A 72,089-nucleotide genomic window follows, 5' to 3' on the forward strand; every position below is an offset into this window, starting at 1 on the left:
CGTTTCACCACACTCAGGCTGGATGTCACTGAAGGGTGAAGTCACTCATTCTTTCCAGGCTCTGCTCCCTGCTTCTGAGGAGCAGTCTGAAGACATTGGTTCTGTATCATCTTCTGCTCCTTCATTGGGTGGCCCAGTGCAGGAGCTGTCCTTCAGGAGTATTGAGGCTGTATTCCCTCTCTATTTTCTTTTGTGCCCTTTTACAAGCAGTGACTTGTAAGGTATCCAGCTGCATTTGGACAAAACACACAGAAATCATTCAGGTCCCCCATAAAACAAATCACTCTGAGTAGCAGGACTGGAGGAGGTGATTGCCTGGACATTTGCACCCCCTAAATCCTCCACCACTCCAGGGACCTGCATTCCCCTCCTCCATCTCATTTGTTCATCCCTGACATGTTGGGCTGGGAAAGGCCCATGTGTCTTAGTAGGCCCTGAGCTGAAGGCACATCTCAGCTTCCTCCTGCCTTTCGAGTAAAGTTAGGGTGATGTTTCTCCTTCAACAGCCTTCTAGAAATGTAATGTCTTCAAACCTCAGCCTCTCTGCCAAATGCAGTTGAATGTAGCAAATAGGTATAGGAATTCCTAGCAAAGAAAAGGAGGAAAACACATGCACAGACATGTACAAATAGACACATGCTGCAATTGCAAAAACGTCATGTCTGTAAGAAACCAGGTAGAAAATGACTCGGTTTATGCTAAGGGAAGGTGTGGCTCCTCCACCGCATATCTCAGTTCCTGGGCTGCAGAGGAACAGGGGAGGGAAAAGACACATCTTCAAAATGGGGACAAGACAAGGCCACGCTGGGAACGTGGGAGGAGGGAGAGGAGCCAAAGGGCTGTCAGCGGTGTGGCTGCTCACTGCCCCGGCTGGGCTGGGGCCACGTTTGCATCCTCTGTCCCCCCGCTGGGCTGACACAGACAGATAGGAGGAAAGACAGGTTGGGGTAAGTCTGTACGAGCCCTCGTCTTGACAAGCCACACTTCTGTGTGACTGCAGGGAGATGAACAGAGGCAGACGGTCTGGTTTCTAGCCCTGGCTCTGCCCATCCCCTTCATACCTGCTTCTTCTTTGTATCACTGGGTCATCTAAGCTGGAGTTTCTGCAGCACCTAAACCAGAGATACCCTCATCTTACCTAGCACCTCTAGATGACACTGTAATACAGATGAAAAATAGAAATCCAATCTCAGTAAAACACATGTCCCCTTCATATTTATTAATAATTAATATCAGCCTTGCTTTTTATTATTTTCGTGGTTTTGTGAAAATAGAAATAATTGTTGCTGATTATTATTTATTTAAGTGATGACAACATTATTAATAATACTTCAGTATGGGAAGGATTCACACTAAACAAGGTAGAATGGGGAGATATTATCCCTGTTGGTGGCAAAGCTCATAATACGCAGGCACTGGAAAAATGATAACCCACCTGTAGAGGAAGAATAATTAAAGACAAAGATGGATATGGCAACGCACAGATAAAGGAGATCAATATTCAGGATATAAAACAGCTTAAAGGCCTGGGCCCATGAACTTGCTCTCACATGAACAGTCCTTGCCAAAGTGAGGCTGACACACCTGTTATCTACCTGCCCATTGAGGTGGGTTCAGGATCTGCCTGTGGAGACCCATAGACCTAACCACCCATTGACAAACTCTTCCCTGGTAGACCCTGCTGTCATACATAGCTTTACCAAAGCTAAATTCAGACAGTAATTTCTGTGTTTGAAGAGTTACTGAATTACTGAATACTTTTAGCAAAGCATGGCCTGTTGCTTATAACTCTGACTCTGCACTTCTCATAGCACCTAACATCTTTCCCCCTCTTCAGGAGAGTATGAGCCTGGCCCATACAGAAGAATGGAAGCACGAAGGGGTGGGACATGCCTCTAATTTTTCCCAAAACACCTTGGTTTTCATTTGTAATTGCCCGGATTTTACTTGCTTGCTTGCTTGTTTGCTAAAAGGTAAACCTTTTGCAAGTCCAGTTTTACATGCCTGCAAGAAGCACTATAAATGAGACGTTTTCTACATTTTCCATCAAACTGCTGTCATGCAGCCTTGGGAGTGTGTTTGAATAACTCCCTGGGTGAATAACTCTGCTGCAACCATTTCTACTTTTCTTCTCTTGTCCCCTTACCAATGCCTGCAAAGTGGTTCTGCCACCATGCCGGGGCTGAAACCTATGTTAAACAAGACGCCGGTTGCCGTTTAGTGAGTATGTGGTTCAGTACGTGCTCAGCTGTTAGAAACGAGATGCCCATGAAGATCCTAAGAGAGAGAAAAATTCTACACAGGCACAAATTCTTTCTCTGTTTCTTTTCATTTAATTACATGAGAAGAGCTATTGAATTGAGATTGTGTTTGCCTTTTGGTTATGAATGCGTGGATTAGAAACACAGTTTACAGCAGCGGTCATGTTAAAGAATATTTCCCTGCGTTCTCTTTGTGTTTCATCTGCAAAAGGTTTCTGTATGTTTCTTCCAGAGATTTTTCACGGTAATTAGGTCTAATTCTTTAATTGCCTCCCCCTCCATCCCTAAAAATGCTGCTGCTTCCTAGTGATTCTGGATATAACATATGTTGCCGGATATAAACAGGGGGGCCTATTAACACGGTAATAAATTTGCACGCTCTATAAATTCTTGCATCATTCATAATCTGAAATAAAAGATGAGAAAAAAATGCTTTGATTTGTTGCCTTTGGACTGACCTTCAACATGTAGATTTATACGGCAGAAAACAGTGTTTTGAAACTCTCCATTTCTTTAGGCTGCGGGGAAAAAAAGAGCCTTTTTATAATTTTTTTTAATGGAGTACAGTTGGTCCATCAAGTTTCAGTTTCATTTTGAAATGTGCCCTGGGAGAATGTGCCGTAAATGCCAACATATTCAGCAGCATGAACTCAAGATGATATCAGCTTGTAATGGTGTTCTGTTGCCAGTGACTTCTACCAGCTCCATTTTTTTTAAAATGAAAGATAGAAGAAATGGCTTAGAATTTTGTTTATCGCCCATTCCCTCAGAGGAGCAGAATACAAACTATTATCTTCCTTCCTCATCTTTGGTGCCTTCTTTATTGAAAATTCTCAGGCAGGGATTCTGCTGGTGCATTTACTGTTGACCTCAGTCAGCAGTAACATGATTTCCTGGCTGACTAAAGAAAATACAAAGCTGCAAAGGACATGTATTTTGATTGACAAGCAATAGGTACATCTGTCTTCAGACTTCTAGATTCCTAAAGATACTGCTGAATAAACCGTGCAGTTGCCATCTTGCATAATTCATTCCCCCCAGAAACACATTCAATTTTAAAAGGAGCTTTGTGTAAAACAACAGCATTAATAAAATGATGACAACATATATTATGGGACAGATTCGTAGGAAATGTAAATCAGTGCAAATCAGCTGAAAACAATGGACACATTTCTGTCTGCTAAAATATATCCCTTTTATCTCAGTTATATTAGGCAATTTGTTAGACTATGTGATAAAATGTGTCTAAACAGTACAGGTAGGTAAGAACATGATAGCAATTTGACAAAGCAGCCCCGGAAAGAAGGTGCATTTTTCACAACATCAGAAGTTAGTTCCCCTGATGAAGATAACAGATAGGTTTGCTCTATGTAATCCTGTACATAATTATCTTCCACACAAAACCCCCACCTAATTTCTTTCTGTTGCTATGCATCATTATCTTAAATATTTTTGTAACCATTTCATTACCATTTCCATCCCATTGCCCATTCTTTTATCTCAATTGTTTTGTCTGACATCATCAAACTGAATATTAATCTTGTGCTCCGTTTAATAACTACCCTGGTGTCAGAAACCACATCTGTAATAACTACACCAGATCTGATGTATTATTAAGCACTGAGAAGGTGCTCTGGTGCCTGCAGCTTCTGCAGAGAAGTAGAGGAGCCTGCATTGTTCTGAACAAGCACCTCCGAGAACCAGCTACCAGGTTTACTTGCTGACATTTAAAAATAATGGAGTTGTTTACTCAGTGTCTTTTTTTTCTCTCTGAGCAAATAAGCATAAAAGATCCTGTTAGGGTTTTGTTTCCAGAGTGACATTCTGGGTTTTTTTTTTCCCCTCTCCTTTTGTTTTTTCCTTTTCTGAAAGTGAAAGTTTATTATTTTTATTGATTGGCCAATTAGAAAAACTGGTGGCTGCTTACCTGTTAGAATGGAAAGATTCGATTACAGAGCCTCAGGAGCAAGCTCCGGCTGAGTCCTGCGCTAAAGAGACATGAAAGGATACAGTGGCAGTTAAGTCTCCTGGCACATGAAGGAGTGTAAACCATTGATCACAATACGAAATGTTGAAAACTGAAAAGGAATCCAATTTATTCTAAATAAAACTACTCTGTTCTCCAGTGACAGATTCCAGAGTCAGACACCAGAGAGGAACTGACAGCAGATGTTTTAGAGCCAAGACACAGAGAGGCTGAGTAATAGTATAGAAAAGAAATTGCTTTGAACTTCACCCCTGCTTTAAATACTTCAAATCAATAGGGTCACAGAGCTCTTTAATAGAGTGATGAGGTCTTGCCCCAGCAGATCTTCACAGTGACAAGTTGATGTGCTTCCTAGCAGCAGGGTCATAAAAATTTCAGGCTTCCCTCTGAAAGGGGGCTTTGTATTAGCGGGGTCCATTTGGAGTAACTCCCTTGTATGGCCACTCTCAAAAGCTGAGCCCTAATAGTCTACATCTAAATGGGACTGACCTCATGAATTACCTCAAGAAACTTAATCTATAAACTGGCTTCTTCTTATGCAGACTGATGAATTCTTGTTTATTCCTAAATGGCTGTCACAAAACCTATTCATCAAACTCTTAACGGGGGAGAGAGTCTCACATAATCCTGCTTCAAGTGCGGCACCATTAAATAATCATTAGACTTCATTGCTGGTCTTGAGACCCACTCCAAATCCACAAAGCAAGCTTTTTACCATTCATCAGAACTGCATTTAGATGAGATTTTGACCTGATAAAAAAGGGTGTTTTTTGTCACTATCAGTTTCATGGCTGTGCTCTTTCTCCTTTCAGAGGCTGTGGTGGGGTTTATTTTTTTTCCCTTTCCTTAACAAAAGTAAAAGAAAATAAAAGCAGATGGCCAACTCTTTCCAATATCCGTTTGCTTTATTTGAGCAGTTTAATGTAGTGAAACAGAGTGAAATGTTGCTACTTGCTAAATGGTAAACAACACCATTACCCAGAATTCAGCAGCAGACTGATACAAAACAGGGTGCTGGTGATTAATTAAACTGTTGTTGTAATTGTAATGCATGATACATAATAGATAGTGTGCTGTGTATTTTAAAAGCTGCAAATTAGCAAATAATAACTTCCTTACATAGCACATCTCCATTCCACGCTGTTAATGCACAAATAATCAAAAATAAAAGGTCATTACTGCTAACTAATAAAAAGAACGTCTTTTGATTTTCCTTACCCTGTGACCATGTGCCGGAGGAGTTGCATACTGTGGGGCAGCCGACCACACACCCCTGCAGAAAAAATGCAGGCCTTTTTTCTGCCTTCTCTCGGGTACAAATGCACCATATTCATTATTAATCAATAACAATTAGAATGATCAGCCTGAGCTGCAAAATTTCAGGATCTGGTTCTGAGCTGTTTTAATCACAGTTATCATCACCTCCCTCAAAAGAGCAAAGTTCGCATTCTGCAAATAACTGCAAGGGAACGCTCTCATTCATGTGGCTAATTCAAGCGTGGCTCCCACGGTGAGGTAGTTTGAGGTTACTTTCCCTATTCTCTGTGATACTGAAGCAAGTACTTTACTTCAAGACTGACAGCGTCACTTGTTATAACAGGACTGCCTGACTTTCAGTTTAAACATGTTCCTGAATGCCTAGGCAAACTTGGCCTAAAACCCTGTCATGCATCAGGTTGGAGCTGATAAAAAATTGAGCTTAGCCTGCTGATATTTTTGCTCTGTTTACTCAATATCTATCAACCAGGGCAGGATGCTCTGACTTTGAAGGTTTTCTCACTCACCACCAAAGACTTGAGACCTGCTCTCTCAGGAGTGTGCACCTCTGCTGGGGGCTCTGAGCTGGGCTGCTGCAGCCTCTCTTCCATGAACCGCATTTATGGTACCAGTCTTCCCTATGCAATGTAAAGACCTATGTAAATGATCGAGGCATGACCGGCCATTGGAAAACTTACCAGGGGGAACCAAAATAGGGCCTCTCATGCTGCTTTTAGCCTTCTGCATTCATTTTTAATAATCAGATATGTTTAAGGAGCTGGCAAGAGTTTGATGCACTATTTTTCCTCTCTGATCAAGCTCTTCTTTTCCTAAGACGTCTTCAGGTACCCTATCCACATACTTATGTGGGTGCTTAGTTTCTGCTCAGTTCTTGGTTAGTGACTAAGAGGGAGGAGATAGTTGAGGGGAGATTGTGAAGGATAGAGGAGAGAAATGAAGTACAGCTGCTGCCTGTGTTTACAGAATGAGGTTCACAGGATTATGTGTCTCAGAGAAATTTAATAAGATTCTGTGAGTACGTGATGTACTGTAGTCTTGTGTGCATAAGAGATGCACACAGGTCTTGACATTCATATTTATTCATACAGGATTCTGAAATGGCATGATTTTAAATATAGCATAAAATCCAAGGATAGTAATAAGGATGGAGGATGATAGTGGAGCCTGATGCCTTAATTAATGCAAAGGCTAACCCTGATTTTTGAGAAACAGCAAGTTCTACTGCCTACACCCATGCTGCTGCCATCCTCTGCTGTGCAGAGAGGTGCGAATCCTTGGCCAGAATGCAAAGAAATAGTGCAGCCTTAGTCTGCCTGCACGCTGCTGTTAGAGGATAGAATAAACATCCATCTGCTACCTTTTTATATCCTCCCTGCCGTTTCCGTGATCTAAGGATGTGTTGTTTACCCATGCTGTTTAGTCTCCTCCTCCTTCAACTCTTTCTTTGATTCCCTCTGTGAGGGATGTGGGAAAGCCTGTAATATCTTTTATGAATATTATATGTTCCATCTGTTTTTTGGAGTGCTATTGCATAGCTTACAATATTACAGGGGGTTAATTCCAGTGAGGGCTCACAGCTCCTATCAAAGGAAGCAACAGGTTGGGATAGTAGATCTAGTGATCAGTTTACTGAACAGGCAATGCAGGCAATGCCTTTACATTTTACCTCACTTTGCTCCAAAGTTTTGCTTTGGTTCTGCAGTATTAAGGAGGATAACATGGTGGAAAGCAAAGCTGTGGAACGGGAGAAGGAAAAATTCCTGGGGACAGGAAAGCAGAAACAAGTCACTTTCAGTTTGAGGTCTCAGGGGTGACATTTACCATACTCTGTGCCCACCTCTACCTCCTCCAGTGCAAGGAGGCACCTGAGATGCAGACCATTTTGTAGGTCTTTAACTTTGGATTAAAACCAAAGCATTCCCTCACCATCCCATTCTTATGTTCTCTGCTTTGGTGCTTGGCACCCTCCTGTTTCTCTTCCTAATGTACAGAGTTTTTCGTATTTCCAGTACTTTCTGCATTCTTATCTGTTTTTCTCATGGTCCTCAAAACCAACACCTTCCAGAAGTATTACTTGAATATTTGTCCACTTTCTTGCCTTATTTCTCTCCTTATCTATGATTCTTGTATCTTAGTTTAGGTTACACAGTACCGTAAGGAGGAGCTGCATTAGCCAACTGCTACTGAATTTGCCCTGAATGTAGTTTGTCATAAGCTTAAGTTAGCGTTTCCTCAGCATTTTGTTTTCTCGGGTATGGTTTGTACTGACTGTAAATTTTCAGTTGGGCTTTACGTGCTTCTTATTAACCTAAATGGAACATATATTTGTATATATCCATGCCTATAGTTTGCTTCCTGTTTTACAATGGAAGACCTGCTATAAGAGTGGTTTTGCTCAACTAGTGCCAAACAGTAGATGTATGCAAATAAAAAATTCTTATTTCTTGGTGGCTAAAAAAATATTGACATAGTCTCTTTCAATCACCTTCATGTACCACATCTTAAAAGTGTGCAAAAGCCCGTCTTGAGACACCTATCAAGTTGCTTCCTAATAACTAAAAACTAATAGTTATTATAATAAGCTAATAACTCTTCCTGTGATTAGGCGATTTAGAGAGAGGGTAAGACACAACATTTTAACAACAAGAGCACTGATTTGCTGAGGTGTATGTGACAGCTGCAGGAGCGCTGTTTGACTCTGAGTATGGAAGTCAAAATGGTGCTAACCCTACAAGGCGTTATCTGTGCAGGAACGCACAGGCTCTGCTTCGCAGGCAGGCACGAAAATAAAGACGTGTTTCCTGGTCCATGAAAAGTGTTTGTGAAAATACCTGACTAAACTAATATTTACTGTACAGGGAAACTGTAGAAAATGAACACTGAGCTTTGGTTTGATCTCTTTAAAAATATAGGCCTTTCCAGTACAATGGCCTCACGCTTATAAGTCTTGATGGATTCCTCACTCACCTATATAGTGGCTTTAGCAGCTCCAGTTTCTCTAACTCCACCTTCTTTCCCTCTCCCTGTTCTACTTTTTTAAGAACCACTTTGCTCTTTAATCTACTCCCCCCACCCCCACCCCCCCTTAATAGGCTATTTCCAATGGCATTAATCCTTGCTTTCCTTGATTTCTTTGAGGTTTTTTCCTTCATAACGGTATTAAGTATGGTCCATTTTCAGGGAGGTATTACTGCCTATGCAGGGAATAATCTTGAATTGTACACCCAGAGTGCTAAATTAATCTTGGGGATTCTCAGCATCACTTATCCAAGCTAATGTCCTGCTTGCAACAGGATGGCAGTTCCACTCTCTGTAAAAGTCTGGTGTATTTCTAATGGACATTTCAATCTCACATCACTTCAGAGGTATGGGCAGGGAAAAATGTCTAAAGGTAAGTATTTATACTAAATATAAGGATTTTTGTGTGTGTGTGGTAAAATACCTATTAAATCATTGGATAGCAGGCATTTGGTTATGTGAATTAAGTTTGCATGTGTTTATGAAGACTTTCTCCAATGTCACATATTATTTACCAGATAGCAAAGGTAAGGAAAGATTAGAGAACAGCTGGACTTCTGTTTTATACAGTGAGAAAATGAAAAGGAGTTTCATTCATCTTCTTTAGTACTCGACTCTCATGTTCAAATCAGTGTCACTTGTTTAGTTTAAGCCCATGAAAAAAGTTTATTAAAGAATGCAAGCAAGAATTAAGTGGAAAATTTTATATTCAGTCCCTAGCCAATGCGAAGTGACTAAATGCCCAGATGATACCAGGCTTAGTCAGTGTCATGAGAAACAGCTGCTTGACCATGCTGATTTCATACTGAGAATTCCTGAGATTCCTGCACTATTAGAGATTTTCACATGGTGTGGTAGCATGATAAGAATCCTACTTTATTAGCGGTCACAGTAGTTATGTGATATGCTTATTATGCTTGGAGAAAGAGAATTCCTGTGTCTCCATCATACCTGGTACGTAGCTCTCTGGATAAAACTCAGCAAAGTCTTAAGTGCCCTAAAAAGCTGGTAGCCTGAGAAATCTGAAGAAGGATGCATGGTCAACACATTCTCTGTGGCGAACCTGGTGGGTAGTTATGGAGATCTTTTCTCCCTTACTGTGGACACAAGGGCTTTTAAAGGCCTTTTCCCCTTATGTGTCATGCTGGCTTATATATGTATCATAAATAATGTCACAGGAGGAAGGAAGCTAAAATTCTTGGTGTGAACATCTTATGTTCATGGCAAAGTTGACCATCTAAGGAAAAACAAAGTTGTGAAGTCTTAGTTTAAGGATGTGTGGGGAAAATTGGGGGGTGGGCAGAAGGGGCAGGGACAGGGACCTATTAGCATATTGGCAAAGTCAAATGCAGCACAAATGTTTTTCAAATCATATAGATTAGATCATAATATCTGACACCAGCACAAGCGCAACTGAGTGTTTCTTGCTATGAATACTCTGCTTCACCATTCAAATGGCTTCATTGTTTGTGTTTGGACACCATGTGTACCTCTTCGGGAAGAGGACAGCAATATCTAGGTGTGAAGTCAGGATTTTGACCCTCTCTGGATGGCTTCATGTCATAGCTTTTGTGTTGGCCTGGGAGTTGCCACTGTCCCTGGAGGCAGGGAGACAAGTGGACTCACAGAGGGTCTGATGAGGCCTCCGTTCACGTTGTTGAAAGTTGGTAGCTGCAATCTAAATAGATGTTGTCATCAGATCTCTTTTCCGGGGTGCAGGGTCGAGATTACTGGGGAGTTATGCATCTGGACAGGGGTCAAAAACTGCATCAGTTTTGTTGGTCAGGGAGACCTGCATAATATTGAGTAAAAACAGGAGTAAAACATGTCCAACATGATTTTACTGGAAATGTCAGACTTAGCTGATCTTAAAGTGTTTTTGACAAGCCAGTGGTTCTTTGTAGTACTAGCTGGAACTTGCTTTGAAGTGGCTTTGCTGCTTTTTTATATTGCAAAAGCTCAAAGGTCAGTAGATTTATCCATTCGTAGGTCTCTGTGGAGAGGTCAGCTCAAAGCGTCACTCTGTTTTACTCCTCATTCAAACAAACACAGGGCGACTGCAGAGGTTAGTTAGGAGATAGGATTACAGTGTCTGCAGTGTGGAGAAGGTACACCTCTCAATGTCCCTATTATGGCTAATTCCATGTGAACAAACGACCCAATTCATGAACAACCAGGCTTCGGTGAGAATGCTGTGGTCAAAACAGAAGTCATCCAGAATTTTATCTGCACTATTAATCAGCGGTATAAAAGTATTATCTACCATCAAGTTTTCAGGACTTTGGGGGTCTGAAGTAATCTAGTTTAGACTTGTAGTACCTGAGAAACTGGATGCCTGAAAAGGAATTTGTGCTGAAAATGGTATTTCTGCCTCTGTGCTTTTCTCATGTGAGCATGCCCTTTTGTTTTGGGTATGAATCCTCTTCTGCTTATCCATGTTACTTTGAGATCACACAACTGCAATGCATTCTATTTGCAGCTATTCCTGGAGGGAATTTAAAAGCGCAAGCTAACCCACTTATCAAAGGCAGGGAACATTTAACACCACTGTGCCACGAACCGCAGCAATTCCTTGTGGTCTCCTGGGTGGGATTCAAGGTGATGGCATTGACCTTTATGAAACTAAATGGTCTGGCCCAGCTTATTAGCTTCTACTCTCCATGCAGTACTCCTCAGCTGTAATTGGGAAAGGTTCAAACTTAAAGTGTTTTGGGATAATGCTTTGATTATGCAAAAGCTGGGACTTTTTTTCTGCAAATTCTTCCAAGTATATCAGGTTTTGGGGGACATTCTGGAAAGGAGTGTAACAACAGGTTGATGGATTCTTCATTAGTATGGAACAACACATTGTGAAAACTATTTCTTCATGACTTTGCCTGTTGCTGGCAAGGAATTTCATTTGACTTTGATTGAGTTCAGATCATTAGCCCACTGGCTCAGCAATTCATTCAGGAGAGCATAATTTTAGTTGCAACGCTAGAACAGCAGCTATGTAAGCACTATCCTGCTATCCTGAAGCCCAGAATGTAAAGACAGCCAGCTCCCAAACCTCTGTTTAGTTCCTAACACAAGTCCCATTTCCCAGACTTTGTGGTGGTGTTAGTATGCCTGAGTAGCGACAGTAAACTCAGCTGCTGAGATGCACTGATCTTCCCCAAGAAACCTGGTTGTTAAAGAACTTTGTCATCTCTGTGCCATGGTGGGAGAGGATACATAAATGCTGGGCAACAATGAGAAAAAAAAGATTGTTGGATGTCTGTTGTAGAAGCAAGACACTCAACTGCTTAAAAACAGGCACTTAAAAAAATCAATTCTTCCATTTCATAAGCGTTATAAATTAGAAATCTGTAACTCTTGAGTTTTAAACAAAAATTATCTAGACTTGCTGACAGGAAATTTTGCATTATTTTCTGTCATTCTCACTGATCACTTCCTTCTGAAGCTGGGTGTTGATGTAATCTGGTGCATCAGTCACAGCAAGGGAAAGGGTTTCGGATGCAGGTTGGGTGTGGCATGAAATAAAAGAGCAAAGAAGTTTCCAGTCATCAAAAAGATGGCAGGGTGGTTTCTCTCCATATGTAAGTTTCTTAAGAAAGAGCAGCGTAACACAAAGGCACAGCTATGCTTTATATGTAAGTATTAGAAAAGGATATACGTTGGACTACAATTGGCTTTAGCATCCTTCACATGAGGACTCTGTGAGCTTGAGAGTGGAGGAACATGGCAATGGGGAAGAATAGGAAGGATTTATCTGAGACCTGGAAACCTGGTTAAGAAGGTTTGCTCTGTATGAGCAGGGGCTGTCAGACTCTATGCCATGTCCAGTACGTTTGTGATAGTGCTCTGTAAAGCAGACTATCATGAATTAGAAAAGGGAGGGAAAAGGTAAAAGTATTATCTGAATACAATTGCTAATCCCACAAGATTTCTGTTTTGCTGCTGGATATGAAAGGTCTTTGACCTACATAGTAAGAGCCCATGTGCCTAGACAAAAGGAAAATTGCACAGAGCTTTCAAGTTACTCAAGTTTATCTGAGTAGCAACAACTCCTGAAGGAATGGCAGAGATGTTTTTTTCTTTCCTCCCTTCCCTGTTTATAGCTCTGACCTGCACTTCTTCAACACTTCAAACAAAGGCAGAAACTCTGTATTTGCTCTGCCTGGGTTTTGTTATTCTAGGTTCCTTGTGTGACAGCAGAGTCTTCTCAGATTGCTCTTATCTGTGTTCACTTGTAGAGATGTTAAACCTCAGAGCCTTAAGATCCCACACACCATCAGAGCAACTATCATAGTACACGTTGGCCTCCCAAGATATAAACAAATCTTCCGGTATCAAAAGGTAACAAAATACAGAAAACTTTAAGATCTTTTGATAGCTCTGTAGTGAATTGCTTCTCTCTGAAGTGTCCTAGATGGTGTTCCTCTGGTAGACACAAGATTGAGAAAATAGTATAATATGACAATCCATAAACTTGTTTTTAATAATCTCATTTTAACAGTGCACATAATTTCTAAAGCAATTTTTCTGGTGTACTAAAACAGACATACCTGGAAATGTGTCCTAATACATTAAGCACAGCACTGTTTTACATCATTAATGGGTACACAAAGAGTGAAGGATTTAAGTCAGTGGCTAGAATGAATGGAAAAAATGTACCACGGAGCTGGTACCTTTCTATCTTTACTGAGCACCCAGGGCCCCTGTTACACAATGAGATCAAGGCTCAAATCGTGTAAAGACCTATCTCCTCTGCTATGATTTTCCTGCTCACCTCGTAAGCTGTCATCACTGTTCAGGTAAAGGCCTGGATTCAGTCTGTCATTAAGCACCTAAACTTAGGTTTACTTCTTTGTAGTCCCTCTGTAGTCAAAGGGAGCAGCTCCAAGGTCATTTCAGTCCACTTAAGCATGGAATCACCCTCATGAGCTGCCTGGCCCTCTTAAGACGAGAGAAGAAACACAGAAAGACTATACACATATACCCAGCCTCTTGGCTGGGTGCAGTTTTTTCCTCCTACACATCAAGGGACTACATCTCCACCAGATGCAAGGCTTTCTTAACTGCCTTCTCCATCCTCCATCCTTCCTCTTGTGCAATTGCCACAATACATAGCCCATGAGATGTACAGTTAAAAAACACATGGACATCGTGCTAGGAAAGCATATGTGCACACTATGCAGAATGCTGTGTACACGATGGAGCTGAGAAGATACAAAGGGTGTGCATCCAGGATGCTGTCCCCCACAGAGGGCGGATCCTCCCTGTCATGCTGTGATACCCACTCACATACAGATGAGTTGTCTTTGCTATCCTGGCCCTCCTGTCCTGGCCACTGGAATGGAAAGGCGCAAAACCAGAACTGCCCATGGCTGTTTTGCTCTTTAAAGAGAAGACACAAATGTTGCACTGACCTTTAACAGAAGCTACTGTTCTCCACAGGACAAAGCTTTAGTCCTGAGTTGCTCCAAACTATTCAGTTCAGTAATTCGCCCCAGCCAGTAGGCTGCAGACTGACCGTATTCTGGGCTCCAGTGGTCCTGACTCGCTGCCCCAGCGGACATCTCTCTGCCTGGGCAGTGGGGTGATATCCCCTGATGCTGCCTGATTACACCCATCAGTGAGATCTCAGACTTCCTGGGATCTGTTACCAGGGAGATCTCTCCATTGCTCTAGTAGCACTGTTACAGAGGGACATCAGGATCCCAATGAAGTATATGGTGCCTATAGTTTTAGATTAAAAAACCCACCAAGGTATAATCCTTGCTCCAACAGTTTAGAACAAGGAGGAAAACCCACAAAATGAGCACTACGTGCCTGGGAGAGGGAAGCAATAGTCCTTATGACCAATAGGTTTCCTGACATGTGGCATATATGTGAACTCATACATCCCCGTATAGGCATGGACATGGAAGAGTCCTACATACAAAAGAGATTGTCTCACCTTGCCTTTTGCTAAGTGATTTTAGTTTGGGTTTGTTTCAGTTCCCTGGTTACCTGAAACCCAGTCTGCTGAAATGCCAGCAGTTGCTCCATCTAGTACAAAATTGTCTGCCCATTTTTAGGGGAATAACAAAGCTTCCTGCTGGCCCAAGGCTGGAGAGAGGCTTTGATGCACTGCTCCACTGGCAAGGTGGCAGCCCCTCTTGCTGTGGTGAGGGGCTCACCACTGACCTCCCATCAGCCCCCCACCATGGCTCCCAGCGCTGGGGGTGCAGGCAGCACATCCCCCATAACGCAGGAGGCCTTGCTTTGCCCCTGCTGTCTCCCTGCACAGTACTGGTACCTGAGACTTGCCTTTTCCCATTGCTCCTTGTGAGGGCCTCTGTCCTGCAGGAAAGCTTTGGGAAAAAGGGACATTGCTTTTTAAGAGGGCCTCTGGGATTGAAGTGTAAATGCTCCTATCACCCTGCCTTCCTTCTCTGCTCTGAGTTACCCGCAAAACAGATTTCTGCAGATAGCGGGTAAAGATCTGGTCTCCTTTTCACTGATGTAGCTGCATTAGGATCAGAATCAGCCCCACCAGCTTTTTTTAGAAGGAAGAAATATATATTTCTCCTCCATCATGAAACTTCCTTGAGGAGATTTTGTTATATTACAATCCAAGTCCTGCTATTTGGCACAGCAAGTAATTATTGTACAGTTACTGATTTTCTGACTCACCCCTTTGCAGATCAGTTCTGCTTCTTCGGATTCATTACAAGCCTCAAGGAGCTGAGCAGAAAAACAGCATGTCCCACCTTCACATGTCAGATAGTAAAGCTTAGTCATGCAGCTTAAAATAAAGTAAGCAAGGGGCAGATGGCAAAAAGGACAAAATGTGGCTTATTTAATCTGCTTGTGTTTGCAAGGAAGTAATTGTCTTCTAGGCTCCAGAAAACAGAGTGCTACCAGAAGACAAACAATGAAGCCTCTCTTTCCAGGGCACATATGACACTATTTGTATAGCTTCAACAGGAGCCTGCAGTTAATTCAGAGCTTTCAATAAAATTTACATTCACCATATGTAGAGGATAAAACACCTTCCTTGAATTGGGAAGCTGAACTGACCTGCTTCCCCTCCCTCATGTGCTCAGTTCACCCAGAGAAACTATAATCTGATTTTGAGCCCATACAGTAAAAATGTCTTTAACAAAACAGCCTTTCCAACATAAAACTATTACATGAGGAAACAAGGCACTACGTGGTACAACAACTTGAAATGCATAATACTGTCAGAAACAACGACTATAGGCTTGACAGTTTCCATCAAACTGGTACCAATTTAAAGCTTTTAGTAAGTGCAATCATTAATGTATGCAGAGCTGTTAAGTAGTGAGTCAGAGTAACTTAGCTACATTTTGTTTTGTACTGACAAACCATGAAAGAACAGCTCAGATACTGGAAGTACAGTTGCTGATTAGGTATTTAGTTTTGCAAGTATCCTTGAAGTTTTATTCAGTTAGTTTTTAATGAATGTCTACAGCACAGTTCTGCACAGGGTGAAAGAATCCCTTTCTTGCCTCCGACTAATGGGACACATTTTAAACCTACCATGTCACTGGTGAGAGGACCATCTCCTGAGCAAAATCAAGGAGAGGAACAGCCTGAATCAAACTGCATGTCAGAAAAACTCGTACCTTGCAAATGCTCTGAAAAGGTTTATCTTTTAGATGTTTTTAAATAGGGAACACCTTCAGAGGAGGCCAAACCCATCAACGTGATATGTTTAACACCCTTTGGAGAGCCAGAGAGGACCTGGCTAACTCTAGAGGGTGCTGTGTGTATTTGTACCTGGTTGACAAATGACAGCTGCAAGGCATGGATAACTGGAGAAGAAGGAACATGAAAATGTGATTATGCCAACAGATTTGTTATACATCCCCGAATTTCCAAACCGGAGCTCTAATAATTTCTAGGAGTCTTTATAAAACAGAGAAGGAGGTGCAGGGAAGACAGCTGCAGTCACTTGGGGGAGGAAGCACTGGCCTTATGAGGAAAGACTGGAGCTGAAACTCTTGTGGAGGAAAAGGCTGATGAGGAGGGAAAGTGCTCCAGGAGTATAAAATCATGAAGGTGGGAGATGAGGTTAGAGCAGTTCCTTCACTAACCAGTTGTGCAGGCACTCAGTAACACTAGTAGAATATCAGTTTAAAAAAGGAAGGAAGGAAGGACAAGCTTGTGGAGACAGACAGCTTCAGATGGTTCAAAGAAAAAGTTGACATATTTGTGGACAAACGGCTGTAATGATAAAGGGAATAAATGGACATACCTTCTGGCATCTCTAATCCAGTGACTGCAGAGAATGGATTAGAGGCCAGGGCTGCTGCTGCTGTTGGGGCAGAATACTTGGCCAAAGAGACCATTGCTTGGGGTCGCTGGGCATTTCTTATTTTCTATTCTTAATGAGACTCTAGAGGTAATTCAGTCTGGGTGTTGTCAATGCTGGCCATAAATATGGGTATTTTTATATGCAGAATTTTAATCCTGGTTCTCACTTAGTTGTCATGTAAAGCCTTTACCTGCCTCTGTTTTTGATGTTGAAGTTCATTTAGTGTTTAAAGATCCACTTCTGGGCTTGTCTACAGGCACAAAAATCTTGAAAGTGAAGAAGAGCTCAGCACCACCTTCATCCTTAGCCCTCAGGAAGCAGTTTTTTTTCTGCCTGTTTCATCTCTAGGGCTTGGTTTGCTTCTTTACTTGTCTGTGCCTTGAAGAAAGACAGACATAAAAGAGAGAGCAGTGGTGCTTACCTACAGGGTAAGTTAAGAGTTGATAGGCTTGAGAAGATGGGAGTCACCTTCATTTCAGTCACAATATTGAGGCCAAACCTTAGAAGAGAGACCTAAGGCACACTCCTAGCCATCCTCACCATTTTCTTTCTTTTGTATTGTTTCAGCGTAGGATGTTGCACCACAGAGGAAAGCCACCTCAAGATAAAGAAAGAAGAAAATAGGAGCGCAAATCCTGAGCATGCAGTTCTTGCATGTGTCAAACACTCCACAGATAGACATAGAAGCCTCTGAGGCTGGTTGTTTGGAAGTCAGGCATTTCAGACCCATGTCCTTAAATTAATATCTTGAGAGTGGCCAAACTTCTTTTCCACCTATATCAGTGACTGCTCTGCCGTGACTTCACAGGAGCCACCGGGTAAGGTAGGAGTGCTTCTGAAAAAAATGCTTTGGATACACGTAATATACCTGCTTATTTTTATTTCTATGACATTTGTACTAAATAGGAATCTGTCTAATTTTATTGTGGCTGGTATAAATATGTGTTGTCTGCCAGAATGCAATTTTCTAACCTGTGATATCACCAACTCAATGAGTTGTAACAAAAATCCCACCAGTGTAATTACAATGAACCATGTTTCCTCTAAAGACTAAGAGCTTAAGATTTCAAAACTGCCTAGCAGTTTTGGTTACTGTAGGTGCCAAACTGCATGAATGCCTTAAAATCAGAAGCTACTGAGGATGTGGTCAAAAGATGGCTCTCACTGCAGGTTTTTCAGGTTGGAGACAACCACACCCATCAAGTTTGCACAGAAAACTCTACAGATGGCAGGCAGAGGTGACAATGGAAATCCAAAACTGTTTCTCAAAATTCCCTTCCTCTTTACATTTAAAAGTTCCTTTTACTTCACCATTAACAAAACAAAAGTGGAAGGTTTGAGAGTTGGTTGAAAGCTAGGGTGGTGAGGTAGCATGAGACACATGGTGCTGTGGCATCTGTGTCCTGTCCTAGGAGGCAGGTATCTTCTCTGCAGTGCAGTTTTTCTTTGTGTAAGAGATTCCCTTACAAGGGACAGGATCAGTTTTGGTCACTACCACCCTTAGTCTGGTATTCCCATTGCTCCTGGATGCTGCACCTCCTGACCTAATCCTCCCACCGTCTTCCTATCTCCCTATCTAATGTATTGGGCTAATTTCTAGCAATATATTTGAAGGTGTTCATAACAACAACAAAATATTGCTGGTGACATGAAAATCTGTATGTTCATTTTAGGTCAGACACATTTACTTGCAGGTTATCTGAATCTTCTTGGGATCTAGAAATCATCCTGGAAATCTAGTGAAAACAGACACTACTACTTTAGACTGCAGCAATAGCAATGAAGTAAATGCAAAGGAGCATGCTAAGAGAAGAAGAATGCCATTAACATTTCAAGACCACCAGCAAAATAAAAAACTTGGTGGATAGGTCAGACACTGGGGTCAGTTCTGATTTTGTCAAAAGCAGTTAATTTGTTCCTTAAAAGGAATGCGGCAGAAGTGCAAATGTGGCTCATCATGTCCTGCTGGAGCTCTCTGTACTTCATGTCACACACAAATTTTATTTCAAAGATGATGGTGTTTGCCAGGATGTCACAAATAGTTGTTATCCTCATAGCCAGCAAGTTCCTGCAAGTACCACATAACACAGCAAATTCCTGCTATCTAACTGTAAAGTTACCTTGACTCAATTTTTCTCCTCTATGGCTTTCCAGGACTGAAAATATTAGTAAAAGAATGGTTCAAAAAGCAGAAACAAAACCAGGGAAGCATTTGGGCTTATCTTTTTTAATAGAGGTCTGGAGAAAAGGCGAGTTAACCCTTCTGATAAAGAAAAGCATGTTAATCTCACCTCAGACAGATTTTCAGTAGCCGCTGTCCAACTCCTCCCCTCTAAATTCAGGCACCTCTGTTAGTAATGTGGTGTCTGATTAGCAAAAGTATTTAGTAAGCTAATGTTCACTGTCCGCAGCAGGAGGCTCACACAGCTTGGCTGATGAGAAATGAACTGCCTGAAGCTAGCTTTTAATGGCAACTAATTTCCCATATTTGATACTCAGCTCAGCCAACTAATATCTAGCTCAACCGTGACAAGACAATCACAGTTCCTTTTGAAAATCCTTTAATCTGGGATGCAAACCAGTGTGCTCAAGGCTATAATGAACTTCTGAGATTATGTACTGGCTATTTTAGAAGGAGGTATATTTTCTCTTTCCTTTTTTCTTTTCTGTCTCGGAAAGGCTTAAGAATACATACTTTCATAGTTTCCTTCTTTCATGCATTTTGCCTAGTGCACAGAGATAATCTCCTGAAAGTCACTGGCAAAAAAAAGTTTTAAAAGGTCAAGTAAACATCTTTTCCTTCAGATAACCCATAGGATGTGGCAGTTCACAACAGCACAACATCATAAGTGGCTTTTAAATCAATTGATCTTGTTATTCTAAATGTGTTTTAAATATCTAACATGTTTTATACTGCACTGACTTGGGCTTTGACAAATCCCATTACTCTCTGTTACTCTATCTCATTACACAGTGAATTATTAAATAGAACACTTAACCTAATTAGATATTATTGTCATGATACATACAGACATCCTGAAACAAGTAATTCCTTTTTGTTGTTCTGACTAGTCCCTCAGTTACTTTTTTAACTCTTATTCTGTGTTGTCATTGGGGTTCTTTTTGCTTTCTAAAGAAGCATCAAATCTCTGGTGAAAGAAAGGGGTTTTTTTCTTGTTCTTTCTAAAATGGTTTCTGGATATAGCGATACACAATCTATAGATGCAGGTTTGTAAGAGAAATATCATGTGTGTCTGTACATAGACAGACACAAACACACGCACATACAGAGATTAACTAAAAATTACTCTGGGCCTCAAACACATTTTTTTCTGCTCTAATAGTGTGCATAGTCCTTCACTTCCATGGAGTTAATAAGACATGCTTAGAAACATTTTGATTTTAGACTAGACTACAAATTTTCATTCCAGAGATGTTCATTCCAGGAGGGGAGAATGCCTTGGACTCTTCTGTAAGTTAGCTGAAAGCCCCAGCCTGTACCACGCTGTATGCCTGGTACAACGCAGGGCCATACAGCCGGCTGTCAAGCCCTCACCAACAGCCAAAGTGTGCATCTCTAAAGCTGTATGAGATAATTGCTGGCTATTCATTTCAGAGAATTATCAGATCAACAAAGCCAGGCGAGTGCATTTTCTCAGTCTTTTCAAAATACGGTGCAGTCATGGCTGGCTAATTGGAAAAGATGTTTCCTATCATATAGTATACTTTTAAATTAGCAGACTGTCACTTGCAGATCTGTTTTGGATCACTTCATTATTATTCCAGCAAACTTTCAAAATAAAATATTTATTTTTCTCAGTTATACTGTGCAAATCAGGTCAAAAATATTGCTTGACATAGACATAACTTGTAAGAGTTGCTTTGGCTATTTACCAAGCTGTCATGTTTATCTTTTCAGTGGCATTTCCCATATTGGGAAACATGACAAATGCTGTAGACAGTGTTATTGTTGTGGGAGGCAGTTATCCCGTGTTTAATGATGCTAACTATAGATTATTCATTTTTCAGAAATGGCCTATATGTATGTTGCACTCAAGTAAAACCCTCCAAGATATATTAACTCACAGCTAATTCATGCCACCTGAACACATCTCTGTGCTGAGGATGTCCTGGGGGTGACGCAGTGTCTTACCAAAGGTTCCCATTGCTGTTTGCTTTGTATGACACCACTGGATCTTCTGAGTGCCCCCTGTCTTTTTTGCTGACCATCACAGAGGCAACAGTCCACCATATCAAGTCCTCCTTAAAATTTTTAGGTGAGCTTTTGTGCTACCTGAGAGAACTTTATTTTTTCTTTACTCCCATACGCCTGCTCCCTCTTCATTTATTTCATTATTTTTAAGTCAAAATGATGGAATTCCAGTTCCACAGTCAAGGTGACCTTCATTTTTCCATGTCAACGTCAGACTTAAAGACTTTATTTATTCACAACATGCATGTTAGCTATCACAACTCTATTAATTGTGTGAATAATCACAACAATATTTCACTGTATTTCACAGTGGAAGTAAGATAGACGCAAACATGCATCAAATGAGAACAGAAAGTGCAAAATGGTGGCAACTGTCTGAGGCAACGAGCTGCTCGTGTTCCAATCTGTATGTATAAAAGTGAGATTACTGGATTTCTTTATCTATTTTACTAGTGAAATTAGAAACTGACTTGCATGACAGTAAGACTCTTACTAGTCACCTGTACTTGGTGCTCCTCGACAAGGATGCATGTGGATGAGCTGGTTAAAAAAAAACAACCAAAAAGAAGTATGAATATTGCCATTTCTACTATCTGGAAAGCATGTAAATCTTCAAAAACCTTGAAAAAGATGGGATGTTTGTGACCAAATGGAATGCCTTGAAACCAAACTCCAAATATTTGCATCCACATTTTTAACTTATGAGATGAATTTTTTAATGTACCATTGAGTATCTGTGATGCAGCAGAGTGTCTACCCAGAACCTGATGAGATGAGCTGCTTTACGGTTCTGTCAATGTCCACAGAAAACCAAAGATTTTATCAAGGACAAAATTCACTAAGAATTCAAGATATATATCAATGCTATTGCAAAAGTATATGTCCTTTATAAATCACTAAATTAAATTAAATTTAAATTTTTCTGAAATGAAAACAGACTCCTAGTGTTTGTTTTGATGCTACATATGCTGTTGTGTTATATCAGGGGGAAACACTGTGTTTAGAGGACTTTCTGGTTGTAAAGTCAGTGTTCAAAAATTAGGATAAAGGAGATTAGCAGATCGGGCATTAGGAGAGGGGGATTGGGACAGTGGGTGGCCATCTGTGAAATCTTAACCAGAGCCTTTGTGAAACAGCATAGCCTGTACCCACACTATCACCTACTCCTTTCCAAAGGACTCTTGGCTCATTCAGTTCATAGATTGGTTCTTTCACAGGTGACCAATAATTGTATGTTCCTCCGTTTGAAAGTGCTTAACTTAGATTAGGGTCTCTATATAAAAAGTGCCAAGCACTCATAACTGCAGTGAAGTTCCTGAGTGTATACAGCTACATTATGCTAAGTACTCTAAAAAATTAATTCCTAGACATCCTAAAGTGGGCACCTAAAATTAATGGGCATCATTTTTTTTACTATTTTCATCTTAATCTCTTTAAGCATTAGTACCTCACTAGTCAAATGAGATAATTATACCTCTCTCCATCGTCAGGTTCTTATATAAGTAAAGTCATTAAAGATTTTGAACCATGTAGGCGCTACCGTGACGAGTGCTATGAAGAAGACTTGAAGTAAAACACCAGCTCTGTATTCAGTGCCAGGATTGCATGGGATGTATTGGAAAGGGCCTGGGGTCACGTGTCAGATGGCAGGACTGGAAACCAAAGTGATCCCGCATACGATGAGCACGCTCCTGTCTGCACACCCTGTGAAACCAGTGGTGTGCCTCAGCATCAGAACCAGTGAAGCCAAGTCTGCTGCAGCTTTGTTTCCTCTGTGTTTAAGCCAGGGAGAAGTCTCACTGGAGTTTTTTTTCTGTAGATGAGACACTGAGACTATTAACTCTCCCCTATTTCAGTTCTCTGACAGTAGTAGTGAATGAGTTCACAATCAAGTTTTTCTTCTAAAGGAGACAGTAAAAGGGTACCCAGTTGCTCAGTTTCACAAAAAAAGCACTAGTACACACTGTGAGATCTCAGTCATCTTTGGACAAGTTTGGTTGAAACTGGCCAGTGCATTCTAAATATCATGGCCACCAAAGTCTCACTGTCAAAGGAAGACAGGCTAAAAATAATTTGTGGTGGTACACGGGTACATAAGCATTTGTATTCAGGGTGACAGCTGAACTGTTTCTCATGTTTCTTAGTGTCTTAAAGCTTCATACCATTTTAATAAGCTGTTTTACATGCAAGCCTATTTTGGAAAGGGAACTGAAATATCACCTATGTTAAATAGCCGTTACAGGTCCAATGCATGGAGAAACAGTAAGACTGAGATCATTACATAAGTGTCACAGACCTTCTCACGCTTGAGCCAGGTTTCAGTTGGGAGAACAGGTTGTTACCCTTTCTGTCAATCTGTTCTCGCAAGAGGATGGTGTTGGGTTATGGGAAAAAGGCTTGTGACACAAAGGATCCCAGAGCCATGAGGGTGACTGGGGGAACCCCAATACCCCAGTCAGAGACATAAGCCCCTGCCCCGTCTTCTTATTAAACTCTATTTTGAACTGTTTTCCTGAGTGAGGGGTATTTTGCATGCTTGAGTGTGCATGGTGCCAGCATCTGGAGTTGTACCATGGGTCACAGGGGCCCAGATGCTTGGAGTGCCAGCAAGTGGAGAGGCCAGAGCCCATGCATACTGTGTGGGTACATATGCCAGTGTGTGATCGCTTGCAACCATCAAGCTGGATTTGCAAGGAGGTTGGATAAGAGGTTGGGAAGCCACGTAGAGACCAGAGGGTCTGCCAGCTCTGCACCAGCAACTGGAAGGGCCCGCAGGCCCTTGGGGACCCACATGTCCGGGTACCAACAGCTGGGGAGTTTGGGATCCAGAGCCAGTTTTGGGGTAGACAGAGTGTCAAGGGCCAGCTAGTAGAGGGAATCCGTATGGTGTGTATATAGGTGTATGTATTTTTTCCGTTAATATGTTGTCGTCCTAATCAGCTAGAGAGGGAAACAGGATGAGGCCATGGTGCTGTTTATATTTTCTGTCTGTGTTGATCCATGTGGCTGGGCACAGGTAAATATGCATATATATGTATGGTGTACACATGAGCCTATTGGGAATACATGCTCAGCCTCACTACCGGCTGGTCTGGGGGATACAAAGCTGCAGCAGCCTCCCCTGTGTCAGGCTGCTGGGCATGACGAGCCCTAACAGATGGGCCCTTCTCTGCCAGAAGGTTTCAAATGCATCTCCTAAACAACCAAGGAATGCTCAGGAATACTAGATTTGCTTCCAGGATATAAGGAATTATGGCCTAATGGTTACAGATCCGCTTGTATCTCTTCCTCTGAACCTGTCCCCTGTTGTACCCTCACCTGCTGTACAATCACTTCTCTCTTGGGAACAGCAGGCAGCACTCAGCAGCTCTGTTTTGATAACACATGCAGTACACAAAACAGAAAACACTACTGTATGGCTTCTTCCACTTGTGATAACCTGCTTCATACTGTTCAGTGTTCTTTACATTTTTTTCGCCCTAAATGCTTTGCTGGGAGGACATTTAGTTGAAAAGAGAGGCTTTTGCTAGGTTATCTTCCCTAGGCTAGCCAGCAAAGAGTTTCAAATGATTTCCATGTTCCTGAGCAGAAAGATGTCTCCAGGCACTGTTGTTTTTGCTGTTTTCCAAAGACAACATCATTGTCAGCTTGAAGGAGGATGTTGCCTCTGCAAGGTGGTAGCAGAGCAGTTTGGGGGTGGGTGAGAGGGGCAAGCTGAACATACAGGCACCCAAATTTTAAGATAGAAATAATTTGTGTCCCACCAGCTTAATAATAACTTGTCTGCCCCAGCTGATGAGGCTCATGTTTGCTGTAGAGTCAGGATTGGTGCTTTGGTGTCTGCTGTCTGCAGTTTGCTAGTTCCCTCTCAGATCTCGTCTTCCTTCAAAGCACATAAGGGATATCTGTACACATTTCACTGGCTGAGTTGCAGTCTGATTTATCCCTGCTTACCTCATGATTCAAGAGATGAATGATTTGTTAGCGTAGATGTATCAAAACTAATGCCTTTAACTCTTAGGTCCTGCCATGGCTTGCCCTTGGAGCTTCGTTGGGAGGATTGGATGCTCCTCCTGCCACCCACACTTCTTCCAGAAGAGCTTGAAAATTGAACTAATTGAACTGTTTACTTTGTAGTAACTATTTACTAGGAGGAAAAACCCAGGCTTTTCATCGTAACACAGTTTTTAGGGGAAATCATCCAATTTAGAATTAGATGATACTTAGTTGATAAAAAACTCCTTACAGGCACTTTGCCATGCTCTGTTGTTAATTTTTCTTTCACAAATTGCTTGTTCCCAGCATTGCAAAACTCTGTGGTTTACTGTAAACATATTACTGCTATGAACGGAATACAGAGGCCTTTTTTTCTTCTTTTTTTAAGTAGAAGCAGTGCAGCTGTTGATCAATTTTGTGACATGAAGGATGGGGATGTCATGACCTGGCAGGAACAAACACTGACCGCAGGAGATGGAAGAGGAGTGGATCCAGACAAGGAAATAAACTGATGGTAACACATTGTTCAGAAAAAAAGCAAGGGGGCAAAAGGCACAATTAAAGAAATAGGGGAGATATGAGGAGGAGGCAACTCTGGATATTAAAATCCTGCAGCTGAGAATTGAAACCTCATACACCTCAAATTTCTATTCACTTTTCCTCTCTCTTTCTCAGATGGAAATGTTGTTTTTGCTCTTTGGTTCAGCAGTTTTTTTCCAAATATAAGATAATATGTCTTAGACTAGATAGCAGGGGGCAGACGTCAGCTGGTGTAAATGGGTCTTACTTTATACTCTGAGAAGCTGCTCCAACAGTCTTTGTTCTCTGTATATGAAACAGAACTGCTGAAACACGTCAACTGCTCAGTGCTTATGGCAGCACTCTTGGTTACGCTCTCTTCATCTTCTGCTTTTGTATCATATTGCTTTGTACCACTTTCTTGCAGTTTTGTCAGAGAGGTAACTACATTTCATTGATGGTGTATGTGCAACTTGTAGTCTTTGGGAAAAATAATAAAGAAGCAAACTGACACTTATGCTGTAAATGCCTGGAATTAATTCTGGGAAAGAATACTCTTTCAAAGCAGGAACACTATGTGGATGACAGATTGTCAGCTACTCACAATTTCTTTCTATACTGGCCTGGCATCAGCACTGATATCTTTTCCTTTGCCCTTTTCCTAGACGCATTAATGCCACCACACATAACTACAAGTTCAGTATTGCTGGATGTAGCAAAAATGTATCTGCATCCCTGCAGGTGGATGTTGAAACATTGGGTTGGGCTGGTGAAGAATAATTTTACTAAATAGTTGATTTTTGCTTTTTTTTTTTTTAATTTAGTTTTACTTTAGCTTTTAATTTTCTTTTCCTTCTCTGCTAAGAAAAATTGTCTGCCTCAGACCTCAGAAAACCATGCTGGATTCTCTAATACCAAATTGCATTGCTATAGCTCCACTGGCTTCAAAGTGGATACTTCTGATTTACTGGCCTTCAGTGACAGTAGAGCTGAAGTCATAGTGCTGCATGTATTTCATATTAAATGTCTCTGGTATAGTATCACAAAGCCTGACTCTTCTAAATAATTAATCTAGAAGCCTGTATGTCCAGGCTTAGGTAACACCACTCCACTGGTGTTGACCATTATTTGTGATTTCCTGTTAACTTTGTTTTTCAGTCAGATAAAAACGTGTATTTTGTGTGCACCCAAGTCAGATGTTTCTGGAAGAATAGGGCCTTTGATAACACTGAGGGAAAAATTTAATTGTACCCCCACCCCCACATCATTTACATAACTCAGATTGATGAGATAGGAAGGAAAGTGTTTACAATGCAAGAAGATAGGAATTTGGGGATTTAAATAGGAAGCGAACCGAAATGAGCTGTCTGAGGTAATTATGAAACACATACTTCAGATGTTTTCATTAGATATTGCTATTATGCTACACAAGGCAAAGGAGTTTGATTAAACTACAGCTCAGTATATAAATTTATGCATAAATTACCCAGAAATCAGTTCATTATCTTTCAGGAACTCAGCAGGGGACTGAGCAAAAGTTTAGGTGGATTCGGATAAATAATTTGAACAAGAATAAAACCTGCATTTGGTAGGAAGAAAAAACACAGGCAGGGACATGGAGCATGATAAGGGGTTAAAGTGACTCCGTGCAAAGCCCTAGGCATGGAGAACAGCAGCAGGGCAGTGAGGGCTGAGCTCCTCCTGCACCGCCGGGAAGCCCAGGGCACAGGTAGTGTTTGTCTGCAGCTCCCTTGGGACCATGCTAATGCCTGGAGAAGGGATACTCCTCTCCTGCAGGCACACCTGCAGTGCAGGCCCCAGCTTTGCCCTTTCTGTTTGGAAACAGTACTTCAGGCTGGTTTTGCCACTGGTTTGCTTATGGAAGGGAGGTTGGCAAAATAGCAGGAAGCTAAATTACTTTCTGATTTAACCTCCAGTCTCTGGAGTGTGCTTTTTATGAGAAGGAAAACATTTTCTCAGACATGCTCATCCCTTACCTTTTGCAATACACTCATTTTTAGAAACACTGCATACGGAACCATCTATTATAGATCTTGGGAAGGATCATAGCTATGATCCACCATCAGGCTACCGCAGCTTCGAGACAGCTTTTGACCTCTGAATGTTGCTGCGAAGAAACCACCAGATGAAAGGTGATGCTGCCTGAAGATCTGTGACAAGCAGTCAGAGTATGATCTCCACAGACCCTTCTAGCATTAAAATCTATACTAAATATTAGGGTATTTTCAATTGGTTGTTATTCTTCAGGGCAGACTCTGCCATTTAAAGAATCAAGTGTTCATGAGAATGTAACACCAAATATTCAGTGAGAGAAGCCATCACAAAACATTCTGTGTTAATCTTTCTTATAATTGTTGTAGGTCTGTGAATTCACTCCTCATCTGTTGTACATCAGCATTTGACTGATAGAAAATGTGGCTCTCACAAGTACATATATACTCTTTTTCCCCTTCATTGAAGCAGGCTGGACTAGTTTTTTTTCAGCGTCTGCTTACACAAAGTGATGCTCTAACATTTTTGTTGCTAATGAGGATACAGGTTTAGTACCTGCGTTGAGGACTTGCAGTATGATCTCATTGCAATGCCTCTCAAGGATCTCTCTCTCAAGGCTATTTATACTTTTCTGCATTTTTTGCTAATAATTGCAACAAACACTCTTGAAGGGCTTAGCGTTTAACTTATAGCTCTCTTTTAGCCTTCCCTCCACCCCCCCTTCTATTCCTGCTGAGGATGCTTCTTCCCTTTTAGTACTTCATATTTTAAAATTTCTTTACAATCAATTACAAGACACTGATCTGTCTATCTCACTCGCTGTCTGTAGTATATCAGCTCCAGCTTCGACTGTAATACACTCTGCCTTGTTATTGACTGCCTCTCTCCAAGCCTGGTATCATCATCAAATACCACTGTCTGACTAAACAACCTTTTAATAAAGAAACAAAACAAACCTTGGCCCTAATAATGAAGATTCTGACTCTTTGATAATCCTCTTTTCCCATTAATTCGCTCTGAAGTGCAATATTCTTTCTATATTCCCTGTCAGAATAATCTATTACATCAAGAACTTTTTCAGGGAACCGTGTTGCAAACATTGTTCCTTCTCCACCATGGTCCCCTGTCAGCAGATGCCATGTGGTAAGCTTGTTATCTCTTTCAGAATTTTGACTGGTATTTCATAGATGTATACATTTTCACACCAGAAGGGACATCTCGCTTGATGCTCAGTATGACCTGAACCATAGAGTTTTCTCCAGCAGTTCTTAAGTCAGTGTAGACTACCCCTTGCTGTGCTGAGGCATGTCTCTTCAGAAGAATTCCAGTCTTGAATTCAAGTGATAAAGAGTTGTGCACAGCCATTCGTTATTTCATTTTGGTGGTTAATTACTATTGCTGCAAAAAATACACACTTTTGAATTTGCTGTTTGAATACAGTTTGATTTTGACTGCTGTCAGCCTCCAGCCACTATATCCTGTTATGTTTCTATGTGCAAGATTAAACAACTTAATGCCCTCAGAAATTTTTCCCTGCAGAGAGAGCATCAAAAATTCATTTCAGCTTTAAAATAGGCTGCACACTCACTCTCTCACTCCCATGAATGTCCTCCACTTCTCACAGCATCCTTATGCCTACAATCTAAGTCCCCTCCAATCTTCTGCTGTCCCCTATAAGTGTAGGTGGAGTAAGCAGAAATAGTGCATCCCAGCAGTGCTCTTGCCCCTACTGGCTACAAAGGTAAATTAATATCCATAACCCTACTTTCTATTTCCCTGTTCACCCATGAATGGTTCACATTAGGTCTTTTGGCCATGACATCCTGCTGGGAAGTTCGCAGTCTACTGCCTTTATTAAGTCTATGATGCTTGCTGTAACTGAAACAAGAACTGTCACTACAGCTTTATCTTGCAAGTTTTCCCCAATATTTTCTCCGACAGCACTTTCATCCAATGTTATCTTCACCTGATTATTTTTCCCAGTGTTGTTTTGAATAAAAGGAATGGTTTCTTGCTGTCAGATCAAATCCCTTCTTAAAAGTACAGGCATTAAATTTGATACCTTCTATATAATTTTTTTTTCTTCATATTTTAAAGAGCTTTTTATTGCAGTACATTTGCTAACATATATCTGCATTTATCTTTCTCCCTTTTCTTCTGAATAGGTCATGGGTCTTTGATGCTGGCAATTAGTTTAAGCCTTCTGATGTCCTTTCATTGACTTCATCTTGTATGTAGCCTTGATTTATTATTGTATATTTTCTTCTCATGGAAAATAAATATCTGATTATTTCTCCATCACATTTTGTTTAGATAGGAATAAAGAAATAATTTTAATATTTCCCAGTGTCAGCCCTTTCAACAATATATTACCCCTTCTGTCTCCCATTGCACCTCTTGTGCCATCTCTTGTTCCTTTATGTATATGAAACATATCTTCCCATTTGTCTTACATCTCATTCACACCTCTTTCCGTTCTCCACCTTGCCTTTTCTTATCAATTTTCTAGTCTCATGATCGTTTCTATAATCTTCCTACTCCTCCCCTGTATTGATGTTTTATACCCAGTGCTAACCTTTATCGCATTCCTGATTTTTGTACTTTTGTTCATTGCACAGTGTATGAATTGTTACAAGCCTTGGGCTTGCCTGCTCCAATGGTGTTTAATGCTGTGGATATATTGATGCATCTGCCTATAAGGAATCTCTGACAATCTGCCATTTTTCTCTCCAAATCCATTTCCCTGCCATTAATCATTTCTCAAACCTCAGCAAGCTGACTCCTCTGCATAAGCTGTCTTTTCTTGTTGTATTCCTGGGTAAAAGAGTTGTTATGGTCAGGGGGACAAACTTGGCTTGAAACTGTGAATGAAAAAATGGCAGAGTACCAGTGTCTGACAAACTGTATACTGGGACCAGCTGAAACTGGGAGGGGAAGCCCAAGATCTCCCTGTTGTCCCCTCTCCCTCTCAAGACCAGCTGCTTCTTGCAAATGAGGGGGTGGTGGCAATGCAGTTCTGGTGCTGGAGACTCCTGAGGAGGAGAGGAATGTCCTCATGTGCCAAGGATGCCTTAGAGAGAGTCGCTGCTAAACCCACCATCAGAGCCTCTGTTCAGGTCTTCATTTTCCTTTACCCCTTCCTCCCAAACGTTCATACCTTCCCTAAACTTACAATGTGTATTTCAAGAAGTGAGACTAGAAACCTGCTGGAAATAATGAAAAAACCCTTCCATTCTGTTGAAAGAGGACAAGAGTTCTTTCCAAATAACCAAATGCATCAAGCTCTTCAACAGCAACACAGCACTGCCTGTGGGATGCAAGGCAGCCGCTAGTATAGAAACAACACACCTACACCGTGCAGCTGAGCTTGATGTAGAACCTTCAAACCAGTGTAGCTCGTCCTACCTCTGAGGAGAATGAGCATTGCCATACAGTGCTGCGTGCAAACTAGCAAGGTGTACTGGGCTGCTTCTGGTTGGGATAACAGCTTTAAGTCCACGTCTCCGAGGACTGATTTGGACCTGGTGGGTCAGACAGAAGCCTCTCTACAGATGATTTACTTTTTCTAATACTGGTTTCTGGGAGGCAATGGACTACAGCAAAGTCAGGAGCACAATTACATGCTACTAAATTTGCTGCCGTGATTTAGTTCTGAACCTACTTAGCATCAGAATGGGCCTGAGGTATAAGAACTTTTTTTTCAGTATGAAAACACAACAGAAATATTATGCTTAGACTTTCATGATATTGGCCAGTTAGCCAATTTTCTGGGTGGTTTGCCTCATCCCAGCTATTTGTTCTTCTTACACCAGTCTTTTCCCACGCACATAGTTGCTGCTGCACTGTGCATTGCACACACACCATTCACCCCAGTAGCTGTCTGCGGGATTCACACACACCTGGAAAACAGTAGGAGGTTTCTTCCACACATGAGTTTTTTTTTTCCTGTGCTGCTTGTTAATAACAATTTGCAAGTCCTTTTGTACTTTCTGATTATAACCTAACCTGCACTATACAGATTTTGTGGTTTAATTCATTTTCCTGTATTACTTTTCCCTTAAACTTTGTAGGCATGTATATTCATGAAAAGAACAGAGGGAAAAAAAATCCCAGAAATTACCACAAGAAAAACCCCTGCTAAAAGCAATAAGTTTGCTGACAGATGGTAGAATCAGTTGAAAATCGAGTACCATATTTACTAAGTCTAACCCATTTAGTAAGCCAGAAAAGTGTTATCTAATTCTATCCCCTGTGTGTTTGTGTTTTGGAATAAACAGATGCCTAATGAGGAATGTGTCTAGTATGGTTTTTGAAGAACCTGGATGGATCCTGGTTCTGATTCAATACTTGATTTTGACAAAGATGATAACACGCACAGCAGAACCTATTGTTTTGGCTTTCAAAACTGCAAATATTCCAACACTAGCTGACGGACAAAAAGTGGTTTCAAAAAAGGTGCCAGAATAGGGCATAAATCAGAAAAAATCAGAAGTGTTGAATGACTTAACCTGCATTTTACATTTCCTGTTCTATTTATATAACACCCCAAAATGCAGTGAAGGAAAGGGCAAACACACTTGAATCACTTGCAGGCCTGACAGCTACCACAATCAATTCCTGTATGTTTTGCACTGGGTTTTATAAAATAATAGAGACTGGCTTAGAAAGACATATGCTTGTGTACTTTGTGGCAGATCTGGGTGAGAAGGAAAAATTGAATAAACAGAGAAGGGAAGTAATCTGAGCAACGAAGACTTCTGGGAAGATGAGCCTCTTGTGGGCCGTACTATGGCATGTGCAATGCCTGTACAGCATAAAGTGAGGCTCCTCAAAGGCACTGTCCTAACACTGCCTGGACAGCTTCTAAAATCTTACCCTTAATTGGAGCCACCGGGAAGTTTACCAAAGAAAATCAGCCCTCTGTGAAGTCCATAACAAAATACTTACAGAACAAGATTTCTCCTGTGCTACAGAAAACTTTAAAAATATGTCTGCTTCTTCTTATTTTTGGGCTGTGTGTGAAATGGATAAAGAACAGGACCTCATCTTCTGTAAAAATAAATAAAATATCATCTTCACATAGAGCAGCATATTTCAAAAGATTATCTAACAGGAGGGAGATCTGTTGTTTATTTTCCACAGTATTTAAAAATACAGTGATCAGTGATAGATTTCAATAAACAGATACTCACCCATTCCCACTTGTTAAAGTTGCTCAAGGCATTTTCCTGAATTTATATCCTATTTTCAATTACAGTAAACTGGTCAGCCGTGAGACATTTTAATTCTGGAATTACAAAATATGTTTCTCAAAATACCAGTAAGAGTCAATGACTGAAGCAGTGATCTGAACACCAGGAGTCTCAGCCCTATGCCCAGCATTTGCTCTCTATCTGTTCCATGAGCAAAAGTGAAGCGATTTCTGTTCTCTTTCTATATTCCCCTGTCCATGCCAGAGGTGCACACGGAAATCTGAATCTAAACTCACATATGCATTATTCTAATACGGCCAATTTTCTGATTTTGTCATAGAAATATCTAAGATATGGGTCAAGTCAGCATATCGTTTTCTTATTAACGCAGGAAATGCCAACTTGCAGACACTGGTGGTGGTAATAGAGTGTTTTAATACATGGAGATATGTGTGATTCTTAAATATTAATAGCCAGAATTGCTTTTCACCTCTTATCTAGGCAGTATCTGAAGATGGTTTTCTGTTCACATTTTAGGGAAAGCAAGATTTGATGGGGGACCTGAGGGAAAAGAAAAAGTGCTGGCACTATGGTTTTCTTCTGAAGGCTTTTCTGCCCCTCAAAGGCAGCACAGGCAAAATGCTTGTTGGAAAGATTTTACTCTGTCCTTGGTTTAAAAATGCAATATAAGTATACATTTGTTTTGTTTCTAGCTTTATGTGAAAGAAGGAGGGAGACGAGGGAAAAATCACGGATCCTGTTTTCAAAGTTTTGCGTTTTACTTTGCCCTTTCTTGGCTTTACTTTGTCGCATTTCCAAGGCATTAAGACAGAGACTCAGGGGCTTCGCTAGACATAATGGTATAAAGTTTCCGGTGCAGTAAGCTGTAACACTCTGTATGCTCTGGAAAGTTTGCATTCAGCCTTTTAATAAGTGAAGACGCAACATAATGCTCCTGATAATTTTCAGCATGGACAGATGGTATATGAACAGCCTGGTGGGAGGAGAACCAGCCCGGCTTAGGGTAACAATGTTCGACTAGCTATCAGGGAGGAAACAGGCTTCCTCTGCCATTGCCCAGTGCCAAGGAGCTTGTTTTATCTCCTGCTCACCACACTGATCATGCTTTGCTTTCTTCTGTTTTATAGGCATTGGCTTTATGCAGAAAGTGCAGTTCCTTTCTACTGCCAAAATGAAACGGTATTTTAGATTATAACTAGGCTAGAAGTCATTTACAATTAATTCTGCTCAAAAACTCCCATAGCTGGAAATGCAGATTACACCAATTTGCTGTGAGTTGTTATAAGGTGAAGAAAGCATTCACTGCTGTCATTCCACACTGAATTTTTCCGACTTGCGTGCTAAAGCTGGAGCTGGCTGGGGCAGCAGCCCTTGCAATGAATCAGGCCACGTTAGCAGGAATAGGGGTGGGTTCAGCACTGCTTTGGGAAGCTTCCCTGGGATGGCCGTATCCAAATTAGATCTTGCAGATGCTGTGTATGTGGATTTGTCAGTGCTGTTCCCTCTGCAAGAGAATTCAGTAGCAGTGGCAGCAGAAAGAGTCACTCTTGAGACAGACAGCATGCCATGATGGCTAAGCACATTATTTTTGTAAATCTACTTCTGAAAATGCCGCTTGCCCTCTTTCAGCTAGCCCTTTCTGCCAAGCCCTAAGCACCTTCTAATCCTTGAAAGAAAGGGGCTAGGAATATATTTCTTCATCATTCCCCATTCTCTACATGAATGCGTTAATTGCACAGGGCAAAGTATTTCTGATTGCTGACCACAGTCAGAAAAATCCTGCCATGTTCTACCTCGGGACAGATGCTTCAGCTGAGCTTAAAAGTGAGACGGTTAATAGGTCAAGGTGATTGCTAGTGATGGGAGGATGGATTGAAGATGTGCATTCACTCCTAATTCTGGGTATTGGGGGCTGGTAGAGCCAAGTGTCTTCCATGAGAAAGAAATTAATTTTAAAAAGGAAATGAAGAAAAAAAGGGCATCGCTTTCTCTCTAGCCTGTGGTTCTCTTGTGACCCAGTGACAAAGAGTAAAAGAAATTAAGAAAGAGAAAATATAACCTCTCTCACTGTAACTGTCTTTAAAATGTCTGGTCACTTTTTGTTTTAACTTAATTTTCTTGCCTCTGCTCTTTTTATTTTTCTTTTATTTTTTCTTCTCTTTTTTTATTGCATCTGAACTCAGGACTACTGAAAATAGCACTAAGCAGTTACTGTAAATCTGTCTCTGCTTTTTTCATCTCAGGGTGGACAGGAGTTTTTCATTTCATACATTATTGACCACACGATAGAATGGTGATTCCACAAAGTGAGCAGAAGCTTTAAAAAGTTAATGAGAAGGGACAACATAGGGTTGTTGTTGTTCTTGTTGTTGTTACTTTTTAATGTTATGTAGCATTTAGGACTGGGCAGCTGAGCATTCTGGATACTGACTGCCACTGCTGTCATTTTTATTGCACCGTGCTGCTGACAAAAGATGTTATCCCTTACGGGCTTTGCCCTCCTGCCGCGGCACCCGCAGCAGACAGGGTGTCGCACCCACTGCCTTCCCAGCACTGCAACTCGCTGCGCCTCGACGCGCCTCGCTGGTAAACTAAGAAACACCCACACTAGCATCCACCAAGCATGGTGAACTGGCACATAACATCTGAAGAAAAATGCTAATCTCAGGACGAAAAAAAAAGAAAACGTAATATATTTTTGATTTCCTAAGGAGCGAAGCACCTACCTTCCCTAAAGACATCTGCTGAATAAGCTTAGTATGTCCTCTGGCTAACATCTGTAGTAAACTTACCTCGAAGACACAAATACTGAGAGGGTTATTACAGTGGTACCTTTGGATATATTATTTTACATGGAGCTACCATCTGTTTCGTACTGTAGCACATACCTGAGCGCTCCAGCAGCAGTTGCAAATATCTCTGTCAGGATACTTGGAAGCACATGGGGCCAGCCAGTATGGTGCGGGTGCTGGGCAATGTCATGGGGCTGAGAATACGCTGACATATTCTGGGCTAGATCGTCTCTTACAATGGTGTTATTTTTATATAGCTCCATAGATTTCAGCTGAACAAGGCCATATTTATACAAACATGAGGTCAGGACCTCATCCAAAGATTATTCAAGTCTTAAACATTTTAATCTATGATTAAAATAATGGAGAAAGTCCTCCTCATGAGAGCCCCTAGGCCTTCTGAAATGTTTGGTTCTTCAGCTTCCTAAATGAGAAATACTGAAAGCATCGCCCTCTGCATGGAAGTCTGATGCCCTGGAATTTTAGCTGCGAGTTTTTCCTCTTAAGAAACCCAAGCCACAGATTTGCACTTCTCCTGTATAACAAAAAAATAACTTTCTAGCTTTGTACCTTTAGCTGGTAGAAACTAGCATGGTTTCATTGACTTGACATGGTCCTGAAGATTCTTCTCACTAGTCAAAGAACAAGGCCTGATCAATTTAAATTGCTGCAAGAAACTTGCCAGGTAAATATGAGGAAAGAACAACTTTAACAGTAAGATTGTGAAATACTGCGATAGGCTGCCCAGTGTGGCATCTTTACCACCAGAAGTCCTCAAGAAGAAGTTAGGCAAACATTTGGCAGGAAGGGCAGAGATAGTGCTGAGGGGTGGTAATGTGGGGGAGTGAAGGGGGGGCTACCCCCTCACCCATCCCAAAGTGCAAACCCTCTCAGGGCATCCTGCTGGGGAGCAGCACCGCAGCTGGGAACAGGAGCCAGGTCTCCCAGTTCCTAAAGGGAGTTTGATTGTTCACTTGTTTTCTGGAGGGAAGGGTTGAACATAATAGTTCAACATAATTCCTCTTGCCTTTCCTAGACCTTTTAGCCGGGCTAATCCCAGATAGTACCTGGGCACTGCTGATGCAGGAGCCCAGCGGCCTGGATCAAAGGGAAATGCTGTTGAAGAAAGGAGATTAATGCACCACATAATATGGGGGGAATAACATCCTACCCCTCCCATGCTCTGCCCTATTTCTTGTCTACTTGGAGGGCAAGTGCTGCGAGGAATGATCAACTTTTACTGCAAACGTGCAGAGCACCTTGCACAAGGAGGTTCACTTTCAGTGGCTCCATCAAATACTACTCTGACAACTACTATCAACAATGCTTCTTTTCCTTCCACATGCACATACCTGGATTTCTTCTGTTCAACAACAAATAGTTATGCCAGAATTGTCATTGTCCTTGCCCTTACTAGTCCTCCTTTAAAACCCTGTGCCAACAACTAGCACAGAGTTTGGGACATGAAGAACAGCACCTAGTTACTGAATACAATAGCAATGCAAAAAGTTAGTAGCTAAAACTTAGGGTTTGTGTTGCTTAGGAGGTCAGACCTTCAGAACTACAGACACAAATGCATGCACACAAACATATATGTATTTTCATATATATATATACACACTTATGCACTCTTACTTGTATGTAAGGGGTCCAACATGATTCTGTAATTTCACCTAGAATTTCTAAGGTCATATCTGCTGGCTATAAATCATTATCAGTGATATAGATGTTGACATTAATTATTTTTTTAAAATGTCTCTGTCTCACCTGCCTTTTTAAAGTAGCTATTTTTATGTGTTTTTTTAATTTTTATTTTTATTTTATCAGATCTTACAAATTATTGCTGCTTAGAAGAGTTTCCTCCCCAACCCTTGCAACTTAGTCCCCAAGTTGTGGGAGGGAATCAAAGGAATAATGTTCTCTGCTGTTTGACTTTGAATCACTGGCAAATGTTTTATGTAACTCATTTTCTTCCACACAATTAGATTCTAAGGACACAGGGACTAGGCTTTTTTTTTTTTTTAATTCAAAGGTCTCAGTAAGCAAAGCATAATGTATTCTGCCCAAACTGTGAGAACAGAGCAATACAGCATAATTTACTTCACTAATGCCAAATTAAAATTCATAACACAATTCTTTAATTACCATCTGAATCCAATTCTCAAAGAAGTTTGCCCTAATTGCATTGTTGATATGCATGGATGCAAATAAGATGTTGACTGTTTCCCTTGTAGCAAATGACTCTGTTTCTAATATGCACACATCTAACAACATTGGGCCAAATTCATCCCTGTTAAAAAGCCATTAGAGTCAGCAAAGTTATACCAGGGACGAATCTGAACCACTCTTCTCAGGAAAGCCGGTCTAGTTATCAGCCACTAAAAATTGCCCCTCCAAGTGCCTACGGACAAACACGCTGTCCCTATTTTCCCTGAGCAAGACAGTGAAAAGCTCCCAGAAACCCCCCAGCAGGCTGGGAAGACAAAAGTGTGAAATGGGCATGTGTGGAACAATATTGCCAGAAGGTAGCATGGATGTATAAGCCCAGATGTTCTTTGCTTTTGTGCCAGCGCTGAATAGGGATCCTATTCTTAGCCCACAAGCACAGGTGTTTCAGAGGAACAGAGAACATCGGATTTAAGACGCGGGAAATTAAATAATATTCATCAAAGAAGGGAAGGAATAGCATGGGCATCATTGGGGCATTTTTGTAACTGCTGCATTCTTTCAGGTGAGCTAATTAAATGGGAGCACTTTGAAATGTTCTCCTAATTCCTAATTCCAGAAATAAAATAGGTTAAAAAGTCCTTTTCTGATAAGTATCAGGGCACAAAGAAGATGTCACTTTTTTTGTGTGTGAAAAAAAAACCCTTAGCTTTCTGAAAGCTATGGATATGTTCAACTTTATTTCTATCCCATTTGAATGCATTTCTACTATATGTAAGTTAAATAAATTCTTCTCTCAAGTAAAGCCACCCACTCTCCTCATTGCCTGACAGTAAGCAATAAATAGCAGCATAGGTGCCTGTTGCAGCCCCAGGGATGCGTACCAAAGGTAGCAAAGCTCCCTTGCACTTAGGGCAGAAGGTGGGAGAATACCAAGGGACCATTTTGCTGTGTGTTTTTATTTCATTTTTGCCAGCTACATAGGATGAGCTGAAGTCCTCCCACCCACTTTCATTAGAGGTTCTGGTCTAAGAGAAATAATATTCATAGCGTGTTTGTTCAGTTGCCTGACTAAGCCATGTTTTCTTAAAGGAGATCTGCAAAAGGTGAGGAAATGGGCTTGTTGCCCTTCTTTCTTCTTTTATGATGTTTTAAAAAAGGCCTGAAATGTTTGCATTTTTTGTTTATTACATCAGAAATCCAGTCTTAGGCTACTCTGCTATCCCTGGAAAAGTCTGTGTACATTTAGAGAATAAGTTGCTGGAGATATTAGAAATACCTATGTAAATAAAACTCCACCAAAAGGGAAATTGTTATTGTTCAGATGGTTTAGAAGCCTGGGTCTAGTTAATATCTGTGTATCTAAAAGGCCTGAATGGGGTCATTTAAACTTTCCTAAAAGTGCACTAAAGATCCTCTGCAGTTGTGGCACCTGCATGACCTAAAGGAAGGGAGTTACTTCTTGCTATGGCCAAAGCCCAGCACCAGCACAAACCTCTGTGCGGCTTGGGAGGCTCTGGCTCTGGTTCAGCTGCTCAGCTGAGGTGCGGTTGTCTGGGAAGCCTGTCCTGGTGGCGGTGGTCCTCAGTGGAAAGATAAGAGGTCACGCAGAAAGGCACCGGTCACGGGAGGAGAGCTCGGCTGAGAGACAGCAACGCAGAAGACACCAGCGATGAGCTAGTGAATGTGTAGGCAGCATACAGCTGGAGATCTCAGCTTTTTGTAGTACCGCCTGGCTGCCGCTCTTTAAAATTTGACCCAGCTAGTAGAGGCTTGCGCCATGGGACTTGGGGTCTCTCCCCCTTCCTGCATGGAAATGCCTGCGGCACGCAATGGTGAATTAAATCAGCAACACAAGGGGAGATCAGTGCTGTGAACTGCAACAGAACCTATTGTGAATAGACTAAACTAATGTGATAAAAACCATGAACAGAGACATTTCTCAGTTATTTAGAGGCCGATGGCAGGAAATCAGGTGAGGAGGGAAACAATCAAATACTGAGACAAAGTTGCACGTAATTGTCATTATTGGAGTCTGGGCTGAGTGGCTTGGAAGCAATGTTAAAATTATAAATGGCAAAGAAGTGGAAAGTCAGGTACCTGGAGAACGTTGTAGGGATTTGTTTTGCAAAACTCAAAATGTCAGTGTTGCCAGAAGTCCCTGGCTGCCTTCTGGGGAGGTCCTTGTCAACTTTGCTCCTGGCTTCTGCCTGAGCTGCTCAGGTTGGATGCTGCACGCTTGGCTTCTCCTCCTTCCCCTGGCTCTAGCTGTCCAGCTGCCTTGGCTGGCAACCACGGGAAACTGAGCAGGCATCAATCAATGCTTTGATGAGCAAAGTTCAGAGAAGGTGTTGTCTGGGATCTGTCACACACCCCACATTCACAGCTAGGACGCTTGATATCTTAGTGTTCAACTTGCAGAAAGAGACATTCAGTTAGCATCTACATGCTGGATTTCTCATAAAATATAGATTGGCACAAAAAGATTGGTTTTGTTGGGATTTTTTTTTCGTTTGTTTGTGGGTTTTTTTAGCCAATTGGAGCACTCAATTTTGTATTTCAGTATGAATAAAATTAATTGCTGGACTACAGCCAGGGGCCATTGATGTACCAGATTTCACCTCCTTGGTAGGTTTAATACAGTAAAATGGACAACAACCTCAACCAGTAATATATCTGACACTTCAAAAAGGCTGATTTCTCAAAGCTAAAGATTACATTGTCTGAAACTGACTGTGCAGAAAGATTGATGTGAAAACTGAGAGTTTTTTTCAGCAGAGCTTGTCAGAGGACCCAAAAGTTTGCCATTTTCTAGTCAAGAAAGATGTCAACTTTGCATAAAGTCCATCTGGCTCTGATGAAGGGAAAGCAAGACTTAGAGTTTAGAAAACCACCAATATTTAAGAAGTAGAAAAAGGGGAAATACTATATATGAGAAATTCTGAAGTCTACAAATGTAATAAGAGAGCCAAGGACAGGGATGATTTCTGTTTAGCAAGACTAAGGACACTAAGGAATAACTTTTAAGTGGCTGGTGTCATTCTAGCATCTTTGTCAACAACCCAGAGCACCAGAATGTAAAAACTGACAGAAGCTTCAAATCAGTAGTGTTACAGGATAGCGATTACCAGGCTCCACCAATGTGTTTTTATGGCCAGCGGGTCACTGCTCAGAACCACTGCTCTTCCTCACTGCAGCTCTCATTCTTTCAGGCTGTGAGTTTAATTGGCAATACAGAGAAATTTTACAGAGATTTTGTCTTAATATTGAATAGTGTTTTAACTGAAAAATGACCCTTGTGAGAGAGCAAGTGCAAAGGTCTCAGAGGTCTTGAGAAGTCACATACAGAGAAGTTGTCATGTTACTGATCATTCTGAGTCATCCTGTGCTGTTCAGATCACTCATAAAAAATCTCAGAGTAAACACACAAAAAATGCAAATATATATAAAAATGCTTGTAATCTGTAGGTGTATTTGTTTGAAGTTCAGGGCTCATTTTATACTCCTGAAGTGACTGCTGGCAACCTTTCCAGAAAATGGAAAAGCAAACAGAACAATAACCACTAACAAGGGCAAGAAAGTCAGACAGAGTGATACATGCAGCTTGGCAAACTGGTCAAGCCAAATAAACTGCATTTCAATACAGATGAATGCAGAAGATGAAGAGGGAATAAGGATGGTGGCAGACTTTCACAGCAGCGGCTCTGGCAGGCGATGGCTCCAAAAGTAGTAACGGTCTTAGGGATAAACTGTTCAAAATGAGCTCCAAATCCCAAGCTGTTGCAAAATAGCTAATGTAATCACTGAATCACAAAGTAGGAAGTAGCTACAGCACTGGCTTTGTGATGGGCATGTGTCTATGTTTCAGAAAAGATGTTGAAAGATTCAAATGGGAATTAAATACATTTGTATGTGTGTATATAGATATATATATACACACACATATTTGCCAAGCTAGAGAGAAAATGCTTTGCATTTGCAAGCTTCAAGAGATCTAATTTTTCTGTTGAGAAAGAGACTGAAAGGTTACATGAGTGCTCTAGATTCACCTTCTGGCTGAGAAAATATTGGGTGCTAATGGACCTTCAGGAAGGAATCTGGGATCTCTAAGCAGCGAGAAGAAAAAGAGTAAGGTAAAAATTATCACTGGAATAAACTGAAAATCATGAATTTTCCATCTTTTGACATATCTTCCATCATTACCACTGTTCAGGAAAATATCTGAGCAAAGTGATTCTCTGCTGTAATCCCAGGTAAATTATCAAAGTCAGAGCAGGAGTAACTGGACATGGGGCAGCTTTGATCAGAATCTGTAGCAGATGAGACGAGTTCATTGGAGGTTATTTCCTCCCTTGGGGTAAAGTGTGGACCTACAGAGGAAGGACAAAAAGAGGGAACAGACAGGCAGTTACCACCATTAATACAGATACATGCAGTGTGTGCAGTTTGCCTTACAGTTGGGGCTGTGGAGCCTCCACCTGTGTGCCACCAGATCTGGCCCATCTGAGAAAGGAACAAGGGTTCATAAAAAGGCGGACAGGAGGGTGCTCCTGTCATTGATACAGAAACAGCTGGATTAAAAAGGGGAGGCATGGTTCTTTAGCCCCTACATACACGTGGGGGAAAAGGAACAACTTTCTACTTTGATGCTCCCCAGTTGTGAGAAGAGAGATACATCCGAACAGAAAATCCTGGCTGTGGAAAACAGTGCTGCCTTTAGGGTCAGGGAGTCTTGCATATAGGCAAAGAGGAGGCCAGAGGAGACTCATAAAGGACTAGTGCTAAAATAAAATTTCAGGTGGTGAACATGAGTTATGTTCAGAGCAGGGTCTGTAATGTGCTCCCACAGGACCTGTGCAGATGTGTTGGGGTGGGGGCACCACAGGATCCAAAGAGGAGTACAGCCAGCATTCAGAAAGCACTGTGTCACTTTTCCTTCATTTTATGTTTAAATTAGTTTGGCTCACTTCTTTTGATGTGTGATTGTGACTGTCAAAGAAATCTTAAGGGTAAAGCTCACGTTGTGCTCCTACACGCTGTGTGTCTCTGAAACCATTGCAAAGCAGAGTTCAGGAGAGAGACCAGACGTGTCCTCTGCCTGAACTGAAGCAGAAGTGCTGTGTTAAAACTCTTGTGAGTTGGATTCTGTAAAGTTAGCAACTCACCCTAAGTGGGTGTTTTCAGTATTAAAATTTTTGGGTTAGAAGTAGCTGTGTCCCTAAAAGCACTGGAAGGGTCTCCTGTTATTTTTTTTCCTAGAATATCAAAATATATTTAATAAAGTGAATGGTGTTATATAAATAACTTCTACAGTTCAGAGAAAAATACCATCAAAGGTTTTGTTTCAGTGTAGTGTAAAACTGTGTCACAAGCATTCCCATCAACTCTTGTCACAGAGGAACAGGAACAAGTTATGAGGTCTAAGACAAAGAATACAAACTGGTATATGTACCAGCAGTTTTCCTGTCTTTCTTTTAAACCATTTCTGGCTGCTAAATTATCTAAAAACTGCTTCACAAATCAAAGGCTATGGATGCCTAGAGCAGGGCACCTTGACTTTCGTTCAAATTTGCACTGTGAATGTTACATATAATTCTTCAAGAAATACCATGTAATGTTTTTAAATTCATCTTCTGTTCATTTAAGTGGAAGAACACTCACTAAATTTCTAGCATAACACTGTCTCATGTGTTAGTTCATAAGCTTTAAAACCGTAAAGTCTTCAAAATGAAAGAATTTAAAACTGTCAGATATTTTCTCTCACCTGTGGAATGAATTAATTTTTGTATTTTCTTATTTATTCTGTGAAGTTCAGACAGCCAATTTCACTTTGATTTGGAATTATTTTCACATTTTGATTTTAGCAAAGCTAGCAAGATCGGTTTTCCTTACTGAGCTTTTCTTAAGCTGTTAAACCCTAAGCTCACAATAGCTAGAAGGTCATCCTCGCATTAACATCATTTACTTAACATTGTCTCTGATATCTCTTTTTAGACCTGGGACCCTCAAACACTTTTACTTAATTATGTATAGCTTTCTCTTGAATAAGAAACAATCGCATGAGATGTTTTGACAGATCTGGGTACCTGGTTCCTTAAATTATAATTTAGCTCTTCGATCTGTCAGCAGAGAAAGAAGGGGTATGTTCTGCCACTCCAAAGGTTGTGTCACGCCGATAATAACACATTACAACTACTCACATAGCTCAGAGAAAAGAGATCGGCGTTCCAGAGCCAACCTCAGCTGATGGAGCATGCAGGGATCCAGCCACTGGCATTTTGGTGGAGAGTGATGGGGAAAGGGGAACATTCCATTTCCCCTTTTTAAAGAAAATAAGAAATTTCAGCCAAAGAAACCTACACAAATTCTCACTGCCAATGAAGACAAATAAACTCACCTTTTGGCTGGCACTGTAGGTCTGTTATTGTGGTGGAACCTTGTAGTTACAATACATATTATGCCACTTTCCCTAAACTGTGGTTATGTTTTGGCTTGGGGTCCATACAGCTTCAGATTTAGCTGCAGACTATAATATAAGGTTGCTGTGGGGTTTTTGTGCATGCATGTGTGTTTTTGTTTTTCCTCAAGCAAGAGATTTCATTTCTTTTAATGGATACCGTTGTGCTCTTATGAAAAGGTCTGCATGGAAGCGCTGTGATCTGGCTGCCACTGCATGCCCCAGCCATGAATCAGGGCACAGATATTTAGGATCACAAAGGCAAGTGGGAGGTATACTGCTACACAGTAGATGGCACAGAAACTGGTGTAACGCATTAAAACCAAAGGGGAAAAGTGTTGTTTTAAACCTTCCTAAGGGGAGCTCTTTGACCCTGCTAATTGATAATAATGAAGTGTGAGAGAAAGCAGACGACGGTTGTTGTAAAACATGCCTCTGTAAAGAAAGCTGGAAAAAAAAACCCGTTACATTTCAAAGCAAATGTTTAAATCTATATTTGCAATGCATTCAGTCTGCAGAGAAATCAACTAGTGCATCATAGCATTTGTGATTAATCGCAGCATCATGAGGCAAGCATGAGTTGACAAAAGACAAATGCTGCAGACTGCATCAATCAAAGGGTTCTTCAGGGTGAAGCACAATTTTTTTTTTTTAAGAGAAGCTCATTAAGTCACTGAGAGATACTGGCTGCTCGTGAGTGGTGCAACAAATTTCACAGTGGACCTACAGCAGGAGCTATTTTTGCAGATGTCTACTGACACTGCTCTGTTCAGAGCCAAGGCAGCACAGGAAATTTATCACAAGGTGTTCTGAATCAACAGTGCTGCAGAGACAGAAACATCGCTTGCTTAGGAAGTGCTTTCTGCTTGTGAGAGCAGCCAGTCTAAGAACTGGACTGTGTACTGAAACACTGATAGATCAGTATAAATGATATCCAGCCATTAATGACTTGTATTGGTGCAAGACAGCAATGCAAAGAAGTTGTTTCAACGTGTGCGTGATATCTGTTCAGGAGGTGTCCTGATGGACTCTATCAGCCTAAGAGCTTTTTCAGGAGGTCACATGTATGGTGAGTGACCTGTGTTTTACCGTTCTGAGGCATATTAATATTCTGATTTGTTTTGGGGATACTTTGAAGCATCTCCCATTGCTGAACAAGGCTCTGGCATGTACGTCTGACCGAGGGCAGCTTGCCATGAACACGTTAAACATGGCCAGAGTCTTCCTATATATTTTTAAATTCTAAATCTAAAGGTTTGATACTTTACACTGAGCAAGGGTGTAAAGTGTGTGCTAAGAAATGACTAGAGCGAATACCTCAGCTGTGATTGTAAATGAAAATTATCTCAAGCTTGTTACTGATCCAAGATATAGAAAGGGCATCCTGCTTCATTTTTGCTGGGAGATAGACAAGGCAGCACTAACAAGTCAGGAAAATTCACTCAATTCTGAATTACTGATTAATTAGCCCACTGGCAGTATATCTTTAAGCTAATGCTATTAAGTATTCACTTTGAACCCTCCTGCTATGACTCAGTCTGGGCAAGGCTTGCAGAGAAGTGTGAGCTGACATCATCAGATATGATATGTTATAGTTTTCATGTTTCAGGCTGGTTCCAGTTGGTCTGAGCAAAGTTCATAATAAACTTCTTTCTTGAAGGCAAAACAAATGTGACTAAAAAGACCGAAATGCTGGGCAGAATAGATGCAGCTGCAGAAAACCAAAGTGCTTTTTGTGGGTACCTGCCTGTTACTTTGTCATCTTTGGGGTTTTCATCTAGCCAGGTAACACCATGGGTGCCACCATCTAGCCAGATGATACCATCATGGGGATGGAGACACTGGAAAATCACAGAGAAAGCCAAGATCTCTGCCTAGCAGTTCTCCTGTGATTGGCAGGTTTCATGGGTTCAACACACTGCGTTGCCAGATGAAGAAAGCCCTTGTTTGCCAATGGAGTGATGTAAGGTGCTTTCATAGCTTAGTTTCTTGCCCTCCCCAAGGAAGGTAGAGACCAGTCTTCTTGTGGTTAATCAAGAGGCCATGATTTGCCAAGACTGCCTTTGTAGTAAGCCCAGGCATGAGGCCGAGGGTGCCCCCTCCTTCACTTTGCAAGCTGCTGGGAGCAGCACATGGTGGAAATCTCTCCCAGGAGCCTCCACAGCCCCTCTGCTCCTCCTTGCTGCTTTGTGACACAAGTTGGTTTTATAAAGGGAAACACTGTTACATTTCCAGCAACTGGGAGCTAGAAAGAATCAGGGGTTCCTGAGCAACATAACAGTAAAATCCAGGTCTGAATATGGTCTATCTCTTAGCCACGGACACCTTTTTCTGAAGAGTGCCTTCAAATACTTTAATCGAGGTTTCTACCTCTTTGCTCTAGTGAGCTGGAACAGCAACAGTGATTTGCTGTGCAGAGCTGATGAGGAACAGAGGCAGGATATGGTAAGCTGACCCCCAGCACCACTGGGAGACACCTCTTTGGTCAAGCTGCTCTTTCATAGCTCTCGTCCTTGCCTTCTGTTACTGGACTTCATCAGGGGTCAGTCCGCTCCCCTGATTCCTGGTCCCGCAGTCCCAGAACGCATTTGCAGTGCCTTAGTTTTCTGGAAAGTAGGTCATTTCTCTTGGCAAGGATGTGATGAGTAATAGAAACTTTGCCCTTGGGGAAGGGAGTCAGCCGTGGGCACTGGGAATGCAGCGAGTGCAACGAGGTGGAGATCCTTTGGCAGTGGTGTGTGTTGATTTGGGACACACAACTATAGTGAAACTGTAGTGGAACAGATGACTTTGAGTAGCTGAAAGAGCTTGAGAAGGAGGAAGAATATGGATGTCTCAGGCTGCTCGCTAAGATTTTTTTAATAATGGCCACCTCACACTCGTGGGTAGCAAATACAAACAAAATCTAGACAAGAGATAGTGGAAAGGATAAGTATTGGAAAAGGACTCAGGAAATTGATTCAGGAATACAGCTTTAGGACAACATCATTAGTCTGCAGAAGTGTGAAATTCTGCCTTTTTTTAAAGTTAAAAAAAGGAAAATCCTGAAAAAATTTAAAAGCCTGAAGAACTTTGGATTGTAAAACCTAGGCTTATTTTGTTGCCTGAGAAGCTTTTTGATGTTTTGAATGGGTGTTTGGATGCAGGTATTTCCATAAGAGCTGGGTACTGCTGGGGTCCCTCCTGATTCTGGCACTAAGGAGCCCTTCCACACACCAGTCCTCCTCTTGCTGTGACAGGGGGATCTTCTCCAAGCCACACCATCTATCCTTGATTTCCTCAAGAGCAAACAGAGCCTCCTTGCAGGTTCCAGTGGAGGCAGAGAGTGGCCTTCAAAGTCTGAGAGGAGGTGAATCTGTGGTGGGAAGGATGCATAGTGTCCTTGGAGGGCCTTAGGTGCAAACCATAATAACAGCCCAAGGCTCTGTTATGTTTCTCATGTAGCCTCCCACTTTGGGATTACACTGGCTGCCGTAGCTGGGGGGTGCCCCCAGAGTGTGTTTTGGCGAAGTGGAGCTGCCAAGGAGAAGTGTGAGGGCAGTCCTAAAGACTGCCTGCCAGGCACAGAGCCAGGCTGGAGACCTGGCTCCCTGTAGACCCTCTCAGAGTGAGAAAAGGCAAGACTTTTTAACAAATTAAGTGCTTTCCTGATCAAAATAAAAAAGTTCCTTCTTCCAAATTTTGTTTTATAATGCATGTTTCTGATTTTAGGCCAGCATCTCTCATGATCCAAAGGATTATATTTTTCACTTGTGAATCCCAGATTCAGACGGGCTTATTTTGCTAGCAATTAAAATTGGAAAATTATTTTGAACAATGAAAAGGAGAGAGAGAAAATGGAACCATTTCTAATATTCAGAGATGGAAACTACTTTTTTTTTTTCTTCCATGAGCTCTGCTTGGACTCCACCAGATGTGGGGGCTGGTCCCCAGTGGAGAGCAAGCCTCGCCCTTTGATGGAATCCACTGAGGCTTCGAGGAGGGACTGCAGGATTTTCTGCCTCCGAGCCCCAGCTGTCACTTCTTCTGCTGCAAGGATGAGCCGAGCTGATGGCAGTTTTGCTTTTGCTGTGGATTTCATGTAGGGGGTGTTCCAAAAAACCTGCTGACGGTGGCAGTTTTAAAATCCCCAGATCGATGGATGGAAATGACTGCTGGAACAAACTGAGCTCATTACCCATCTCTTCCTTTCTTTCATAGGAGGAAGCCCCTCATAGTACAATAGTTCTTATTGTTGCCCTGATTATTTACTCAAGACACCATTTTGTTCTATTTTGTGCCTTGTTTATGCTTCACAGTTCAATACAGGGCATTTCCCTTCCTTCCTAAACTTCAAATCTTAGCATTCACATGCTTATTCTGGACATGGAAAGCCATATTTCCTTTTTGCAAAAAAATGTATGCCTTTGAAAGTCCTGCTTGAAATCCCCTCTACGGGTTCAATGGCTCTTTATTAATAGCAGAGGCAAATCTTTCGCCCTTCTCCAGTGTGGGAAAGGTAACAGCCCTTTGCGTTACAGTGCCTCTCCTCTAATTCTTAACACATGTGGGATGTCCTCTCTGGAGTGAGAAGGCAACTTTTTTTTTTTTAGCTTTACTAAGATAAGCAATTTGCAGTGGCACAGACAATCTGCTCTGTTAAGAATCTGGCACCATTTACAGTGGCTGGAGCAAGAAGCTCAGCAGTAGATTAGTGCTAATTTCTCTTCACACAAATAATGGCACTGATGACTCTTGACCATGTGACAGGTTTGTGAGTGATGAGCCTTGAGACTTCAGTAGTGACACTTTTCTTTCTCCACACTGGTAAATTATTCATCATTGGTGCAGCCTTGGGAAAACATAAAAAGAGAGAGTGGGAGAGAGGAGGGATTATGTTGCTAATGATAGAAACTGCTGACAAGTCCATTGGGGTTGGGGCTGGGGGTGGAAAAAAAACTTGCAGGTTGAGGCATTGCGTTATATCCATTTCAGAATGTAACATCCAAGGTTCATTTCAATAATCTTCCTTAGAAATGCAAGCAAGGATAAGTGTAAAACTGGCAATTTTGGGGGGGCTTAATAAAAACGCAGGTGCTACCAGTTTGCACTTTGGTCTGATGTTGTTCATTCTACGTTTTTTTACCCTATGTGTAAATCCCACTGTACTTATTTATAGTGCTTCTGAATGAACACTGTTAAACATTTTCTTCATTCCAGCCCAGGACTGGATATCTTTGAAGCCGTACAATTTCTCTAATAGAGAGTTTGTGAGAAACTCTGAGTTAGAGTTTGTTGAAACCTGTCTGAATGAAAGAGCATCTTACACGTGAGATCCCATGGCTGCTCCTGCTGGTATCTGCTGTGCTGCTCATGAGTCACCACAGGTTTGAATTGTGTGTTGTGCCTTCCCAGAGTAGCTGCCTAAGCACTGATTAAGCAATACTGGACTTGTCCAAGTAAGACAATGGGGGATTTTACCTGTCTTTCATTCCTGACTGCTAATTTTCCATGTTCTTCTTTTTATTTTATTTTTTTTTAAGTTCACCACTGGGTGCCATTTTTCTCACCAGCCTGCATGCAGTAGGGATTATTTTTAACAAGCTCCTATCTGAAGCATCTCTACTCCACCGAAGATTGGTCTTTGCTTCCTCTTTGCTCCCATGGGTGCACAAAAAAACCTAGGAGAACAAAAGCAGTGACAGCCTAATACATGGAGCTGCAAAGCTTTGTATTCAGGAAAAGAAAAACCCACACTGCAAATAGACTGGGATGTTCTAACAGGAAGAAAATTCCTAATCCACTTGTACAGAGCACCATGCTGGTACTCAAGCTTGCAATACTGTAATGCAGTCAACCCTGAACATCTACTTCGATAACTGTTTTGGGCATAATTTAGGAGATGTGTGATGTGCTCCTGCATTCCAAGGAGTAGTGAAGTGTCTCCTCCGTGTCTGCTAGGCAGTAGTACCTGAGGCACCCTGACAGCAGCAACAAGGACAACCCAAATCTGGATGTGGAAAAAAGGTACCAGATTTCCAACTGCCTCAGCTACTCTATGGCAGCGAATTAGTTTGGTTAAGCGGCTTTGGGGGCCCCCATTTTTCAGGAGATGCTATGATCTTTTCTCAAGGGAACAGGGTTAATTCCACATTCCCAGCCCTTCAGGTTGAGCCACTGTGGTTTTTACCCCCATCCCTGTGAAGTGTCCATCTCCAGTGCAGCTCTCTGAATGTCAGGAGCTATTTCAGTCCTCTCTAGGAAGAATTCCTACATCTCCCATCTGTGTCTGCACCTGATGGCTGTCTGTCATGTTGAAGTTTAACCAAAAGAGCGCTTGGAGCCTGGAGAGCAGCCTCGCCAACCCTCCACACTGCATATAAATGCACAGCTTCACTCGCCTGCTTATAGGACTGTTGTCTGGGCACAAGTGCTCCTTTCAGATGAATTTATTCTGTTCCCATTCTGCATCCCATCCCCATGAGCTGATTCAATGCCAGATCCCACACTGAAGGTGAAATGGTCCCCCTCCTCCTCTGAGATTCTGCATGGCAAGATCAGAGGGGAAAAGGCAGTCTCCTTCAGTACCTCCAGAGCCTAATGTTGATCAAAGCACCCCGGGAGATATTGCAGTCTCTCAGTATCCCACAGGGTCATCCCTGGCTCTGCCTGGTGATGTAGTGATGTTCAAGGCTAGCACAGCTGCTTTCAGACCTGGAAGGGTTCGAAAGCAGAAGCAAAGCAGGCAATGGGCCGATGAAGGGAAAACCTCTATGAAAACAAATTAGAACAGGAAGACAGTCAGTAACAAACAAAACCACTGGCGGGATGCCTTCCTTCCCTGTATTCCCATCCTTTGTCTCCTCAGCAGTTCCTATAGTCTTACTGTGCTTGCAAGGGAAAGGAGGAAATAAAATCCCAAAATTAACTCCTTGTTAACTAAAGAACAGAAAATACCTCCATACCGGAACATGTTCTGATGCTAAATATAGCCCTGGTAGCTTTTTTTTGTGCTCCCTCTTGGTTGTTTTTTTTTTTTTTATTATTATTATTTTTTTTCCTTGCAATGAATTCTTGCAAAGAATTCTAAAAATCAGGCTGGCTCATTTGTTTAAATCCTTGTTTAAAGATAGTCACTTCAGAAAATTAAACAACTCCCGATTCCAAACATAGTTTTTTTAATATAATAGATGGTAATGACTCCGAATGAAACTTTTGCCATTACTATATCTGTAGTAAAAAAGAGATGGAAAGACAAGAAAACAAGGGTTGGCTCCATGTTCAAGGGAGTGGGACTTGGGTGCGGGGGCCCCCTTTCTGCTGCAGGCTGCCTTTATTGGCAACAGCAGGACTGTATAAACCACGCAAACAGCCCACAACGTGATGGGGGCAGCTAGGAAGGTATCTTGTCCATCTACTCCAACTGAGTTATCTGCTTCTACCTGTTGCTTGGGGTAAAAAAGGACACAGTACTGCCATAACCCACATTCCCATCTGATTCCAGGAGGAGTGTGAAGCAACGGTCCCTGTATCTTTTCTCAGGGTCCCAGCTAGCAGCTCAAAGCAATATTTTTTTAATATACTCGAATGATAAGCACTTGAAAAAAGAGGCAGATGAAACAAGCTTTTAGAGTTCCTTGCTACTGTGTCATCGTGACTATGCAAATCTGCAAAAGGATTGATTGCTGAGCAGAATAAAGGACAAGTTATAAGCATGTTGTTCTGTTTAATTGTGCAGGTGTTTTCATATACAAATATTTGTCAGCCAAACCCTGGGAAATGCTTATTCCTTAAGTCTATAAACTAGAAGAAGAAGGAAAAAACCCAGATGACACAGCTCTCAGGCAGTGGAAGCCAGAAGGAGCTCCATTTTTCATTTTTAGTACAACAGTAAAGGGTTTTTTTTTCTTTTTTCTTTTTTTTTTTTTAAGTTCTTCAAGGTGATTCATAGTGTTGGTACTTAAAGAGATATATGAGCTCAGGGCTTCCCATTTAAAAAGCCTGAGATACTAACTTCAAGGAGAGATCTCTGAACAAGCCATTTAAGCAGATACGCTGCTGCACTTGGGTGGGTTTGCTTATTTATTTATTTAATGGTCAAAGTGATATGATAATGTTGCAGGATTGGCTGAGTGCTGCTTAAAGTTTGAGCTGATGTCAGAAAGTGCCAGGCAAAATGACAGGGGAAAGTGCATCCCTTATTCATCTCATGCAATGATGCCTGTTTTGTTTGGAGCCACTGAAATGATGCAAATAGAGCTATTTTTGTTAATGTTTCGCAGCAGTCCCTTCCCACGCTCTGATGCATGAAAGGGCACCCCACAGACAAAATTTGATTTATGTTACTTTTGATTTATATATGTGTTTTTGTTTACTTAGCTTATGAAGCATTTTTTTAAAAATCTTTACAGTTCCCTTACCCATTCAGTATCTTTGTGCTGTTAATATGTATAACAGACAAATATTTGTCTACTATATGAACAGCCATTCTGTTTAGTTTCTGAAATGTTTAAAATACATCGAAGTGGTTCAACTCAAAAAGCATTTTAAGAAACAACATCAACAAAACATCAAGTTTGTTTGGCCAGGAATACAATAATAGCTATTTGTTTGCTTTGGCTTTGCTTTTTTTGTGTGTGGAAGTAGGAAGAGGTGTTTCAGTCACAAAATAGTGGGGAGAAGGCAGGGCTGGGTCACTTCTTTATGCCTTTCTATCCATGACCCAGCACTTACAGCACATACCTGAGACATTGGAGAGCAATTGCTGTATGAAGCACCGGACTTTGGACTTCCCTTCTCTCAGGAAGACCAGGCGAAGGGTTGCTGCAAGGTGTGGGGATCTGTGCTTGATCTGCCCTGCTGGCCCTGTGCTACTGGGGATAAGGAACAAGGTATTCACTAGACCAGGCTCTGAAACCCGTGTATCTCATCTCTCTAGTGTTTCTCACCAGGCTTGAACATCCTTCTCTTTTGTGGGGTGCGGTGTGGATTTGGTATCTATAGCAGCTGGAACAGCATCAACAGAAAGGCTTAAACAAAATTCTGCTTAGGACAATTCAGTAGCCTGTTGATGCTGGTGGCTCCCTGGAAAAATGGGCTCAGGTAACTCCCAGGAAAGGAGGGCCTGATCCTGAGTCAGCCAACTTTCGCATACTCAGAACTCAGGGATGGACCAAAGGGAAAACAGGTGGAGAAACAGCATTTCTGTGTTTCCTTGATTTCTTTCCGTTCCTTAGGGGTGGCAGAATAAAATGTGCATTTTTACAGACTTAGGGAGGACTAGAAAAGAAGCAAATCTTACACTCAATTCAGTCTGAAGTGATTTGGTGATATCTGTATTCAGAAGGACATCTGAACTGACTGATCAGTCAAGTACCCGCCCCATCATATAATATCAGGATACCAGAGAGAAAGCAGTGAGGGGAAAAAAAAAAAAACAACGCAAAAAGTGTTCAAATTACCAAGCAGACCATCAGTGCTCTGTCAGGAATCTGCCAGGGTATCTGGGGTAACAGGGATTCAAGGATGTACTTACAGCAAGGGGACAAATTTAGACCAGACTGGCTCCCAGGCAGACCCCAGGAAATGAGAAAGCAGAGCACGCCCCCAAAAACCTCAGCTTTAAAATGACACTTCCATGGAGCGTGAAGCCAAAGATATAATTTGTTCCTTCTCAACACTCTTCATGCCATCATCTGTAGCAGATTAATTATTCTATTGCCACAAGATTACAGGAAACAGGGTGGTCGCTAAAGAAAGTGTTTCAGTTATTGGTCCTTATAGGCTCCTGTTATTTTTCTTTCTTGCCAGCTCGAGGTAATATCTTGATTGCCGCCAGTTTGTTTGATGTCAGGGCCAGCACAGTGCTGGCTTGACATGTGCACTAAACACACTGACAGCAGCTAGGAAGTTCATTGACGCTGGTATGGCAAGAAATGAATGGACTCCAGAAGCAGTAAAATGCACTCTTAGTACATCACAGCAGAGGCTTCACTTTCCCGTGAGATACTGGGATATTACTTGTCTGTGAGACACACTTCAACACATTGTGTCAAACGGCAGAATCATGAGAAAACTTGCGAAGTATTCCCATTAAGGCTAATTGATTTTTAAATACTCTATTATCCGAAGTTGGCATCTAATTATTTCTTTCAAGATCCTGACACGTTCCTGGTAGTTGCAAGAAGCAATGATTGTTCAGGACGCAGCGCTGCGGTGGGCAGCAGAGCATCCGTCTGAAAGGGAAAGATGAGGCTTTTTATATTTTTTTCTTACTGGCATGTCTGAGGCTGCTGCAAGAGGAATTGTGGTGCAGTAAAAGATGTGTGAGATGAACTGATGGGAAGCTTGGGGATGTAGTCAGGCTCCAGCTGGAGTAAGACTTCTATACAGAGATCAAACTGTTCTGGCAGATAATTTATTACCTTTCTCAAACAAATCAGGTTGGCCTTAGGGTCATTAATGTTTATAGTGAAGTCCTAATTAAGCAAATATAAACCTTATGCTCAGCAGAGATCACATTAAAAAAGAAAATAATCACAGACTCTTTCTTGTACTTGCCTTTCCCTCTGATTTCATGATGACAATATTAATCAACTAATGGCAACAGAAATTAGATCAAATGTTGGAGATACATCAGGGCCAACCAGGGTGGTTGTCTACAGCAAGCTCAGATCAAGTACAGCGAGCCGCCTGGCCCAGCTCTCCTCTGACTTGTATTTTGAGCAGTTGTTTCTGTCTGTACAGGAATGGTGTGAAATGCCATTAAAACAAGAGGCTGCATTTCACATGTTCTGCAAATGACTTCCCAAGGTGTCCATGCTGTGAGACTGGCGACTGGGAGCTGCTTCCTTACTGTGTGATGATTTGGCCCCCACGTGATCATGTATGCGAATGCTGCTCTAAAAAATGACAGTACACGTGTCCTCTGTAGAGGGAAGGGACACAAAACGGCAGCTTTGTAGTGGTGGGAAGACATCCTACCATTAAAAGACACAGAAAAATAAAAACATCCTAGCTACCTAGACCATCACTGTAAAATACGGTCATGTAGCTCATATTTAATCACAGAAAAAGACAAACAACTGAAATTGCTCAGATTTTAACAATTCACTCTTTGAGATACAACAATTTCTTCTCAATATCCTGACTTGCCATACTTGTTGCTTCATACTTAATGTTCGCCCATGCAGGCCAGCCAAAAATAAAGTATTTCCACAGATTAAAACTGCCTCAAACACATATGGGTTTGGTTTAAAAGAAATAGATGGAGTTTGAAACTATAACTATTTCAGGAAATGAAATACAGTTTTGCGTTTTTGTAAGGTCTTTAAATATTTTATGAAGTACCAATGTTTGCTTGTATTTTTTTTTTAAAAAAACACCCTCTTATGTATTTTATTATGTACTTTAGTTGGAAAGACACCAAAAGGAGGGGGAGGAGGAATCTTACACCTAGGTACAGAACTGGGATACCAACCTGTATTACTATAACAGGAATATAAAGACATTACAGGGCAAATACTGTTAATTTCTTGCGTTTATTTGTTACACACATTTCTTTGATTAAGTGTACACAGATATTTGGTAAGGGAACATTGCCCTGGGTAAGATGAAGTAACTGTGTAGTCTAGCTATGAAATAAATATTCTGTAAAAGAGTCATTTGATCTAATTGCCTATTTACCTTTGGTCTTTATCTGGAAAGACACACAGAAAGGTGTTCAGGACAAGTGATTACACTGGGCTGGTAGGATCCTTTTGATCACGTGAAGGTAGGTAAATGGGTAAGACCAGACCAGTTTTGGCATCCACATGCAGGGGCATACACTGTAAATACAAAACAGCATGTTCTGAGTCTGTGTTTTCTCTGGGTAGTAGTAGCAGGAACACTGTGTTCATTTAAATTAAACCAGTTCCTTGGATAATAACAAAGTAATTAAAGAAGCCACTGAGGAAAAAGAGCCAATTTATTTGAATCATGTTCATAAAAACTACAACAAGTGCCTGAAGGTAGAAAATAATGTAGTTAAGATGGCAGATTGATGATTTTTAAAAATGCATCTTGATATTAATTTAAATTATTGTCCCTAGTCTGAGAATAATAATGGATGTGAATATTTAATTTAAGGATAGGGATGGTTCTTTCGGTTAAGTCAAATTCAGAGAAAAAGCTGGCATGCATGTATGTTCTAAGACCACTCGGACTCCAAAACCATATATTAAAATCTGGCCATTTAAATGTATTCCTATTTCCATAACTCTCACTGTAATTGCAAGAGATGTAGACACTTTGCTAGATTACTTGAAATTAATATTGTTTGATCCTGCAACATGTCAAACGGAGCACAAGAAAAATCGCACTTGAAATGATGAGAAACCTACTCTATATAAGGTCCCCTACATTGAATTTAAGGTTCTCATATCAATCATAACTAAAGGCCTCAACAAGGGGAAAAGGAAAGGTTTGACATCTTGCACCTCTCCACAGTTTCACTGACGCTCCTCTGGTTTAGTTTTGTTGGCCACTCATTGAATCATGGATGATAAGACAGTTTTGCTGGACAATTCTTAACAGTTTGCCTGAAGAAGGGGCCATCTACAATAACCTAACATCAAAACACAAATCAGGCTTTATCAGTATTTATATTGTCTGTCAGCAGGACAAGGTGGTCTTATAGGTCTCTTCCTTCTACATACGTTATCCAACCTCTTAACATGAAGGTGAGATATTTTTGTTCAGGGAAAGATCTTACCTTGGGAATAGTGGGCTCCATCCCCACTAGAGCTTTACAGACTTTGGTAGAATGTTTCTTTGCTATCTGTGTTAACGGTGACAAAATGCAACCGAGGTTTGAGAGAACACTATGGTGCAAAAGAACAACAGTGATAACCATTACAAGTGGTAACCTGCAAGCGACCTTGTAACTCTCTTCCAGATGCCTCTTTTGGGGCTCAGTCTGAATTACAACACATAACTAGTTTCCATTGATTTATTTTGAATTTTACTAACACCTGCTACAGAGGTTTCCTGTGCTCATATGCCTGTGCAGTAGCCCTCTGTGGAGATTTCCCTGGCTATCCCCAAGCTTGGTGGTCCCAGTACAACTGCAGGGATTCCCAGGCTCTAGCAAATTAGACAGCTTGCTAATTTATACTAATATTACACTCACAGGACAAGGAGTCAAAGACCTGGGGACTCATGTTATCATTATAGCTCTGCTTTATCTTCTAGGCAGAAATAGCTAATGCTTAATTCAGAGAGGGAATCTCAGTATTTCTAGCAGTATTTCTCCTCGGTAATCTGTCCTGAATATATAATTTCATTTTATCTGCCACCTACCATCAAACCTGGTATTCTAAGCAAGCTCATAGAGAACCCCCTTACAAGTTTATTCATGTTAATCTAGGGTCACAGGCAGTAGAGACACAGGCCAGGGCAGGGACCTGAATCTGTCTCACTGGCACTGATGGATGACTGGCACAGAAGGTCTGTTGCTGTCAACAGATACAAGGGAGAAATCCATTCTCATTCTCCTCAATATCTTTGCAATACTTGGCACTGTTGACCTTATGTCAAGTCTGACAGGTAGCATGAATCCAAAGTAAGTCTTCAACCAGACAAAGACCCATTCTTCCTCTAGTCTCTTTCAACATCTACATGCATCCAGCTACTAAGTGAACTGGATTTAAAAGCCGGTGATACACAGATGGCACAGAACTGTACTTCTCCTTCCCTATGTACACATTCTTTGTTATCACTGAGGTTTCTGAGTGCTTGGATATGGTCCAGTGCCTTGCTTTTCTAGAATAATGACAATCTCTGCAGTAAGAATAACTTATTGCCATGCAAGAGACAAAGCTCATCCACGCAGCAGAAAGCCAGGCACACATATTCTTTTAGCTGTGGAAAATTCTTTTAGGGTTTTGATTACAAAACCAAAAAGAAAAAAAATAGTTTAGTGTAAAATAGTACAAAGCCGTTGTTAGAAGGATACATGCAGTAATTGTTGAGGATAAAAGAGGACATAGCTCTACTGCCTTGAATATTTAGGGCAGAAATGGATACTTTGCTATCACATTTTGGTTTCATTATGGACAGTAGGCAGAAGTATCACACATGCTTAAACAGAGAGATCTGAATCTAGATACTTTCATCCTATTGCAAGTCATACTCTGATGGACTGCTTTATTACACTCCACCACTAAGTGTTGCGTACTGATTGATGACAGATAAAAGCTGGCCCCAAAAACCCATCTGGCTGCCCACAAAAAAGGCAGTGAACATTTCGTAATAAAGTCCTGCCTTGCATCATACAGGTTTTAATCCTAAACAGCGAGCAAAGAATGGCTCTGTGTCATTGCTACTCTGTCTTTACCTTCCTGCATTTAAATCACAGGTGACCCACACAGAGCAAAACCCAGTGTCAGATTTGCTGTCTAACCTTGACCGAGCTCTGTTCATGCCCAGGATTTGTTTAACAGTCGAATTGAAGTTAAAAAGGTGAAGTTCTTTGTCCTTAACCCTGGCACTTGCTTGGTATGAACCAGTGTCTACAGAGCTTCTAGCACAGGGCATAATGCATACTTCTGCAAAGTTTTGCTCTTTGGCACATAATTAATTCTGGGTTAATTTTGACCTATAAGGCCCACCCTGCTTTGAATCCTGTAGATATTAATAAGCTCATTGCATTTCAACTTGGCAGATACAGAATCTACAGAGACAAGACTTGATCTGTACATCTGGCTGGGGGTGAATGCACATGGGATGGGCTTGCAACTGTGCAACTGCCAGCTAACCATCTGGTATGATCTGTAAGTGAGGGTGATGTCAAAGTGCACCCTCCTTGCTGGGTCCTCTGGAAATTCGCACCTGTGTCTCAGTACAGGACAACTTCAAGAAAAATAGTTTCATTATCTAGAACTAGTTTCTCACCCTCTGCTTAACAGCCCCCAGCACTGTTGTTTTTCAAGACCAGTTTTAAAACTAATTTTCTTTCCCTCGGGTGTTATTTTTCCTTTTTTTTTCAGTGGAGTTTCTTGTGATGGACAAAGGCTTTCTTGAATTGATGAAGGAGGTTTGGCTACAGTGGCTAACACAGGATTAGCATCTGTCTAGCAACAGGGATGCACTGTGTCATGTCTCAAGGACAGCTGTAGAAAGACTACTTTGTACGGAGATTTTATACATCTCTGTTAAAGAGTGTAACCTTCTGTACATGCAGTCCATATATATACATGGTGAATAGTGTCCCTTTGTAAAGTATTTCTGTAACCCTCTTTCTCTCACCTCTGCTACCTAATGGATCTGCTGTTTTTCAGGCTCTTTATATCCATCCAAGTAAGACAGGATTTCCTGTAAAACTAACACCTCTGGAGCTGTCTTTTTTTTTTTTTTTTTAATTTCAGCAGGGCAATTTATTTACTTATTTTAAAATATTCCTTTACACAGGGACTATCATTAAAGTTCCTGCTACCTTTGGCAGGAGGTGGGTTTTACAAGTATGAAGAACCCTATGAAAAGACAGTCTCTTTTCCAAAAATTGCATCTAACTGAGGATTCCAAGTTTTTTGAAAGCCTTGCTGTTCCCTCACGCTCTGTGAGCTTTTTCTTCATTACCAGTATCATTCATAGACTTTCAAGGGAATGATAAGGGTGACTATGGTAGTCTAAGTATCTGGGCCCTGGCTGCACCAGCAGCCCTTCCTGGCCCTGCCCAGGCTCCCCTGGGGTCTTCCCCCACCCCTGACCATGGCACAGGACCCCATTTCAGCGCAGCCCGGGGCTGCCAGCCCCTGCTTGCTGCTGTGCTGTAGCTGTGCCCTGCCCAACCCTGCCTCCTATTGTTCTGCCTTACAGCTGATTTTTGTAAGATACCCCTCGGAAATCAATTCAGTTTTAACCTTGCTGATACAATGCTGAACGTTCTCATTATCCATAACTATTTCCAGTTTTCTTCTAGAAACAAAAAAAAATCATGCTACTATATACTTGGTTTTATACTACTACTTCTGGTTACAAGATTTGTATAACAATTGTACTTTGCAGTAGGTAAAATCAGGTAAAACACAATGAAGACTTCAATTTCATGTGCAGTTATTAGGATGTTCTAAACAGGATGGGGAATTATATGGATAATATACTGTAGGACAAATCAATATTTCATTCAGTATGCTTCTTCCATGTATGAATTTTCTCTTCTTATATGGGGTGCAACAAGCATAGCATGGATATAGAAAACACAGACAATACAGATATCACAGCTAGTTCAGTCTCCGGTGTTAACACCTTTTGTGTTGTTCTGTTACACTGTACTTCTGAAACAATATAAAATCTCAGGCTGGTTTGAAGCCAGTCTCTCATTTTAGGGTGTTGGGTAAAGAGTTCTGCAGAACAGAGGTTTGCATTCACCTTTTGCAGAGGTTGCTTCGCTTGCATCGCCACATGTTGGATACTGAACAACGCAATTGTACACTTGACTCTGTTTCCCTTGACACTCACTGAAATCTGATTTCCAGAAATATATGTGTACTGATTTTTTTTGCAGTCTTTGTTAACAGGAGTGGATGGCTTTTCAGGACAGGAGAAATAAACAGCGAGCATACCAGGTGACCACAAGGAATACTACCTTAACCTTTGATTTGCAAGCCTGTACTAGTAGCGTCACTTCTACTTAACTACTATCCAGCTTGGTATTAATTTAAGAACGTTCAAATTATTTACTTACAATAATTAATCATTTAAACCTAATAGAAACCTTTTTGTTTCTATTATTGCATATGTTTTTATCATCTTCCTTGCCATGATTCAGACTATTCAGTTACAAAACAGCCATCAATAGCTAACAAAATAGGGAATATTACATATAATCATTGCGTGCAGTAAATAAATAACAGCTGATAACAACTAATAAAAATAACAATATAATAAATTATTAGCTCAGGGTTTGTGTAAAGCAAACTCACATTTCAGGTCCAAAAGCTTTTCTTTTCTCTTTGATAGTTCAGCAACTTTATGTGCCAGTGACCATAATTAAAAGTCAGGAATTGTACTGGGCTGCTACTTGGTTGTGCCTGTGCTATGAATTGCAGATAGTGTTGTGTGGTATTGTACTGGTTGTCACTTTCTGGGACAAAGTAGTGGAGTGATGTAACAAGAAAACTCATCAAGAGGGGAATGCCGTTGGATCAAATGCTACCGAACTGTTTCGCACTCCCTGCTGTTACCTTTTCCATCTGAAAATAGAGCATATACAATGCTTTCTGCTCTGCACAGTCTCTCATAAGACTGATAATTGTATTTGGTAAAGTTTGAAACACAGGTTAAGTGAGGATGGATGCCCTTCTGTGCCCTTCAGGAGAAAGTGCTTGGGTCTCAGACCAGTTGCTAACTTTATCAATATGCATGATTGAGAGACACATGGGTTATTTATAGATGCAAGAAAGCAGAATTTTCAGCTTGGAGGTAATTCATACACTTCAAAGCATGTTTCAGAACTAAATATTTAAATTCTCCTTTCCCTAGAGAAAAAGAAAAGAAACACAATAATTTTCCCTGTGGAAATTCTGATTTTGCAGAAATTGCTTTTCTGTCACAAAACATTTTATTGAAAAAACTCTTGAAGTGCTCTGGGTGCTCACATGAAAGTGAGGAAGAAAATATGCATCTGTTTAAGTATTTCATACGAATGGACACAGAGCTTTTGATTCCTTTTCAAGAATAGAACAATTCACTTTCACGGGCATTTATTTCTTTGCATAAGAATTTTGAAAAGAATCTAATCCTCTATATTTTTTTTACAGAAAAATTTTTTTTTCAACTTTAAATATGAAAGTTGCTTTTAAAAAGCAAACAATCTGTGAGATCACTAATTGTAAAAAAAATGTTCAGCATTGTGCAGTGTGGTAATGTGGGAATGAGAAATTACCAGGGCATAGCTGACAAATTCTGTTGTTGAGTATTTTGCAATAGGAAAACATATCAGGTTTCCCTTCACATAGGGTTAACAGTGTATGAATGAATCCCTAGGATAAAGTGTAGTTGATTTCACTTTATTGCAACATGTTTTAACTTTTGTCATCTGTTGATTTTTCCATTGGACATATGCAGTAAGTTTTTTCAGCTGTTTCACCTCCTTCACCAGAACACAAGTTTTTTAAAGGATTGAAAATAGTGGGTTTTCCCTGTGACAGTAAAAACCACATCTATTAACCTACAGCAACTAAATCACTCTTTCAAAGAATGTGGCCAGAATTTAGTAATATGAAGAACTCCTGCCAAGGAAAATTCAGTGGAAATATAATGAAAATATCTGATGTTAACAAATATGGACACCTTCACAGTACTACTATATCTGTTTGGAAAGACTATGTAAGTCAGCTGTCTGCCCTGACCTTACCACTGATCTGATGAACAACCTTGAACCCGATGCCTTGTCGTCTCTCCACCTTTGTTTCCCCTGCCAATCTATGTCTGTCTGGCTTGTTAAAATTATTCACATTTTGTCTTAGTGTTTTATAGCATCTTTTACACAGCTAAGTTCTGCCTATGGTCAGAGCTACCTGGTGAAACCAATCTATACTTAATGAGTTGTTCCACAGAGATGCCAAAAATGCAGTTCCTCCCCTTAAGAGATGCGGTCTGTGCAATTGCCATTATTAAAATGTTAATCTTCCTTTTGGGTGGGAAATCATGCAGAGGAGAAACAACCCTGTGAGAACTGCTCTGAAGGTTACGGACATTACAGCTTGTTGGTATGGTATGTGCTATGGATAACATAGAATTGTTTAGGTTGGAAAAGACCTTTAAGATCATCAAGTCCAACCGTTAACCTAACACTGCCAAGTCCACCACTAAACCATGTCCCTAAACACCACATGTACACATCTTTTAAATACCTCCAGGGATGGTGACTCAAACACTTCCCTGGGCAGCCTGTGCCAATGCTTGACAACCCTTTCAGTGAAGACATTTTTCCTAATATCCCATCTAAACTTCACCTGGCGCAACTTGAGGCCACTTCCTTTTGTGCCATCACTCCTCACTTGGGAGGAGAGACCAACATCCACCTCACTACAAACTCTTTTCAGGTAGCTGTAGAGAGCAATGAGGTCTCCTCTGAGCTTCCTTTTCTCCAGGCTAAACAACCCCAGCTCCCTCAGCCTCTCCTCATAAGACTTTTGCCCCAGTTTGAGTCTATCTTTGTGGTTAACTCTAGCCAGCAATTAAGGGCCACGCAGTGGCTCGCTCACTAACATCCTTGCGGGATGGGGGAGAGAATCGGAAGAGTAAAAGTGAGAAAACCTGTGGTTTGAGATAAGAACAGTTTAATAATTGGCATTTAAAAAGTAAAATAGTGGTGCTAGTGGTAGTGGTGGTAGTAGTAGTAGTAGCAGTAGTAATAATAATAATATACAAAGCAAGAGATGCACGACACAACGGCTCGCCACCTGCCAAACGATGCCCAGCCAGTCCCTGAGCAGCAAATGCTGCCCCTCAGCTAACTCCCCCCAGTTTACATACTGAGCATGACATCATACGGTATGGAATAGCCCTTTGGCCAGTTTGATTCAGCTGTCCTGGCTGTGCCCCCTCCCAGCTTGTTGTGCACCTGGCAGAGCATGAGAAGGTGAAAAGGCCTTGCCTAGTATAAACACTGCTTAGCAACAACTAAAACATCAGTGTGTTACCAGCTTTATTCTCACACTAAATCCAAAACACAGCACTATACCAGCTACTAGGATGAAAACTAACTTTAGCCCAGCTGAAACCAGGACACTTTGCCTCCTAATTCAACTACCATGCACATAATGAATCTGCTAAGGCCAGGCTGTGCACTCTGAAGTTCAAAGTGTGCAGCATTTTGTGGAAGGAGAGTCTGAGGACACCACTGTGCTCTGATTCATTTGTATCGGATATTAAGTCATAGCTGAGTGGATGTTTATGAGGTTTATTGCAATGCCCTGCTGGCTACTTCTGCCTGTTCCTAAAGAGCAGCCTAGGAAAGAGGAATGCATGCCTCCCACCTCTCAGGAGTCAAGGCAAGGCAGAGCACACAGGGAGTACGCTTCAGTCTTCAGTGGGATACGGGGCTGTTCATTGCCACCTCCCAGTTGAGAATGGCACTGGCTGTGGAGGGCATTTCTTCCACTCCATCTGTATCTGCTCTCAAAGAGGTTACTTTAGTGTCCTGGAAGAATGGAGCAATGTCAGAGGAGCTCATCTTGTCCAACTCTGCCTGAATAAAGAGGCAATCTCTGCCTCTCACCTTTACCACCTCTTACCTGTGTGAGTCATTCTCCATTGAAGATAAACTGTTTGACCAATAGCAGCAATTTTGGTGGAGGCCTGGTCACATCTAGAGCATGATGCCTCTCAGAGGAGACCAACAGAGCATAACAGGACTGTTTACACACGGAGACCCTGGACTTAGTTGAGGGGTTGTCATTTTGAGTGGTTCCTGCTCTGGTGAGACTGATCCACACCTGAAAATTTGCCACGTGTCAAACTTTTGCAGACTGGAGAACTGCAGTGCAGCATATGCAGAGGGCATGAACTGTTCCTGCTGTTGGCCCTAGACTTGCAGAGCAGGGCTTAAGTTTTGCAAGTCTCATGCTCACACACTCAAAATAAAGACTGACTGCTTGAGCATCTGTCAATCCTGCTTCCTGACACAGCACACAGAATAAACTACCTCCATGCTGTGTGGCTTGCTCATGATCCCATCCTTTCTCCCATCTGAGTCAGATTTCTTGAATCCCTTTCAATAGCACATTACATTATAATGAAATGGGGGGTTTTGTAATTTTTTTTTTAAATTGGACATACTGTGAAGTAGATTTGTATTTGCTTATCAAAAAAGGAATCATTTCAATGCAGTGTAAATACCCTGAGTTCACCTGCAACACAATTGTGCAGCCAGAGACCTTGGGTATCATTCTTTCAGGCCTGTAACCCAGGCCACAGGCACAAGGTGACAGAAAATTTACTGGTCAGCTGGACAGTGAGGCAAGTCCTCTGCAGTGTTTCCATGTGCCTGCTAGCACGTATAAAAATTAGCTGGGCCAAATGAGATGGGTTAGAGCAAGACTTACTGGATGTTTACTGAGCCAGTGTACCTCTTGGGAATGCTGTCCATGAGATACCCAGGGCTGAAAAGCCATTTGTGCTTGTGCAGCTGCCCTGGAGTGATAGCAGGATATACATGATAACTCAGTTTGCCAACTTGTTACTGGGCAAAGCTTCAAGCTGCTCTTGATTCTTGCCTTCCCTTCAGTTTTGGCTACTCTGACGTCTATGGGAAGTGTCACAACTGACATTTGGAAGTGCTGAATGAACAAGCTGGGCCAAAACAGCACCAAAACGGGAGCAATGGTAGGACTCTTGGTCCTGAACCAGCCTTCTAAGAGCTTTCTTTAGGCTCAAGTGTACAGTCTGAAGGGGCATTAGAGTATCTCACTGGACCTCCCATATAACATGGTCTATTAATACTTACCCTGTTACCCTTATACTGAGGGTCGACTAACATTTGTGAAAGCATGGCTAATCAGGCACCTTCCAGGCATCCAGTGTTGACTAAGCTTCCAAAGGACAGAGGCTCTACCCTGGTAGTTTGATCATTCACAGCGTTAAATGTTAGTTAGTAGATATTACCAATATGCATGACTTCAGCCATTATTTTCTGTTAGATTAAATGGGGACTTTTAGGTTCTTTGGAATTCACTAGCCAATCATCTCTCTATCTCCATGCCATTTCATAAAATCATAGAATCATAAAGGTTGGAGAAGACCTATAAGATCATTGCGTAGTCCAACCACCAATTTCTCGGTCTACATCTTATTACAGAGTCTGAATGAGTCACATTTCTTTGTAACACATCTTCTGTAGCCTTCACATAATGTTTAAGACTTCTTTCATACTCTAAATTTCCAATTTAAAACTGTGTGCACAGGACCTGAACACATTGTCCCATCATTAATCTTTTCAGTGTGCTGAGAGATATCACCTCTTTGGCCCATCTAGTTACATAACTGAAACTAGCTTCCTCATGGCATTGCATTGGAAGCTTTTGTTGAATTTCTTGTCCTTTCCTACCCTTTAATCCTCTTCTGAGGCCCTGGTTTCCAAGGTGTCATCTCTCATCCTGCAGATGTATCCTTCCTGCTTCTTAAATTTGAAGAGGCTGTAAAACAGTAGATCCAAATAAGTAAGCAGTCCAGATCAATTTGAGTGACTTATTCTCATCATCAAGTGAACTATGTAAGAAATGCCTATTTTGGAGCATCAGAGAAGAAAAAATCTTCACTGCACAAGTCCACACGTGATCGGAACACTGAAACACAAATATTTACAGATATTTGTACAGGGACCACATCCTCAGCTGGCATTTTATCGCTGGATTTCCATGGAGGTGTCGAGGTGGTCCATAAGTATGTGGAACATTGCAAAGCCTGAATAATTAGAAATTTAAAGGACTCTCTGCCTAAAAGTACAACTTCTTTTGTACCTGTCGCATAGTTTATGCATGAAAAATAGATAAGATTTTGTTGATTTTCAGGTATACATTTTCTTTCCACTTCTCCCCCACCCTGATTTGATCATATTTACTGAAGTGACACAGGAACATTTCCCCATTGTGACAGCCATGGTTGAAACATGCAAATCCAAGGAGTTGTTCCAGAGAAAGAAATGGAACATTACTTTAAAAAAAAAAAAATCCCAGACATCCCAGAAACAGTCAAATATTTATACAAAATGAGTGTAGCTTTATACACTGGCACCGAACAACACAATGCTCTGTCTCACACAATACTGTCATTCATGTGCATACATACTGCCACAGGCAAAAGTCCCACACAATGTATTTTTATACAATTGCTAGCACATTTCATTACAAGTTGTTTTTTAAATTCCCTTATGCAGGGGATTCTCTTGATAGAGACATTCTGTCTCCCCAGAGTTTCCTAAAAGGAAGAAGAGTTGCAATAGAGAATCTAGAGAAAATTATGGAATAAAACATTACATTTCAGTTGTAAATAGCATTAGAAAAGAATATTGTTATAGCAATAACAAAGGAGATGGAAAGAAACTTTTTATTCCCTTAAGAGAATTCAGGGCACACTGAGTTATATTTTGTGTTCTCACAGCTATCATGTAAGCAATTTGAAATACAATGCGAAGCAGACAGAATTGCTAGTATTAAATTTATGATACACAGCACATTAGGACCTTGAAATCTGTTAGTGTAAATAAGAACTGGAGCAAACTTGTGCAACTGAAGCACAGAGCAGAATGACCATCAAACTCTCTACCTCAAGAAGCAAACACCTGATAGCATCCTACCTACCCAAGACGCAAGTGATGGGACAAGAGCAAATGGCCTCAAGCTGCGCCAGGTGAAGTTGAGATGGGATATTAGGAAAAATGTCTTCACTGAAAGGGTTGTCAAGCATTGGAACAGGCTTCCCAGGGAAGTGTTGGAGTCACCATCCCTGGAGGTATTTAAAAGATGTGTACATGTGGTGTTTAGGGACATGGTTTAGTGGTGGACTTGGCAGTGTTAGGTTAACGGTTGGACTTAATCTTAAAGGTCTTTTCCAACCTAAATGATTCTATGATGCTATGATTCTACCTTAAAAGTATATCAAAAGTCAAACTTCCAAAGACTGAAAATTTGGGGAAGGCTAAAGAAAAGCATGTCAGATGCTTCATTTTAGTTATCTTATCTTGAATGTAGTTGTGATGCAGAAGCCATGGGTGAACACATAGTAATGACGCAAGTTGAATCCTGGACTGTGGATTTTCTATTAAACTGAAGCCCTGTGCACACCACAGGCAGCCTTTTGAGGGCAGTGGCAGTGCCTGGACTCACTGCTCCTTGCTCCAGTGCTTAGAAGGCCTGTGGATGAGGGAGGACTCAAATATGCCAGAAAATGATGTGGCTTTTCCTGTTCTACTTTCCCCAGATGGACTGACCCTCTTCACTCAGCATAGGTAAGTACTGGAAAAAAGTGATGGGAAAAAGTATTGTACAAATAGACTGGTATTTTCCTGGGGAAAAACAAAAAAAAAGAAATAAATCCTCCATGGAAGCATCTAGTGAGGACCCAGCTGTTTGTTCTTCTTTGAGATACCAGAGACAATGAAATGATGAAATCTCCACAAGACAGAGTCTGTATCATAAATGAATAAAACATTTTTTTAATTCCTCTCTGGGGGCTTTTCTGTGAAATCCAGGTGTCCTTTCCATTGAAACTCTCAGAAGAGGAAAAAATTATACTATTCATTATCCCAGGCACAGCATTTGCATAGAACACTCTTCACACAGTTGCTCCTGTCAAAATATCCGTCACTCTGCAACATCAGCTCTCTGGCCACTGTGCACCACTTGTGACACCTTGACATGCATTTCCTCCATCCACTACACTCCAGCATGCTAAACATCGTATACCACGCATCCCCTTCCCCTTTGCAGGATGGTTAAGATTTTTCTTCATTTCTCTCCCTGGCCAAGCAGCCATCTCATCCTGCTTAATACCCATAAATCTGTATGAAAACTTCAGGCCTTTATAAGAAAAGACACTCCGAATAATTTGAAAGTGGGCTCACTTACAGGTGGTTTTTGTCAGATCATTTTCCTGTGACATTTTTCCCAGTGGTTCACAGATACTCTTTTTTGGGGGAGCCAATTTGTTTTGTTAAATTACAGGGGCTTCACATAGATTTCAGTTTCATTATGAAGCATGGAGTAGGTAGTGTTTAAACAAGCCTGCTCCTGTAACTTCATGCCATTTAAATGCACTCCTCCACTTTAATATCCTCTTAAATTATTTATGTATACATCACTATTGAACATACCATACTTTACATTCCACATGTATCGACACAGGACAATTACAACAATGCAAGCTAATTAAAGCTACAGGGTAAAGATCTGACCCCATTGAAGTCAAAGAGAGTTTTGCATCTTACTTCAATAGAGTAAGCCTTTCACCCCGAGGCCCTTTCTGTCCCCCTAAGTTTCCTCGGCTGTTTGTGCAAAGAGTTCTGGAGAATATCAGGTCTCAGAGAGCCAATTAGCCGGAGACAGCAGTACAACAAAGCTTCCCCCGCCGATGCAGAGCTGGTGGCCTTTGCCTTCAGGAAACAGGTCCAAGCTGGGGTGGGGCTGAGGCTCCAAGTGGCAGCCCCCCTCCCCCCTGGGTATAAGGTAAAGGCAGAGGATCAGCTCTGCGGGGCACAGACACAACGGGAGAAAGCTACGTGAAATTAATTGAAGGTAAGGGGAAAGGGCCTGAAGCTGTGTTGCAAGGGCAAGTGATCTGAGCACTTGAAAGCCAAATGTTTCCCTAATTGCTATTTAAAACGACTGCTCCTGACCAGGGGTGCCCAACCCTCCCCGCTGGGTGGGTCACACAGTTCCCTCCAGTCGCTGCTGAAGAGTGGTACATGGTGGTGCATCCCTTGGGAAGCACCAGATGTTCTACACATGCAGAGCACAAATGACCTTTTGCTTTTATTTTTTACTTTCCCAGGGAGTCCTCAGCAGAGGACAGAAGGTAGGTTGCTGACTGGAGGAATTACTCCAGCAGTTGCAACCCATTCCTCATCGCTCTGTGTCCCACAAGGTCCCTCAGCCTCTCCCATGACAGTTGAACAGAATGTACACTTTCCACCTAACAAGAAACAAAGTCCCAGGCAGGGCTGGAGCTGTGGGCTGACTCCTCCATCTCTGCCTGCCAGAAATGAGACGCTATGTGAGATTAATCACCAATGCCACTGGCCCATACTCTGTGAAGTTTTAAAATATGACCTGCAAAGATAGGTGCTCATATGTTCAAAATGTCCAAGGTGATTCCTTCTCGGAGGATTCTGGAGTGGTCTTAGTAGCTCAGTGGTGTTAGTTGTTCCAAGTGTAAAATTAGTTTTTGAAGAATGGAAGTCCATTCTTGGTCTGAAATGTTGAGAAAAGGCTAGACTTCTCCTTGACACAATTTGTTTCAATGGAAAATGGATTTTGGCATGATCTGGCCTTAATATTGGATAGTACATTACAGATCATGGAGACACTGACAAAATGGAAGGATCATAAGATAACTAGAAGCTGTTGAAAGGTTCTTTCTGGGTGAAGATATTCATACTCATAGAATAGTGCACTGGGTCTACTGTTTTTGGACCAGGGTAACACGTAACTGTGTGAAACTGAACATAGAGAAGAAAAAGGATCCTTGAATTTGGTATTAAATCAAGGCTTTTTGGAGGTTTTTGAGGTTCTTGAGCCTTATGAAAACCTGAATCAGACATTGTTCACCTTCCAAATGACAATGCCATTGCCTGAAGGCCTCCTTGGTGCCTGAAGTTCCTTGCTATTTTCATACTTCACTTTTCGCTGTGGGAATTGAATGTCAACAAACAGTGCTCATTTTGGGATTCCTGTGTTGCAGAAGGTCAGGTCCAGTTCTATAATTCTATGTATTTATCTTTACAAAGGAGTGTTTTATTCAATCTGGACACAGGAAGATAATGAAAGCTCTTTAAACTGGTTAAAGGCAGACATGGATTCATTTATCCACTCAATTTTGTTGTTTTTTTGAAGAATAGTGGAGCACTGCCTTTGAAAAATCTTTGCTGAATTGCCTTGAGGAACCTTAGTGAAATCAAAATCAATGTACTTGTGAATACTTGAAAGAGCTGCCCATGCCATGACAGCACATATTTTTTTTGTCTCCATACTGCAATCATTGAAGAGGATGACATAGAAAAGGAGCTCTTCACTATTTTTATCAAACATTTTGGGGTTTTTTTTGCTGAAATGTTTTAGTGACATAGGGATATGTTAGTGAGAAAGGAGTTCAGATCAAGAAAAATAAAGTTATCAAAATTAATGACCATGACCTTATCTATCCCTGACAGTGTTATTGATGAAATGCTGGAGCATGCAGGAACATTGGATAAATTGGAAAGAAATAACTCTAGTCTAATCCGTATCAAGTGTTGAACAGTTTTCTACTGATCCCCTTACAAGTACAGACCAAATCCTGAGATTACATAAACATACCTTCTCATAATTTCCTTTCTAGTGACTTACTAGCTGGAAATAACATTACCTTTTTTTTTTTTTTTTTTTATGGTGATCTGTTTTGGGACACAGCAACCATGTATGAAGAGTAAGAATTAGTTTTTCTTCTAGACAAGCACAACCGGGACATCATCAGGAGACCATAACAGATGGGCAGAGGTATCTTCCAGGTATTCCAATCACAGCCATCATTCCTGGTTTGTACAGGGAATAAGGCTTTATAAAAGGGATTTCAGGTGCATGTTGGTGAAGAGATTTTTAGCCAACAGGGAAAAATATGTCATTGTTTTTCCTGTTGAAGTCACTGATTAGCTCTTGATATTCTTGGGCATCAGAGGTGTAGGGCTCAGTGAACTTGCAATTAGCAGCAGCAGCAACAGGTTCAACCAAGCGTAACTGCGGGCAGAAACTCTTATGCCAGAATCAGTGACCTTCCACAAAATATCAGGGGCAATATACCTCATGGAATGGTCTTTTATAATAATAAAATATGATGCATTGAACTGCAACATTTCTTGCCAATCTTGATCTCTGTCATGTTGTTGCTCTACTTTATGGGTGATAAAACCAGGTATCAAGAAACGCCAGTTTCCACAAGTTCAGGGGCCTGCTGGACACAAGCTTGGTCAAACTGAGTATCTTCTGAATTGCTGAGACCTCTGCAGTCCATAAGCCCATGACATTCAGTGTAAATGTACACCATATTTTACAGCAGCTCCAGCCAAGAGGAATTTGGAGGTGTTCATCGATTCAGCATGGCACCAGTGAACGGCATTTTGGAAGAAGAGGACCTTTGAATTAAATGCTTATGC

Source organism: Phalacrocorax carbo, chromosome 2 (assembly GCF_963921805.1).
Source record: "Phalacrocorax carbo chromosome 2, bPhaCar2.1, whole genome shotgun sequence".
NCBI lineage: Eukaryota > Metazoa > Chordata > Aves > Suliformes > Phalacrocoracidae > Phalacrocorax > Phalacrocorax carbo.